This window comes from Acomys russatus, chromosome X, assembly GCF_903995435.1.
Source record: "Acomys russatus chromosome X, mAcoRus1.1, whole genome shotgun sequence".
NCBI classification, from domain to species: Eukaryota; Metazoa; Chordata; class Mammalia; order Rodentia; family Muridae; genus Acomys; species Acomys russatus.
Window position 1 is genome coordinate 66,047,561 of NC_067169.1, and position 72,089 is coordinate 66,119,649.

General features: G+C 36.4%; 1 pseudogene; it reads left to right on the forward strand.

The window, feature by feature from the left end:
* Nucleotides 1-43,223: 43,223 nt before the first annotated feature.
* On the forward strand, nt 43,224-43,643 carry LOC127185567 (40S ribosomal protein S15-like; annotated as a pseudogene).
* The last annotated feature ends 28,446 nt before the right edge of the window (nt 43,644-72,089 follow it).

Consider the following 72,089-nt stretch of genomic DNA (forward strand, 5'->3'; position numbering starts at 1 on the left):
TTAAAGTTTACCGCCTTTATTGTCCTTGGCCTTAGTTTGAGCGGGACCCCTGGGCCCAAATCTGCCTATCATAATGTTCTACTTGTAGTTTTCTAGGATCCTCTGAATCCTTCTACTTTGCTATTCTCCCATGCTTCCCCATCAATGTAATCCACCATATAAACAAACTGAAAATAAAAAACCACATGATCATCTCTTTAGATCCAGAGAAAGCATCTGATAAAATCCAACACCCATTCATGTTTAAAGTTTTAGAGAGATCGGGGATACAAGGCACTTTCCTCAACATAATAAAGGCTATATACAGCAAGCCAATAGCCAAAATCAAAGTAAATAGTGAGATACTCAAGGAAATTCCTCTAAAATCGGGAACAAGGCAAGGTTGCCCACCCTCTCCATATCTCTACAATATAGTACTCGAAGTTCTAGCCAGAGTAATAAGACAACAAATGGAGATCAAGGGTATCCAAATGGGAAAGGAGGAAGTCAAATTATCCCTATTTGCAGATGATATGATAGTGTACATAAGTGAACCTCAAAATTCCACGAGAGGATTCCTACAACTGATAAACACCTTCAGCAAATTATCAGGATACAAAATTAACTCAAAAAAGTCTGTAGCCTTCCTATACACAAATGACAAGCTTGCAGAGGAAGAAATTAGGAAAACCACACCCTTCACATTAGCCACAAGCAATATAAAATATAGACATTTTAAGTAAAACCTAATCATTCTTTTTTTTTTTTTTTAAATTTCTCAGAGTCTGTTATAAGGTTCCACATTCCATTTCAGATTTTTTTAGTTTGGATATTGTTTTTCTGCTTTTTAGTTTGGCTAAGGGTTTTTTATCATGTTGATTTTCTAAAAAAAAAAAAAAAAAAAGAGTTCTTGTTTTTGTTCATTCTTGTATTGTTCACTTTGTTATTTGATTAAGCCCTAAGTTACTTTATTTCCTGCCATCTACTTCTCTTGGGTATGTTTGCTTCTTTTAGTTCTAGAGCTTCCAGGTGTGCTATTAAGTCACTAGTATGAGTCCTGTCTAATATCTATATGAAGACCCTTAGTGTTAAGAACTTTCCTCTTGCCACTACTTTCATTGTGTCTTATAAATTTGGGTAGGCTGTGCCTTCATTTTCATTGAATTCTAGAACATATTTTATTCCATTCTTTATTTCTTCCCTCATTTAGTTGTCATTAAGTAGAAAGTTCTTCTGTTTCCATGAGTTTGAAGGCATTCTATTTTTTTCTGTTGTTGTTTAAACCTAGCTTTAATCCTTGATGATCTGATAAAATACAAAGGGTTATTTGAATTTTCTCTTATCTGTTGAGACTTTCTTTGTGGCCAACTATATGTTCTATTTTGGAGAAAGTTCTGTGTCATGCTGAGGAGAAGATATATTCTTTTGTGTTTGGGTAAAAAATCTGTTGATATCTGTTAGGCTCATTTGATTCATGTTATCTGTTTGTTTCATTAATTCTCTGCTTAGTTTCTGTCTCGATGACATTTCCATTGGTGAAACTGGGGTATTAAACTCTCTCACTTTTAGTGTGTGGGTTTTGATGTGTGACTTAAGCTTTAGTAATTATTTTTTACTAATGTAGGTGCCCTTGTATTTGGAGCATAGATGTGCAAACTTGAGATGTGAACTTATTGGATGATTTCCTTTACTGAGTATGATATGTCATTCCCCCATCTCTTTTGATTAATTTTGTTGAAAATTTATTTTGATAGCTATTAGAATGGCTACTCCAGTGTGTTTCTTGTGTTTGTTTGCAGGAAAACCTCTTTCTAGCCCTTTATTCTGAGACAAAATCTATTTTTGGTACTGAGATGTTTTTCTTGTATGCAGCAGAATGATGGAAGCTGTTTGCACATTCATTCTGTTATCCTGTGTATTTTTATTGAGGTATTGAATCCATTGATGTTAAGTTAATTTCATAAATTTTTATTGTCAATAATTTGAATATGAATATGAGAGTGTAATTTTTTCTAGGTGACTGATTCCATTTCCTTCAGATATGTGTGCACAAGTAGAATTGCCACATCATATACTAGTTGTTTTTTAGTGTTTTGTTTTTGTTTTTGTTTTTGTTTTTTTGTTTTTTTTGTCAAAAAGTTTTCTTTGTCATTCAGGATGGGCCTGAGTTCTAGATTCTCCTGATATTTCTCAAGTGCAGAAATATACCATCTTTCCCTGCGTAGTAGTCTTACTTTTTAAATTTTTTGAGAGATCTATACTTTCAACATCGGCTATACGAATAAAGTATAACAGGTTCATTGTATCCACTATCATACCAGTCTTTGTCTATTTACAAAAAGATCAAATGACATTGCATCTATCTCTTTACTTCTCATTCTGCATTTTTCTATTGGTCAATATGTTCATTTTTGTGCTTGTTTATGCTATTTTTATTACTATAGATACTTTGTAGATTTTAAGAAAATATATGGAGACATCTAGATCTCAGATATTTTGGATCAAGTTGCTTTTAATATTGAGAGACTGCATAATTTCCTATCAGTTGTAGTGTTTTATTCTACACTTGTGAAAATTATAACTGTAATTTTAATAAAGATATTATTAGTTATATAGATTGATTTGGATATTATAGATATTTAAATTACTAATTTCCCTGTTTAACATGAGATATATTTGCATTTATATTCATTTTCTTTTATTAATTTTATCAACATTTTATTTTTTAATGCAAGTTGGTCTATTTCTAAGTGTTTTGTGATGCTACCCTAAGTGATATTATATACCTGATTTGCTTGGATAATGTAGTTAATAATGCATCAAAGCACGACTGAATTTTGCATTTTTATTTCTGTGCTGTATTTCTAAATGAATGCATTAATTTTAATTTCAATTTTATTTTGTATTTAATTTTAAGGGTTTTATGTATACAAAATCATGCTGCCTAAAAAAAAGAGATAAGTGTTGAATTATTTTTACAATTTGGAAATTTCATCTTGTTTTTCTAAGTATTTTTACCAGAAAAGAGATATATACACCACTGGCTAGGGGTTGCATGTGACAGGATCCTTCTCTTTTCCAGTGTTTAATGCTTTCTTCATTTCTCAAACATTAGCATTGTGAATGACAATGGTATGTCACAATGCCAAGGTAAAGGAATACATGTATGCTCTCACTAGTGATAAGTATGTAGATTTAAGTTTACAGTGGCATGTGACTACCAATGTGTTGTCTCAAATAACTTCCTACTTGGTTATTGTTAGGACAGTGGTACCTTAGCGATGCATCACACATCATACTCTATGCTTTTCAGCTGGTCCTTTCTGTCTGAACTAGCAGCTGATCTCTGGGCTAATCCAAAACTTGATTTACATTTTTATCAATTAAGATTCATAATGCAAGTAACTATTTCCTCCTATTGCTTATTCTTAACACCAAGATGATTTCTATAATGTCTCAAAAGAAAACAGAACCCCCTGAGAGAAAAATTTAGGCAAGAAAAAAAACAAAGTACTTAGAGTTACAATAACAGCTTCAATCATTCAGCTCTCATTGTCTAACTTCAATCTAGTAAGCTACCATCTTAAAGTTTTAACTGTCTGTATTATCATCTCCAGGCATAGAAAACCATCAACATAAATTTTTGTAGACTATTTTGTATTCAGAATCATAACCCATCACCTTCTTTGCAGTTTTATTATTTTTAATTCTATTTCAAATGCAATTCATAGATACCTACATTCTTGCAGTCAAATGATGAAGCTTTATGGTAGAATTATGTTGCCCAAATCGCTGTTATTAGGACTGTTGTACAAGTATTTATTCACATGAAAGAGATATATATCTTCCCGCACTTGGAGATTTCCCATCATCCCCCAGATCAAGGAATTCATCCTTCAGTTCCCAGGCTGATAAAATTGACCACCATATGGTATCATTCAGATGTGATTAGAAGCAGGTCCGATGCATTCCACGGAGACTACAATATGGTCTGTGATCATATCATGAATGCCAGTAGTCAGTAATGTAGTCTGATTCATTGAATAGACTGGATTGTCACCAGGACACTGCTTCATATAGCTTGGTTTGGTATGAGTAACTATTTCAGGGACCTCAGACTATGATATGGAAGAATATGGTTTCCTCCAAATCACTGATAAGACAAGTGATGCTCTTATACCTCATTTAAACAGAACTAGAGTCATTTGTCTTGACTACTTTTATTTTTTATATGTTCACAGTATCTGACTGTAGAGAATTAGACATATCTCCCTGACTACACTCTTTTTCCTGCCAAAACTTTTATTAGTTTTCAGATGAGTGGAGCCAGAATTGAAATTCAGGGTTTTTACAGAACTGTCTATGCCATGGAGATTTTCAAGCATGTCCTAGTCGCATGAAAAATGAAGGTTTACAGTACAGTCAGACTTTCCACACACCCCCAGATTAAGAAATTCATCATTTAGTTACCAGGTTGATAAAATTGCTTTCAGGCAAATGCTTAGAGATGTAGATTTAAGAAGCCTGGCCATTTGGGGATATGTTATCTGATTTAAGTCAGTGATCCTATCAAAAGTACCAATAGATGTATGCCTCTCTCTGAACTTTTAGGCATGAACACTTAGGCCAGACAACTGAGAACGCCTGAAAGCAGAACTGGGTGGTTATTTTAAGATTCACATGTAAGACTGACATTTATTGACCTGTCTATGCAAAATTCTTACCATGTCTTATGATAGATATTTTTAGTAACAGAAACAAGGATAATTATGACTGTAACCAAACCACCAAGGGAAAGAGGCATGTCCACGCCCAAGTTAATGAATATTGATACATTGGTATAAGTTTGTCTTAAAAAAATCACCATTTTTAATTTTAAATTATGTAAAAAATATCATAAATATCTAGCTGAATCCAAAGTCAGCTGTGGAGGCGTTTAATCCTTGGATGGCTAAAAGTTATATTTTATTCTTGGGAAGACTAAAATTGTACAACTTCTGTTTAATAATACTAGAAATGTTTAACTTTCATAATATCAATTTCTTATTTTAATTTTGGATTATTGTTATAGTAATACAATATAATATGGATGTCAATATCTAAGACTTTTTTTGGCTGCATTATAAAGCTGTGTAACTTCTCCTAGCCTTGTTTTTATTTTGAAAACTTTTATTTTTGGTTTTATATTTAAATACATTTTACATAACTACTAATTTATATAAAAACTAAAATTATAGTTAAGTTCAACCATTTGACTTTTGACTATCCAAATAGTCTATCATTTGCTGAAAAAAACTATTGTTACTACCAACGAATTTTTTGCCAGCTTAGCAAAGATTTAGACAAATTAGAAGAATTTGTTCATGCATATTCAATTTATTTTCAATGATCAGTACATCTGTCTATATTTACCTACTATAATGCTTTTACTGTAGTGTTATACTGTGTTTTGAATTCAGAAATTGTCAGCATTGAAATGTTACCTTGGGTATTATCATTCCAATGAATGTCCATATTAAAATTAGGGTGGTAACGTCAAGCTAAAACTTAGGCTGGGAATTTGAATAGTGATTGAATTTATTTCTTAAGGCTATTTATGATTTTCTGTAGTCATAGCAGTACTTTGTCATCTACACCATAAACACGGATGCTCTTACATTTCTTGACATTTAAAAAAGATTTAATACTACTGGCCATGGTGGTACATGCTTTTAATCCCAGCACTCAAGAGGCAGAGGCAGGAGGATCTCTGCAAGTTTTAGGCAAGGCTGGTCTACAGAGTGAGTCTCTAGAAAACCAGGATTAAAAATAGAGACCCTATCCACAAAATGAAAGGAAGAAGAGGAGGAGGAGGAAGAGGAAGGAGAGAACAACACCAAGAAGAAAAAGAAGAAGAAGAAGAAGAAGAAGAAGAAGAAGAAGAAGAAGAAGAAGAAGAAGAAGAAGAAGAAGAAGAGAATGAGGTCTATAAAATTATTTATTGGTTTGCTTACATTCAAGTCTAGGTATTTTATTCTTCCCGATTCATCTGTTTTGGATATAATTATTTTCTCATTTTCAAGTTTATGTCTTCTAATGTATAGAAATATAATTATATAAGCTATAGCATATTTGGCAGTATATCTGTCAATAATATTTTAGTTTGAGCAACTCTCATGAAGACATTTTCTATGTTCTTATATGTCTTTTACAATATTATGTATAAGACATTTCAGCTGGGGTTATACTGTTATTTCCAATTTATATGCATTTTTAATTTCCTACTTTTATTGATCCTAATGACACAAGTTACTAAGAAAATATATCCTATTCATGTTTATGATTTAAGGTAAAATAAATCTTTCTTTTTTCAACATTAGCTACAGAGCTAAGAATTGAGTGTTCAAAGATCTTTCACTAAATTAAACAAATTTTCAGTTCAGTTCAGTTCAGATTTTAAGCATTTTTCTTCATGAAGGCATACCATCTTCTTCCTGTTTTATCTTAATATTATCATATGTAATTATTTTCTTTTTGTGATTATGGTATATGACATATCAATTAACTCACATTTTACTTATCCATGTTGTTTATTATTTTCCTATATACTTTTAGGTCGAGTTTGGTTATATTCTCTTTGACAGTGATATATCTATGGTAGTAAGAGATACAGTTTTGTAGTTTCCTGTTGACAATGTTTTATATTAGTATTTCTGACATCAGGTATTATATTATGGATTCAAGGTAGTATTCTCTCTTCTAGTTTCATCTAATGTGTAAGATTCATAAAGGTTCCATTTTTTTGGTATAACTAATCATTAACGGTCCCTGGTATTAGACTCTTAAATTTAATTACTTAATTTGAAATCAGATTATTTTTTCATACAATATATCCTAACAAGTTTCCTCTCACTCCACACCAGCCAGCTCCATATTTCTTGTGTTCTTCCCCAGATTCACCTTCCCTGTGTTTCCATAAGGAAGGAGCAGGCTTCAGAGAGGCATGAATCAAATACTACAAAACAAAATATAATAAGACAAGGCAAAATCCTCACATAAAGGCTAGACAAAGCAACCCAATAAGAGGAAAAGAGTATCAAGAGCAAACAAAAGAATCAGAGATACACACACACACTCACCAAAAAAGCACCAAGTAGCAGCAGCCACAGAATATATGCGGAGAACCTAATGAAGTCAAATGTAGGGCCAAGTTCTTGCCCCTTCACACTCTGTGAGCCCATATGAGCCTTGCTTAGTTGAGATATTGGGCACTGTACTCTCAGTGATCTCCATTTCTGGTGAGTCCTAGACTCTTTCCTCCAGCTTGTCCACAGGGTTCTCTAAAATCCAAGAGGAAGGCACAACAAATGCCTCCAGCTTAGACTTTCTAAATATATAATATCTGGCTGTGGTTCTCTGCACCAACTCCTGCTTGCTGCCTGAGGAAGTCTGTCTGGTGATGATTGCACAAGGCAGCAATCTTTAAGTATAATATCATTTGTTGAAGATGCTTTCTTTTCTCAGTGTGTATTTCTGAGTCTTTATAAAATAAAACCAGCTATTCATAGATGCATAGATTTATCCTTCGTGTTTTGCTTTTCCATTAGAAATGTAAAATTGTCCTTTCAACATCTATAAGAATTTTACGGTAATTCTGATGTGAATTGCACTGAACAAGTAGATTGAATTTGGTAGAGTGGCAAGTTTTACTATGTTAACATACTGACCCAAGCAACATGGAAGATCTTTTCATCTCCTTATATCTTTTTAAATATCTTTCTTCAAGGACTTGATATTTTTATCATGCACATCTTTCACCTGTTTGTTTAAACTTTCCTCAAGATATTTTATCATATTTGTGGCCATTGTGAAGGGTCTTGCTTCAAATGTATCCATATACAGGTTAAACATTCAACATGTCCATTTTGAAGATCTGAAATTCTGTTTCTAAGTCATGTTTAATATTTTTTCTCTTTTTCTCTTGTATTATTCTATGGCTTATATTTCCAGGAGAAACAAAGAGTGTATGATATCTTGTAAAAACTTAAATACATACTCAATATTTTAAATAATGCTGAATAGTAAAAGAAAGGTATTTTAACTGAAAAGTACTTTACATATTTGTTTGATCAGAGAAAACATGAATGCCATGTAGATGAACAAGTTGTTTCCTAAAAAAACTATGCTATGAAAGAAAAAAATGACTATTCTATAATTTGATATAAACAGATTATGTGCGTCTTTGACCACATTTTTAAAGTATCTTAATATTTTTCTTTTAGCAAAATATTATTGATATTTTCATGGAAACATATTGCTAGTTTCAGAATTGTTGTGTTCTATAGAACCACGTTACAGACACCTTCTTACTTATTTCAATCAAGTTTAGAATTGAAAGAGTTAAGTTATATTTCCATTGTTGTCGTACATCAAAAAGTACAGAGAAGTGACTTTTAAAGAACATGCTAATTCTTTGTATAGTTCTTTCTGGCAATAGTAGTAAAACAAGGGTACTGAGTCTATAGGTGAAGATGTTGATTATGGTATTGTGAGAAAGGAGAAGTGAAAAATTGTGAAATATGATCAAAATGTGAAAAGCTTCTTAAAGACACAATGGCAGTGCATGTGCTACAGCCTTATAGAATTCCAAAGAGAAGTATGTGAGTGAATTTTGAAGAAAGGAGGAATTTTCCTTTTTATGAGAATATTTAAAAAATAAAATACAACTGTTGCTGTCCAATGATAACACTGGATGCCTCATATCACAGTGACTTCCATGGCATTGGAATTTTGGGGTGAGTTTAGACTACTAACTATCTGATATATCCTTATAAGAACTGCATTAAAAATATTTGCTTCAAGGTTCAATTATGAGTTAAAGTAATCTGATGATGATATTCTTTTTAAACTTGGGGCCTGTGGGAATGGCTCCACAAAAATACTTGCTATGTGAGCATAAAGATCTCTATTCAGATTTCCAGCACCACTATAAAATAGCTGGGCATACCCATGTGATCCATTTGTAATCTCTAATCACAGATCTTGTTAGAGAGTGCAGACAGAAGAATCACTGGAGATTTCTGAAGAACCAGTTTAGTCAAAACCAGGTAAACGTCAGGCTCAGTGAGAGACCATATCTCAAGGTTGAGAACAAGATATGAGGACACCCGTTGTCTTCCTTTGGCTTCTGTACTAATGTGCACAAGCATGTATGCTTACCAAAACATGATGCACACAAATACACACAAACACACACACACACACACACACACACACACACACACACACACACGATCATTTGGAGCAATAATTTTTTAACTTCAAAAGTAAAAATTTTAAATGATGGATTTTGAGATATATTTTAGAACACTTTTCTATGACAGCAAAAGAATTTTGTAAGAAATATGTTTCTTTTCTGTTTCTTACTCAGTGACAGAGCAAGCAATTTAAGGCTTTAATGAAAATAAGCAATGTTTCCGATAGGATTAATTTTTGGATCAGAGCACAGCTAATTTAATGGCTTTTTGTCCCAGCTGAGAGGAGTAATTGAAAAAGCATGGTTGAAAAACACACACAAATCATTATTCCTTGGTGATATGCTTTTTATTCCTAAAGTTTGATTTTTCTTCTCTCAATCACAATCAGGAAGATTAGGAAATTTAATATATAGAGTATTAAAGATCATCTATTTTTAACAACAGCATATAATTCCAAAAATATACATTTGACACCATCCACAACAGGAGATACATATTATTTGCATGTAGTCATCTGCCTTGCCACTTACATCCTCATTGCACATTATTTCTTCCCACAAAACACAAAGTAGACTTGCCTATAGGATGGGGAAGTATCTGTAAAGAAAATGGCAGGAGATCAAAGCTTCCAGTTTAAGAATTATTCACCAATTTGCAACAAAAGTGTCTTTCATAATTATTGCTTATGCAAATTCTAGCTTGTTCTTTTACAAAAATATATGTGATTAAAAGGGTGAGATTAACTGTATAGTAAATTGAAACATGTTCTAAGAAAAAATTCAATACAGTAAATCACATTTAAAATTGATTTAACTACTTAATAGCGCACTTTTTATCTATTGAAGTTAAATGATACAAAGAAACATACATAATATATAACATTTACATGTGGAACATAATTTAAAGTTTGCCTTAATAGATTGAAGATTTTTCAGTTTTGTCCTGCTCAAACGTGAGAGTGGCAGCTAATTTAATCTATTATTCATTTAAATTGACCCCATATTTTTGGAGAGGTGTTGGGAGAATTATTCCTCATAACATATTGTTTTCAAAATGGAAAAATCAGAATAAAATAGAATGTTTTAAATATGTTAGGGCCATGTCATACTGATAAGTAATGACGTTTATATCAAGCAATTTAAAGGCAGAAAGCCAATAATTCACATCTGCATGTCATGGTGAGATGGAGAGGAATCATTTGTGAGATTATAAAAAGCATTTCAATTGTGAGAAAAAAATTCAGCCTGTCAACTCATGAGTCAAGGTTAGACCAAAGAATGCTGTTTGAATTTATTAAATAGATAAACATTAGGCATAGCGCATTCTTCAGATAAAATGACTTCAGAACAGAGCTATCATTTGTCTTTTCTAGCTGTGTTATGAGCCAATTGGGCACAGGGTCATCATCTATTTTTACAGCTAATTCTAGTATGGACCTTGGCCCTTTATCATAATTGTAATGGCATTACAGATAAAAATTTAAAAAATGTTATATACGAAAAAACCCATCTCAGAATGAATTTAAAGTACATATTATGCTCCAAATCAATTCTTAGAAGCTATAGAAGTAAACAGTTGTGTGTTACTTTCTTTAATGTCTTCCTTTAACTCTTTCCTCTAATATATGACCACAATAGTCACTCTCACAATGTTTTTGATTCTTTACCTACTATCTAAAATATCTTGTAGAAATTTTCAGTTTTATTGAGACATTATTCCATATTCAGATAAAAAGCTTTTCTTTATCCTTATAATTAAACTACTTCTGTCTTAGGTTTAATTTCTCCAAAGCTTCCATTTCTTTTTTTTTTCTATTAATTTATTATTGTTACATCTCAATGTTTATCCCATCCCTTGTATCCTGCCATTCTTCCCTTCCTCCTATTTCCCCTTTATTCCCCTCCCCTATGACTGTTCCTGAGTTGGAATACCTCCCCCTGTATAGGCTCATACGTTATCAAGTCTCTTCTTGGCAACCTGCTGTTCTTCCTCTGAGTGCTACCAGGTCTCCTCCTCCAGGGGATATGGTCAAATGTGAGGCACCAGAGTACGTGAGAAAGTCATATCCCACTCTCCACTCAACTGTGGAGAATGTTCTGACCATTGGCTAGATCTGGGTAGGGGTTTAAAGTTTACCGCCTGTATTGTCCTTGGCTGGTGCCTTAGCTTGAGCGGGACCCCTGGGCCCAAATCTGCCTCTCATAATGTTCTACTTGTAGGTTTCTAGGACCCTCCGGATCCTTCTACTTTGCTATTCTCCCATGCTTCTCTCATTTAGAGTCCCAATAGGATGTCCTCCCCTCTGTCCTAGTATCCTGGTAAGTGAAGGCTTTCGTGGGACATGCCCCTTGGGCTAGTATGCAGATATAAGTGAGTATGTACAATTTGATTCTTTCTGCTTCTGGGTTAACTCACTCATTATGATCCCAGAAGATGCTCCAGCACACAACAAGAAAATTTGTTCAACCATGTTCATAGCAGCCTTATTCATAATAGCCAGAATATGGAAACAGCGTAAGTGTCCATCAGTAGAAGAATGGATAAAGAAACTGTGGTATATATACACTATGGAATACTACTCAGCTAATAAAAACAAGGAATTCCTCTTTCTTTCTTTCTTTCTTTCTTTCTTTCTTTCTTTCTTTCTTCCTTGTATTTATAAATTTTCACTGTTTTTCTTTTTATATTATATTTCTTTTTTAACATATACATTTATATTATTACACACAAATAAAATAAGATGCATACAGCAATAAGAACCGAGAAACACTCTGGAATTATATAAATGTTACATTCATAGTGTTTTGGCTATTTGTATGTGGCCTTCATGAAGAAAATATCATTTTTATCTTGGTGAGTCTAAAATTGTGAATGTAAATCAATATCCATCATATCTCATCTTTATCAACTTAAAATGTCTATCTAGACCTACGAATATCTTAGGCCCTAAACAACTAGGCTAAATTGTAAAACAAAACTACCTGGTCTTCAACCCCATCAGAGACTTGAGAAGGAATAAAGTTAATTATCTGAGTAGACAGGAAGTGCAGGTAAGCAGCCTCCAAAATGAGAAAATGACAGACACAGTTTGGGGCCTGAACAGTCACCCAAATCTCTTTATAACATTCGAGCATCATGTCAACCTTTCTGACCCAATATATGTGCCAGACATATTTGTGATGCAGAAACTATTGAGGAGTTGTTTACCCTGTCTTGGCAGAGTTTGGCTGTCAACTCTGCCTGAATTCAAGCTTGCCTATTTTCCGGCAGAATTATGTCTGTGGCAGAAACGATGATATTTTGCCCAGTGGCTTGTTTGCCACATTAGAAGATATCTCTATAAGGAGGTTCTTTGATGCTCATCATCATCTCTGAGGTAGTCTGGGTGTTGACAGGAGTTAACCTGCCTTGTTGTCAAAAAAATCTTTAAAATACTAAAAACATCTTTTAATGCCATATGCTGTAGGTCCCTGAGGCTTTTGAAGATATTTCCTAACTCTTTTTACCTTATATATCTATAGAATCATATCTATTTTGTCTTACTCAGAGAGAAAACAAGGTTGTACTCAGGGATGTCTCTTTTTTTCTACCTCTCTTTCATTGGTATGGAGATGTTGTTGAAAAGAAATAAGGGAGGATATAGAAATATATAGGGATGATAGGACAAAAATTATACTTCTCAAATTAAGGCCTTAATTTTTACACACAAAAGGGTTGTTTTTAATTCATTGTTACACAAGTTTGTATACTGATGCAAAATAAGTTTTATTTTGACACATAGGTATAGAATTCAATTTTAAGATTATTCTGCATGTACATTATATGCATTTCTACTCTAATATGAGGTATTGTACACATACAACTCAATTATAATACAAGGTTTACTTCCAATAGCTTGAAAGTGCTATTACAGGCTGTTTAGAAAAATTAAGTAATACAAGCTAACTGGTAGTTGATCAAATCTGCGTCACATCAACTACTAGTCTATTTTTATCAAAAGAATATACATCCAAGTTTTAACTGATAGGTATAATTCTTTGTTGTATTTTCATTGGTGTTTATCACAGTATACAGTGTATTATTCCACAATATCAACTTTTCTCAAATATGTCATTTTTTTACTATCTTCACCCCTTCTGTTATTTCTAATGGCCCATTCTTTCTATATCTCACTCTTACCAGTTTCCTTCCTCTCTGTTTCACTTCTGTTTTCATGTTACTTTATAAAATGTTTATTTGCATCTATGAAGAATTTTCTTGTGTTTCTGTTTTACTCATTGGTAAACATTTGTTTATCATTTTAAATATTATTTCCTGTTTAGCAAATAGTAATCACCTAATAACTCTCAGTAACTGTAGTCAAATACCATAGCTTGAATTAGTCTCCCTACAATATACCCTGTGTTTCATTAGAAATTTGAGCAATAGGCAGGTTAAATAACTAGCTTTTCATCTCAAATTTAGTTAGCAAAAGCACATAGATAGAATTTATGATTTAGCAATGTCAAGTTCTCCATAACTCATTGTAAATGTTTAAATTAAAATATGTTCTGATTATTTGATTGTATATTCAATAGTGTGGCTTTACAAACTTGTTTGTTTTTTCATGAAGATTTACATTCATTTCCAGCTGAAAATAGGATATTCTTTAAGTGCATTCACATTAATGAGATATTAGTGTAGAAAAAGATTCCCTGTAAACAATGAGACCTAAGTCCCAAATGTTTTCCTCTGATGTCTATATGTGTACCATGAATCATTAATCTAAATATATAAAAAATAAAATAAAATGTATATAAAATTAAAATAAGATATATGTAAAAAGGCAAAGGGCTCTTATGCAGGCAATAATATCATAATTTTAATTCTATCACAGCTAATATTTTCAACAACTCTGAGAAATTCTGTGGTGGGTTGCCTGAGAATGGCTTCAATAGGCTTATATATTTGAATATTGATGCCCAGTTATTGAAAAGCTTAGGAAGAATTAGGAGGTGTGGCCTTATTTGAGGAGGTGTTTCACTAGGCTGGCTTTGAGGTTTCAAAAGTTCATGCTAGTTTCAATGTTGCTCTCTGCCTGTTGCCCATGTATAAGATTGTAAATGTAAGCTACTGCTCAAAACCATGCCCATCTACTTTCTGCCATTATAATCATGGACTAATATTCTATAGCTAAAAAGAAGCCACCAATTAAATGATTTCTATTATAACAGTTGCTTTCTCTGCCATGGTATCTCTTCAGAGCAATAGAATTCAAAAGTATGTATCATAAATTAGAGTATTCCCATAACAGGCCTGACCATACTTTTTGGAGGAACAATGAAAGCATTGAGACTTTAGATTAGAAAAGCACTTAAATGTAGTGATCATGTTTTAATTGGCCATATTAGTAGAGACATGGAAGACTGTAGTGCTGAGGGTGATGTAGACTATCCAGCCCCAACTCAAGAAGTTTCATTGGTGGATCATATTAGCAGCTGGAATAGAACTATTTTTTTTTTTTTTTTTTTTTTTGTATTTGGGGAGAAATGGTTGGTGATTGTTCTCATCTTAAAAATCTGACTAAGGCTAAATTGTAGAGTTTTGGATTATTGTTCTTTAAAGAAGAGCTATACAGACAGCCTAGCATTGACTGTGTCAAATGGCTATAAATGATCATTCTTAAATAGATCTACAATGAAGGGGCACAAGTAGGATAAAAGAAAAAAATGCACCTTCTGAGAAGAAAAAGGGCACCAGTAAATGAAATATAGGTAAAAAGCCCTATGTTTAGGAAGTTAAAACCCTTCAAGCAAATCCTGATTCAACCTTGAATAAAGAGAGTAGTAGTAGGGAATATATAAAACAAAGAGGAGAAAAAGTATAATAAAATAACATGTTATTAATGATAAGTGAAACTGTGTGCTTTCTATGATAAGAAATGATACAAGTTGTCCACCTGAACATAATGATAAGCATAGCATAAAATGAGTGTCAAAACCCAATACCTCATTGGTTAAGAGGATGTATAACTCCTACCATCATAGATTGGGTATATAAACTGAGTAAAAGACCACTTTAGCCTGGCTTTGATCTTTCCCAACTGAGACCTCACCACTGTGCTGTTCAAGTTTGACACATGCCCCCAAGTCCAAAGACCCATTGAAGATCATATCATAACAGACCAGACCACACCAGAGCAAACCAGGGCCCAGACCTAGAGGAGGAAGCCTGTTGTGGACAACTCAGAACACCAGGACAGATTGAGAGCCTTACCTGTGAAGCCATTAACCAGGCAACAGGTGTATTCAGCAGACTAGGAGAGGTATTGGGATGTTTGAGTGAAGTGTGATGAGTGTGTGACTAATAAAACATCTGTAAAATAACAATAATTTTTCCTTGAGGTCCTTCCTTCCCTTGACTCCCAACAGTAGTATTTCAGGGTGAGACCCACCCAGCAAATCCTGAATCCTGTGAAAAAATGTAACTAAAGGGAAGCTTAAACAGCAATGTAAACCATCAACAAAAGAAAGCTTATGCAAGTGTAAGTCAAAGAAAGGCCAGGTTTCAGTCCAGACAAGCAGAAAAATTTGGAAGCTGCAGACACATGATTCTGGTTTTAGAGTCAAGAAAAATAAAGGAGTTTTGGACCCCTTTTCCAATGTTAGGAAAAGTTGCTGAGAGTAGGACTGTGACAGCAGAGTGCCCTCATAGAGGCCCATACAGGCTATTGTGAGAATCTGTGAAGATGAAGTCTGGATTGCATCAGAGACTCTAAGGTTTTGCAGATGCTGTTAATGGGAGAGTTGACAAAGAGAGCTCCAGATAATGTGGAAACAGGCCAAAACAGAGAAGTGTGTTGAACTTAGTAGTGTTGGGTAAAGGGAGAGGACTGAAGAATGTTTTGGTATGAGACACGGAAATGCAGAGTTTGAAGTTTACCCCATTTGGTTTCAGCCATGTTTTACCAAAGTATTTCTTTACTATGTCCTTTTTCTACATTTTGTAATGGTAATATATACTGTGTACAACTGATTGTTGGAAGCATATGATATGCTTCTTGATTTTGAATTTATAAGAGGTTATAAATTGCCTTGAGTCTCAAAGAGACGTTGACATTTGGGTGTTAAACACTGTTGAGAATGAAAGACTATGGGTAATTCAGGATTTGACTAAATGTATTTGTATTCTGATATGGCTGTAAGCTAATGTGTACCATGGAGTATAAAGTGATGGTTTCAATCAGAATGGCCTTTATAAGTTTATATTTTTCAAACTTTTTTCCTAGTTGATAAAATGTTTGAAAAAGATTTGGAGGTGTGTTCATGTGTGTCCTGAGTTGGAATAGGTATGTCACTAGGGGTGGGCTTTGAGATTTCAGAAGAGTATAATTGGCTGCATATGATACATTCTCTCTCTCTCTCTCTCTCTCTCTCTCTCTCTCTCTCTCTCTCTCTCTCTCTCCCTTCTCCAGATCAGGATATAAAGATTTCATCTACTGATCTAGAACAATTAAAAGCTTTCTTTCATTAGAGTTGCCTTTGTCATGGTGGCTATTAATAGAATAGACAGCAATAGACTAAGAATCAAACATTAAGTTATTTTCCTTATATTTGTTATTTACTTCCAACACGTGGGGCACACGAATCAAATTCATATCATCAGTCTTGGTAGCTTGCCCCTTTAACTCCTGAGCCATCTCATTTATACTATAACAGTCATGTAATAAGTGGTGTTGTGAAGAAACCTGGTAAATATTTCTAGCCGACTCTATGACAGGCTTCAGATTTTTGTTAGCTTGGAGCAGGCCTGAACCTCCATTCCCCAGAAGTAAAGTCAGTGGTTACAGGAAATACCACAAAAAAATGGACAATCAGGGAGGGTCAAGACACATTGCCTGAGGAAATTAATGTGTGTTAGCTACTCGTTTGAAGAGCCCTTAACTCCTGGCCAGAGTCACATAGCCTCAAGAACACCTTCCATTTCGGGCCAGTTTGAAGAAGAGCCCTCACCAATCACCAATGTACTTGTACCATTGCTCCTGATCTGTGCTAATAGAAGTAAAAATTACCTAACCAACCTTGGAACATACCTTGATAAACTATAAAAATACCTGCATGCTGTATTTGGGATTTTTTGCCATCTTGCTTTGCATACGTGAGGAATCCAGTGCACTGGATCTCTGTAGAATAAAGGCTTTTTGCTTTTGCATATGATTTTGGGCTCCTGGTTGTCTTTAGGGTTCTGCTAACCCAACCATAACAGTCTGTTATTTCTTATGTTATTTAAACAGAAGAAATATATAACAAAAGCCTTTCCTTTTCTATTTTATCTTATGATTTAACCTGAGCTCTCCTTATGTTTAAGTTTTGAAAGTATATGTTATTTTTATTTCTGCATATGTATGTTGGTCAGGCATACATGTTAACTTGAGTGTAGGTGTGCTTGGAGGGCAGAAAAAAAGTAAAATTCCTTGGAGCTGGCATTATATTTGGCAGTGAGGACCTGTTGAGAAATTAGAAAAGGATACTAAGGATTTGACAGGTTAGGTTTCTGATAGGTAGACACTATTCATATCCATGAATGTTTATCCACGGACACAATTATTCTAGCTCGCTTTCTGCTGCTCTGCTAAGCACAATGATTAAGATCAACTCAAGGAGGAAATGATTTATTTTAGCTTACAAGTAGAGTCCATCATAAAAGGAAGCCAACTCAGGAGCTCAAGGCTATAATTTGAAAAAAAAAAAAGCATGGTTCACACAACTACCCGATATAAAAAGACCAATTGGCCAAATTTCTTACTCTCTTTCTCTCCCCACACTTCTACATATAAGAAATAAAATGAGGACATTAGACTGATTTAATGCAAGGCAGGTTAAAGTATACAAAGGTAGGTTTATTGAAAGCAGCTCTCAAAATGTCTGGATTATGTGGTGAAGGGAAGGAAGATCTCCTGCCCTGAAAAGTTCAGGGTATATGGTATGCCAGGCATGTCCTGCAGCATATAGGGACTAAGGAATGCTGGGGAGAACTAAGAGCTATTTGTTCTGTGTTTAAAGCACATCAAAAATCCCTGCCATAGAAAGTTCAGGGTAGAGGGCAGGATAACGTTGAAAACTGTAGTAGACATACAATTTTGTGTTATAGTATAGCAGAGACTTGGGGGAGGAAGTCTTGGGTTAAAAGTATGAGTACTCAGAGATCCAAGATGGCGGCGGGCAGCGTGGACCATGTTTGGAGGCTCCAGTGAAAAATTCAGGGAATTGCACAGATTTCTGAGCCAGGAACATCGAGGTCCCCACCCCACAGCAGTGGGAGTGCTCCACGGTTCAGAGGGACCAGGGTGCGGAGGACCTGCGTGCCCCTGCACACAGGAGGAGCACGGATTTTTTCAGAACAGAGCAGCAGTGGCAGAGGCGGCAGCAGCTGCAGCACCTGCGGCACCAGCGGCACCAACGTCAGCAGCGGTGGTGGCTGAGGTTTGCAGCTCAGAGCCTTCCGGTGGAGATGATTGGTCTGGTGGCCGGTGGGAGTTGCTGCAGTAGAGGGGACTCTGGGCAGGATTTGGGTCGCATGGTGCCTTGGAACCCAGACTGGACTTGGTGGACAGTTCAGCTCCAGAGTCCCGGGTTCTGGCTCACCTGAGCAAGCAATTCTGCCCGAGGCACTAACTCAAGGCTGGGCAGAGCACTCATTTCGACCCTAGACACCACCTCAGCTCAGCGGCAGCTCCCCTGCGGTGACACAATCTGGGCGGAGCGCCTGTTTCCACCACTGGTGCTAGCTCAGCGCAGCTGTAGTTCTCCTGCTGTGACACAGGCTGGGCAGAGTGCTCAGTTCCACCGGCTCTAAGACTCTGGTTGGACACAGAGTGCAATTTGAATCCAGAATTCCTGGCTGAGCATGGCGGACAGTTCGGGCCCTGAGTCAATAACTGACCACAGCATGCACTTTGGGCCAAAAGCCCCTAGCTGAGATTGGTGTGCAGTCCCAGGCCAAAAATTCTGGCTGGACCCTGTGTGCATTTTCAGCCCAGAATCCCTAGCTGAGGTCGGCAGACGGTTCAGGCCCTGAAAATCTAGCTGAGTTCGGCCTGTGGTTTGGGCTCAGTGTTCCTGGTTGGACTTGGCCGTGGACACAGAAGGCTGTGAATAACTTGGCCTGACCCAACGCTCATTCAAAGACCCAGAACAATTGTAGGACCCACAGCACACAGGAGCTGAGGGTCAATGACTGTGAGAGTCCAACACAACAGGGCTAACCTCCTAACATCCACACCAGTGAAGAATTAGAGATTCCAGCCTAGGGAAATCATGAGAAAAGAAGTGAATCTATCATCAGATACCCTCAATCCAACTCTGGAAGCTACCCAACAAAAACAAAGATATCAAGATGTCTAAACAACAGCGAAAAAGCATATGCAAAAACCACCAAAACAACATAGCATCTCCAGTTTCCAGCTATCCCAAAGAAAACAACCCAGAGAACTCAATACAATGGAAATACAAGAAAATGACCTCAAATCCTTAGTAATGAAGATGATAATGGAGGAAACAAATAAAATTTGTAATCAAATGCAGGAAGACGCAGCCAAACTGGTGAGAGACATAAAAGAAGCACATAGAGTGGAACTGGAAAAATTGCATGAAAATACAAACAACCAGATGAAAGAAATAAATAAAACGGTTCAAGCTCTGAAGACCTATAAAGATGCAATGGAAGAAACACAGGAATATACAAACAATCAGATGAAAGAAATCAAAAAATCAGATCAAGATCTGAAAATGAAAATGGATTCAATGATAAACACACAGACAGAAGAAAAACAAGAACTGAGACCTCAGAGAAGAAGGTGAGCAACACAGAGGTGAGCTTTTCTAACAGAATCCAAGAGATGGAGGAATGAATCTCAGGTCTAGAAGATACATTCACAGGTCTTGAAGCAACCATTAAAGAAAATGCGAAATCTGGAAACTTCTGACACAAAACATCCAAGAAATTAAGGACACCATGAAAAAAAGAAATGTGAGGATAATAGGCACTGAAGAAAGAGAAGATATCAGACTCCAAGGCCCAGAAACTATTCTCAACAAAATCATAGAGAAAATTTCCCCAATCTAAAGAAAGAGATGCCTATAAACATACAAGAGACCTACAGAACAGCAAATAGAATTGACCAGAAAAGAAAAACTGCCCGTCACATAATAATCAAAACACAAAACATACAGAACAAAGAAAAAATATTAAAAGCTACAAGGGAAAAGGGCCAAATAACATTTAATGGCAAACCTATCAGAAATACACCCGACTAATCAGCAGAGACCATAAAAGCCAGAAGAGCCTTGACAGAGATCTTGCAAACCCTAAGAGACCAGAGATGCCAGGCCAGACTACTTTACCCAGAAAAACTATCAATAACCATTGATGGAGAAAACAAAATATTCCATGACAAAAACAAATTCAACCAGTACCTTTCCAGAAATCCAACTTTACAGAAGGTACTAGAAGGAAAATTCCATCCCAAAGGGTCAAGCGACAACCAAAAACTACTCAGGAAATAGATAACTATACCATGGCAAAAACACAACTACACAAACGCTCGACTGGAACCAACATCAAAATTAAGACTCTGAACAATCACTGGTCATAAATATCTCTCAACATCAATGGTCTCAATTCTTCAATAAAAAGACACAGACTAACGGAATGGGTGCATGAACAAGATCCAATATTCTTCTGCATTCAAGAAACACATATCACCCATAACAATAGGCATTACCTCAGGGTAAAAGGTTGGAAAAAATATTCCAAGCAAATGGTCACAAGAAGCAAGCAGGCATAGCCATTTTAGTATCAAACAAAATAGATTTTCAACCAAAATTAATCAAAATGGATGCAGAAGGACACTTCATAGTCACCAAAAGTAAAGTCAACCAAGATGACATCACAATTCTGAACATCTATGCTCCCAATACAAGGGCACCCACAGTTGTAAACGATCTGCTAAAGAAGTTTAAACCACACATCGATCCCCACACAATAATAGTTGGAGGTTTCAACACCCCACTCTCACTGAAGGATAAGTCATTGAAACAGAAACTAAGCCGAGAAATAACAACATTAACCAATGCCACGGGTCAAATGGATCTAACAGATATCTATAGAACCTTTCACCCATACAAGAAAGAATATAACTTCTTCTCTGCACCCCATGGAACCTTCTCCAAAATTGTTCACATCGTAGGTCACAAAGCAAGCCTCAATAGATAAAAGACGATTGAAATAATACCTTGTATCCTATCAGATCACCATGCTCTTAGGCTGCAATTCAAGAACAACAGAAATAAAAAAATCCTACACATACGTGGAAACTAAACAACTCTCTGCTAAATGACACCTGGGTCAGGGAAGAAAAAAAGAAAGAAATCACGAAGTTTCTGAAATTCAATGAAAATGAAGGAACAACATACCCAAATTTGTGGGATACATTGAAAGCACTGCTAAGAGGAAATATCATAGCACTAAGTGCCTTTAAAAAGAATTTTGAAACATCGCACATAAGCATCTTAACAACAAAACTGGTAGTCCTAGAAAAAAAGAAACAGAAACAACCAAGAGGAATAGACGTCTAGATATAATCAAACGCAGGGCTGAAATTAACAAATTAGAAACTAAAAAAAAAAAAAGTACAAAGAATCAAGAAAACCAAGTGCTGGTTCTTTGAGAAAATCAACAAGATCAACAGATCGTTAGCTAAACTAACTAAAAGGCAGAGAGACAGAATACAAATCAACAAATCACAGATGAAAAGGGAGGCATAACAACAGACACTGAAGAAATACAAGGAATCATAAGATCCTACTTTAAAGGCATATACGCCAAAAAATTTGAAAATCTAATGGAAATGGACGATTTTCTTGATCAATTTTACTTGCCAAAGTTGAGTGAAGAACAGATAAACAAGCTGAATAGTCCCATTTCCCCTACAGAAATAGAAGGATTCATTGATAGTCTCCCAACCAAAAAAAGCCAGGGCCAGATGGTTTCAGTGCAGAATTCTACCAGACCTTCAAGGGCAAGTTAATACCAATACTCTTCAAGCTACTCCAAAAGATAGAAATGGATGGAAAATTACCAAATTCATTCTATGAGGCCATAGTCTCATTGATACCTAAACCTCACAAAGACTCAACAAAGAAAGAGAATTTCAGACCAATTTCTCTTATGAACATTGATGCAAAAATACTAAATAAAATACTTGCAAAATGAATACAAGAACACATCAAAGATATCATTCATCATGACCAAGTAGGCTTCATTCCAGGCATGCAGGGATCATTTAATATATGTAAATATATCAATGTAATTCACCATATAAACGAACTGAAAATAAAAAAACACATGATCATCTCTTTAGATGCAGAGAAATCATTTGATAAAATCCAACACCCATTCATGTTTAAAGTTTTAGAGAGATCAGGGATAAAATGCACTTTCCTCAACATAATAAAGGCTATATACAGCAAGCCAATAGCCAAAATCAAAGTAAATGGTGAGACACTCAAGGAAATTCCTCTAAAATCGGGAATAAGGAGAGGCTGCCCACTCTCTCCATATCTCTTCAATGTAGTACTTGAAGTTCCAACCAGAGCAATAAGACAATAAAAGGAGATCAAGGGTATCCAAATGGGAAAGGAGGAAGTCAAATTATCCCTATTTGCAGATGATAAAATAGTGTACATAAGTGACCCTCAAAATTCCACCAGAGAACTCCTACAGCTAATAAACACCTTCAGCAAATTATCTGGATATAAAATTAAATCAAAAAAGTCGATAGCCTTCCTATACACAAATGAGAAGCTTGCAGAGGAAGAAATTAGGAAGACCACACCCTTAACATTAGCCACAAGCCATATAAATATCTAGGAGTTACTCTATCTAAGCAAGTGAAGGACTTGTTTGAAAAAAATTTCAAAACTCTGAAGAAAGAGATTGAAAATGACCTTAGAAGATGGAATGATATTCCTTGCTCATGGATCAAGAGAATTAGCATAGTAAAAAAGGCCATCCTACCAACAGCAATCTACAGGTTCAATACAATCTCTATCAAAATACCTAAACAATTTTTTAACGACATTGAAATTTCAATTTTGAACTTCATATGGAAAAACAAAAAACCCAGAATAGCTAAAACAATCTTTTTTACAATAAAAGGTGCTCTGGAGGAATCTCCATACCTGATCTCAAACTGTACTATAAAGCAATAGTAATTAAAACAGCATGGTACTGGCACAGATATGAATCCACACACATATGGTCACTTGATTTTTGACAAAGAAACCAAATCTATTTGATGGAAAAAGGATAGTATCTCCAACAAATGGTGCAGGTCTAACTGGAAGTCTTTGTGTAAAAAAATGCAACTGGACCCATATTTGTCACCTTGCACAAAACTCAAGTCCAAGTGGATTAAAGACCTCAACATAAAACCAGAGACACTAAGTTAGTTAGAAGAAAAATTGAGAAAGAGCCTGGAACATATTGGCACAGGAGACAACATCCTGAACAGAACACCAATGGCCCAGGCCTTAATGTCAACAATTAATAAATGGGACCTCATGAGGCTGAGAAGCTTCTGTAAGGCAAGAGACACTGTCAAGAGAACAAAGCGACAGCCTACAGACTGGGAAAAGATCTTCACCAACTCTACATCTGACAAAGGTCTAATATCCAAAATATATAAAGAACTCAAGAAATTAAACACCACCAAACCAAATAACCCAATTGAGAAACGGGGCTTGGAATTATACAGAGAATTCTCAACAGAGGAATATCAAATGGCCGAGAAACACTTAAAGAAATGCGCAACCTCCTTAGTCATCAGGGAAATGCAAATCAAAACAATTCTGAGATTCCATCTTACACCTATCAGAATGGCTAAGATCAAAAATTCAAGTGACACCACATGCTGGCGAGGATGTGGGGAGAGAGGAACACTCCTTCATTGCTGGTGGGAATGCAAACTAGTACAGCCACTTTGGAAATCTATCTGGTGCCATCTCAGAAAAATTGGAATAGGGCTTCCTCAAGACCCACCTATTCCACTCCTTGGAATATACCCAGAAGATGCTCCAGCACACAAGAAAATTTGCTCAACCATGTTCATAGCAGCCTTATTCATAATTGCCAGAACATGGAAACAGTGTAAGTTTCCATCAGTAGAAGAATGGATAGAAACTGTGGTACATATACACTATGGAATACTACTCAACTATTAAAAAGAAGGAATTCTAGAAATTTGTGAATAAATGGATTGAGCCAGAAATGATCACAATCAGTGAGTTAACCCAGAAGCAGAAAGACTCAAATGGTATATGCTCACTTATATCTGCATAATAGCCCAAGGGGCATGTTCCATGAAAGCCTTCACTTACCAGAAAACTGGGACAGAGGGGAAGACATCTTATTGGGACTCTAGATGAAAAAAGCATCTAGAATAACAAAGTCGAAGGATCCAGAGGGTCCTAGAAACCTACAAGTAGAACATTATGATAGGCAGATTTGGGCCCCATGGTCCCGCTCAAACTAAGGCACCAGCCAAGGACAATAAAGGCGATAAACTTTAAACCCCTAACCAGATCTAGCCAATGGTCAGAACATTCTCCACAGTTGAGTGGAGAGTGGGATAAGACTTTCTCACGTACTCTTGTGCCTCACATTTGACCATGTCCTTTGGAGGGGAGACCTGGTGGCACTCAGAGGAAGGGCAGCAGGTTATCAAGAAGAGACTTGATACCCTATGAGCACATACAGGGGGAGGTAATCCCCCTCAGGAACAGTCAGAGGAGGGGAATAATGGGAAAATGGGCATGAGGAAGAATGGGAGGATAGAAGGGATGGGATAAACATTGAGATGTAACAAGAATAAATTAATAAAAAAATTTTTAAAAAAGTATTACTACTCTTTGAGGTGAGTTGTCTTTTTGACATCTGTGAACTGAAAACATGTGTGTCCTCAGGGATTAAATAACACAGAAGGGCCCTTCTATTCAAAAGACTGGATATATAAATATAAAGACTCTGTATGTAGATGTAGCAAATGAGGAACTTTTAAGTATATATTTAAGAGACAAACCAAAGGACATTTCATATAGTGGATCACATAGTGGAATGTTTTTATAAGGCTTAGAGTAATAAATGAGAGACCAGTGATTATTGTCAAAGCTCTGAACAATTAATACAACAATAGCATAGCAGCCAAAAGAAATCTGAAGCATTTTACAACTTTTTGGATACCTTAAGTCAACTTTTCAGACCCTCCAGCCTTCAAAACGTGCCTTTACCAACCCTCAAATACTGTCTTATAAGCTTTCCTTTAAAACTTAAATTTTTATATCCTTAGGCCTTTTATCTAATTATTTATCCTGAGACGTGGGTGAAATTGTTGTGAGAGGTCACTGTCCTTTAGCTAAAGACCCATGACTTGTAACAATGAACATTTGAAAATAAACATATGTGGACAAAAGGCTATACTTTGTGATAAACTACAGCTTCTTTGACATGATATTTTTGCTTGTCTGTTTGTTTTATTTTACTGGAGAGAGAAGAGAGATTTTGGTCCATGATATGTAAATCATAGACATTTAATAAAAGTTAAAAAAAAATTAGATTAATAAAATACAATAACCTAAAACAAACAAACAGAGTAGTAAAAGGTTGCATCTAAGACCTACTTTTTGAGTCTGGTTACTAGGTAATCTATATCTAGACCTAATAGTAGTAGCTCTAAGAGTGAAACTTAAATTCTGGTCCCTGGTATATGAAGAGGACTGAGAAAACATCTGAAGCTTGTTGATCTTTAATATGAGAGCTGTAAGGCAAGCCCATTTGCCTTTTAAAATAAGAGAACTAACAGTAGTTTTAATTATCCAATGAATTGACTAGTAGACTAACATGGTGGATTACCTTAGTTACCGTAAGGATCTAATTGACTGCTCTTTCACTACCAAGCTACGATTAGCTTAGACATCAATACTATCAGAGAACTGAGAATGAAAAATTGCAACCTAAATGAATCTATATATTAATCAAAATTACAGAGATGACTAGCCAGTACTGTCTACTACCTACACAGTTGTCCCATGTTCCTCTGGTTTTCATAGCAAATTAGGCAGAGATAGTCTGGCCAGTAGAGAAAGATGACGAGAGTAGGACTTGGAATGAGAGTGAGGCAATATATTGTCAAAGCCTGTCTCCAGTGATATGTTGCCTCTAGCAAGGCCAAACTGCTTAAACTTCCCCTAAACAATGCCACAAACAAGGGATAAAATATTCAAATGACTTAGCCTATGGCAATATTTCTCATTCAAACCACCAACAGGTAGAACTAATGACATGACTTATGATGTGAAGGGAGTGTGCACCATATATACATTTGGGCCTTTGTTCTTTATCTCTTATTAATTTCCTGGCCATTGAAGGGTAAGTGGTATTTTTGTTCTGTATCCTTACCATAATGCATTACCTAAAAACATTTAGGCCAATTTACTGTAACATAAAACCTTCAGGTTGCAAGCCAAAATAAATAGTTCTAATTTCAAGCTTCATACTCTTAAATTTCTCATATACTTTGTCACAGTGACAGAAAACTGGCTAATACAACCCCATATTATTATATCATTTGTATACAAGAGTGCTAGGTCATGAACAAGAATAATGTATACAAAATATTTCCTTATGCCTTTTGTCATGGGATAAGGGAAAAGTAATTATTTTTGAAGGAGAATAGAGCCTTCTAGCCAGCAAATGTTTAGTTGCCTTAGGAAAACACATCTTTTAGGATGTATCTTAGCTGTAGTAAATGTTTTGCTCCAAATTCTTTCCATTTCTGATGGTAGGTAACAATATAAAGGCTTCAGTGAATAAAATTAAAATCACTTCAGGTAGAAAAAAATAGTGAGGTGTAGGGATAAGAAAAAGTTACATTGTGCCAAGAAACACTTTTGACAGCATATTTCTGGGACAATAGATCCACTAAAAAACTAAAGTTCAATGAAGAGGTTATACAATTCAAAATTTTGCTATAATTTCCCACAATAACTAAAGATACCCATATAATAGTGTATAAAAAACCGAAGAGCTGCTCAGAGCAGGTTTTCTCTGCAAGTTAGTACTTAGGAAAGCAAGAGGAGACAATAAGGGAATCAGAGAGGGAAACTTTTCTTTGTTTGTTGTTGACCTAAAACATTTTGTGCTACAGTAAGATCATACTAAGGAATAATATCTTATCTGTCTCATGTTTCAACTCCTCTATGAAGGTGTAGCTGCATCTGGTGAGTGCCTTCATGCGATATTAGATGGCAGTTGGAGAGGTATGTAGACAGGGAAATAAAAATGAGACAAAAATACAAAGGCGTGGGTTGGAGGGAGAACAGAGGCAAGTATGAGAGTACTACACTTGTTTTTAAACCAGTGGAATAAAGATTTTAATTCACTCATGATAATAGAATTGCTTTTGATTTAATTACTCACACTCAGCACTACTGTATTATGAAGTAAATTGTCAACATACAGATGTAAATCATATATCATTATGGCTTTGCACTCAAAATTTGTGTCTTTGACATATTCAAATGTATTGTTTACCTCAGTGGGTCTAAAGACTTAATGGATTTAGAATTAAGTCAGAAGTTCAATAATAATGATTAGCATATGTAATATAAATCACCCAGAGGGATTTTTGGCCATCTGTAGACTACTATATTCATATCAAGATATGTGCTTTCAAACTAAAATATTTAGTTTCACGTAGAATATATAATTGTATTGCAAAAAAAAAATTTTAAAAAGACGAAATAGGTAGCATGACTCAAGGAAGACCAAATTCAAATTTAAACCTGAAGGATCATCTCAATTTGCTCAATTTCAAATAGTCTAGGCTCTCTTTGGCAGTTACAGGGCCTGCAATATCTCAAGCACTTCTTACCTCATGACTTTGCAAGAATCAGTCTTTCCAAAACTCTCTCTTTGGAGTTTCCTGTCTTAAGCTTTCTTAAGCCAGAGACTGTAGATGTACTTGATCTCAAGGGCTGCCTCACTTCATTAGGCATTGTAGTAGGGGACTATACTTTTTAATTTTTTTACTTACTTAATTTATTTATTGAATTTACATCCTAGTCATAGCCCACTAGCTCCTTTCCTCCCAGTCCCTCACCTCCCTCCTATTTCCCCCTCTCCTATTCTTCATAAAATAGGAGCCTCCCCTTACCCTCCCACCACAGATCATCAAGTTGCATCAATATTGAGTTTGTCCTTTTCCACTGTGGCCTGACAAGGCCCTCCCATCAAGTGGAAGTGATTGAAAAGCAGGCAACAGAGTCCATGTCAGAGACAGTCTTTCTTCCCCTCACTAGTGGACCCACATGAAGCCTGAGCTGCCTATTGGCTACATCTATGTAGAAGATTTAGGTCTAGTCTATGCATGATTCTTGATAGGTGCTTCAGACTCTACAGGTGCCTGTGGGCTCTACTTAGTTGCCTCTCTTGGTCTTCCTGTGGAGCTCTTGTTACCTCCAGGACCTTTTATACTCCCACATACACACATACTTTTCCACTAGATTCCCTATGCTTTGCCCAATGTTTGGACTTCCAAGATTGTAGCAGCCATGGCATACCATATCTATCTAAGTGGCAGAAGATCAAAGATAACAGATCCAGTGAGTAACTTGGCAGTTGGCTCCCAAACACAAACATCAGTGTTTCCTGGACAGGAGGAGACATCCTAGGAGCTGAGGATTCACAGTTCCAGCCCCCACCTCCCTGGCAGTTGTCTCCCAGGTCCAGGAGTCACACAAAGTCCATGGTACACAGTGTCCTGCACTTTCCTTCTACTTGATCATGGGTTAGTAGTTCTAGAGCGCTCTCCTCCCACAACAAAACCTAAGATCCCTCCTGAATCCCCTTGGACAGCACCTGAATACTGAGGACAGCACCCCAACCCATAATCCCACTGGTCCTCTATGCAGACCCACTGAACAATATAGTAGCACACAGGGTCCTGGGTCCAAGATGGCAGAGCCCAACCAAATCTGAGTACAGGTAGCAGTGTCTGTTCGGCTATCAAGCAGCATGACTCACTCCAAAATACCAGTGCCCTTTGTTCCCAACTTCACCTGCCATCCTAAAGGTGACTATTCTTTATGGATGCTACATTCTATGGTTCTATTGGCTATTACCCAACATCTCTTTGATGTCTCAACTTCAAAACCTATCTTTGCCTGAGACCCATACTATCTTGAAATATACCCTTTGCAACTTTGTAGACTCCTTTCTTCCACTACAGTTCAACTGCTCTGTGCATACTTGAATCAAATGGATATCACACATGCATTCTTTGTACAATTTTCAAATTTCAGCCATATGTATGCTTGGGTATACTTGGGCCATGAAAAAAACCAGCAAGGAAAACAATGCTAGAATGAGAGAAACAGAGGATATTGACATTAAAATGGTAACAGCATACATGTTGATCTCAAGACCCTGATTAGATCCTGTTTACTTTCCATACATAATAGTCTCTTTCAAAATGGTCACTGGACCATGAATTTATTTGGCTATCAAAATATATCATTTAAGTATTTATTAGACCTTACAAACAAACTATTTGGTGTTTGACTTAATGATGATATATGTCTTTGAATCATGTCTTTCTTCTCAAGTATTACTATTCTCACTTTTAAAATACCACATAATTTCTTATTGTTTAGCCTATATTTTTCTATCACATATCCTAGCTGAAACTTCCTCAGTTCTGCATTTGACAAATCCCTAGGAATGGAATATACTTCAGCCAAGTTATTTGCCAATTTGTAATAAATATGTCCCTTTAATATAGTTCTCAATACACCATTTCCTACTTTTACCATCTGTTTCATCAGAATTAGTTTAATTATCCATATTTTATCAAAATTATGATCATAATCATTTCAGTACTTCCTAAGAAAACCTGAGCTTTCCCTAAAATTTATTTTTTTATTTGTCTTAACCTTAACTGATCATTATTTTATGGTCGCATTCGTCACAACGCAAGTGTTATCCATAATTCACATAAACTCTATGACATCCCCTTCTACATTGTCAGGCAGAAGTTCTTTTGGTGTATGGGTATTGATAATGATTAAAAAATTAAGATACCAGGCAACAGGTATGGTATGGAGAAGTTTATTATATGAGCATGAGAAAGCAGGAAAGTGGGAGAGCCACCCCAGAGAGAGACAGACAGAGACACAGAGACAGAGACAGCAAGAGAGAAGAAGAGAAGCAAGAGAAGAACAAGAGGAAGAGTGATGAGAGATATGAGATAGACTTTCCCTTTTGTATCTGGGGCAACTGGCACGTCTAGTGGCAGGGAGGTAATGACATCAGTTTGTTAGGCAGACTGAGGGCAGTATGTTAACATTCCTCCATTTACCTTTAATTAAAAAAAGAATTAGGACATTGGATGCTTTTCCTGTAAGGTAAGTTAAAATATATATATGTAGGTTCATTGGAAGCAGCTCTTGGCTGCCATGCAAGGGGGGAAGAGAGAGAGAAAAAAAGGCAAGAGCAAGAAAATATCCAGATTATATGGTGAAATGGAAGGAAAAGTTCTGCTCTGGAAAGTTCAGGGTAGAAAGTGATGTGTGCCAGCCATGTCCTGCAGCAGATAGGGACTGAGAAGTGCTGGGAGAACTCAGAGATGTTTGTTCCAAGTCTGAAGCACACCATTTCCTCATTTTGTTGACAATAAATGGATAAGGTGCAAAGAAATCAATCACCTTTGACTGCTTCCTGCTGACAGTTGTGGGACTCTGCTGCTTAAGGTCAAAGACGGCCTTTTCTGGATAGCTGATTTTGTGATTGGTCTATGTAGAACAGACTCCCTTTCTCAGTGGGGCTCTCACTCCACATGATCTGGCAACCCCAGATCAAATAAGGAGAGTCACATTGTCCTTAATGTCTAAGACAGCGTCTCTGGATAGTTGGTTTTGTGCCTGGTCTATGTAGAAAATATTCCTTTTCCCAGTGAGGCTCTCCACATGATCTGGTAACTCCAAAACTTGTATGTAGAGTTACAATCCTAAAAAAATAAAAAATACAGACCAAACCCTTTTCTGATAACAAAAACAGGGAATTCCAGGAAGCACCCCACTTCAGGATGAGATCCTAGCCTCCAGTAATTGGCTTTAAGTACACCTAGGTGCCATCCCCTCATATATAGGATAATTAAGTACTGTCCTCCTTCCTGTGATAAGGATCCAGTGTTACTGAGGCACTGTATCACTGTATGTAAATATAGTACCCTGGCACTCTTAGCCCTCATAAATTAGACACAGTCACCCTCACTGCCCAGGTTTTATAGATCCAAAATTCACAGATAAAATTGACTTGATTCCTCACTCTTCTGAGACTCCATTTATTCTGGGACATACCTGCCACTGGATGCTAGGGGATCAGGCAGCAAGAGTAGAACTCCCTTTCCAGTGGCTGAGACCTGGTCAACCACTACTGATAGCTAGGTGCTGACTGCCAGGGAAGCATTCACTAAACTGCATTTCACCCTTTCTGCCTATAGGTACTGGAGAGGAACAGGTAGATCTAGAGACCAGAGGACTCATCTCTTCATATCTCTCTCTCTCTCTCTCTCTCTCTCTCTCTCTCTCTCTCTCTCTCTCTCTCTCTCTCTCTCTCTCTCTCACACACACACACACACACACAGCTAGAAAGCTTTCATGGTTTAGTCTTTTGGCTGGAGCACAGAGCCAAGTTCCCAGCCACTCCAGGGGAGGTGAGGGAATGAGTGTTACAATATGCCCCTTTTCAGAATGAGACTACAGATCTCAATAAAAATTGGGGATTTGGGCATCTCATAAGTGTAAGAACTTTTTGATTTTTCAATATAAACTGGCACAGCAGGGGATCTGGAGCACCTGTGGGTAGCTCCTTTGGTGCTATCCTGGATGTAGGAAATCTGGCAAGATACTGGAATACACACACGCACACACACACACACACACACACACACACGGGCAGAAGATAATGTTAGTGGGTTATTTTCCTTTTGGTGTACATTTGAAACTTTTGAGAGAGCGAGAAGAGAAAAAGCTTGAACATGGGAAATTTCCATTTTACCTTAGGTGTATATTTGAAATATTTGGGAGAGCAAAGAAGAGAAAAAGTTTGAAAATAAGAAAAAAATCCTTTCATTTTACTGAACTACTGGTGGTAATTAAATTTTTATTTTGTATTTTTAGATCTGTCGAAGTTTGGTTGCAGAGATGTGTAAGCTTAGTAGCCCTTAATTTGAGCCTACAGATTTGAAATTCTCCAGAAGGCATCCCAGTGTTGCCTGGAGAGGGTGTGAATGGACTATTTCCTATGGGGAGGTGAAGTTGTGACCCACTGGGTTTTCCCCCAGTGCAAGGTTTAACTCAAATTGTTGGTACAGACTGTCCCAGGCACTTATCAGTGATGGTCAGTGATCAAGAGAGCATAGCCTAAACATGATTCAGTTGTTTTGGAGACCCAGTTACATAGTACACTAGGATTTTAGCAGTGGGATGGAGGAAATAAAATGGTATAGGAAATGGTCTCACCCAACTAGAAAAAGTCCTAGTTGCAGGTCAGTAAGGAGGACTAGCGGCAGTCATGTAGACAGGGGTTAGATGATAGTCTCTCGGACAAAGGGAATCATTTACCATGAGTGGGAACTCATTTAATCAACTAGTGTTAGGTACAGAAAGGTGGCAATTGGGTAGCTAAGGAGAAGAGTGCCAAAACCTGTGAAAGGGTGAAGGAATCCCACCCTCTGAGATAAGCAATACATAGGAAATTTAGACTATTGTTTGGCAGTACAATGGAGTTCCATTTGACCTGAGAGGTAGATTTCCAGTAGCTCACAAGAATACTATTAATTTTGGAAAAGGATATAAATTTAAGACACATTAATATCATCAATGTTTGTAATCTGCATTGAAATGTACATTGTAGGAAAATGCAGTAGACTTATACTTTTGTGTCATGGAATAGTAGAGTCTTGGGGAAAAAACATTGAGTTAAAAGTATGAATACTCTTTGAGGTGAGCTTAGGAAAGGGAGAAGCCTTGTGGAACTTTCTGACATCTGTGGAACAGCAACGTGAAGAAAATGGAAATCTGTAGAGAAGAGGGGCAAAAGCTCACTTGATCTTGATTTTCAGCATCAGTACACATAGAAAACTAGATGCATACAATTTAAGTATAATGAAAAACATTTTGAACTGGGACCTATGATAGACGAATCTATAATGTAATGTTTTACCACAGTTTGATTTAGAAATCAGAGCTCAATTGATTATTGTCAACACTATGAACAGTTAGCTAATTCAACAATAGCATAACAACAGGAAGAAATGAAACATACCTTTAGACCTTCTAACATTCATAAGTTGCCTCTACAGCATTAAAACAGCTTCCTAGACTCTCTAACCTTCATAAAACATCTTCTTGGAAGCTTGAATATATAGGTGAAATTGCTGTGAGCATTCACTGTCCTTTAGCTAAAAGAATGGTAAAGGACTGTATCTGAGACCTGACTTTTAAGTCTGGAAACAGTTTAGAATATATATAGACCTGACAGTAGCCCTAGCAGTGAGGCTTAAAGCTTGGTATCTGTGAACGAAGAGGACTGAAACAGTATCTGAAGCTTCTCATTATAGAAGCTGGCCATGTGACTGTGTAAACTTGATTATGTGGTTAAAATATCAGTGTTACCCTTGGTTTGACACGGTAGCTGAATCTAGGAGCCAACTGTATTCCACGAGGTCAAGGATATTGAAGGATGGACATGTCCATAGTGCTTTTGTTGTTTAACCCTCCAGCGGCTGGGCACAGAGGACAAGCCTAAATGGGAGCATTTTGACTTCCAGAGACCAGTCTGCCAGCAGGCAGTGCATCGCTTTTAGGCAGCTATGGGACTGGTATCCCCTTTTGGCTGCATCTGAAATAGGTCCCTGGCAGGAGGGGGCATCAAAGACCTCTATTTCCTTGCCTCAAGGAAGTGGCTAAGGCCTGCAACATAGTTTTCTGTTGTAGCTGAGACTGTTTGTAAGGCTCCTCTTGGGCTTTAAAGATTTTAAAAACTATTTTTACCAACACCTACATAAGCATTTAGGAACCATCCTCAGCCTTTTAGTTAAGATGACAGCTAGACCACAGTTTTCTTAAGAATATTTAGATAGAAAAATTTTATTTAATTTTGAAGACATGTATAAGATGTTAAGGTTTAAAAGGTTCATAGTTTGTCTTAATCATTAAAGACTAATATTTTAGGTTTTATCCCCATTAAGTTGGAATCTTAAAAAATATAAACATAACCAATAAAAAGAAAGCACAAGAGTTTTCTGTATGTTTTAGTTTATAACAAGCCCATAGCTTGTAAAGTCTAAGACTATATTATAGATTAGCAAAAACGAGGTTAAATCTATTTCTAAGGCAGTGATTTTTAAGCTTTTGAGAATGAGCATAGAGCATAACAATCAAGTTCTAACATTGTAAAAAATTAATGTTCCCATAATTAATATTTTTAATATAGTAATACAGCAGAACTTTATGGAACAATCAAAAACCCATCAAACCCATTAGCTAGGAAGTCTTTAGTTGAATCCAGAGCAGCTTGTGACTGGAGGAACAGCATTTATTTATTTGTCCAGGAATTAGTAAAGACATAAATTGGATATAAAACATTAAATAAAAACATTATGAACCAGGGTAAAAATATAACCCTGAAATTGTAAAATGAGAAATTTTGTAAAGTTTAATCTTACAATTAATTGCACCATTACAGACCAAACAATAAAAAGCTTAAAAGATGGAGTTTAGAATGGATTTGAACAGGGCTGGTAGCCATAAGTAAAGATGACAGGCAGAGCCAGTATTTCCTGAAAACAAATATGGCGGCTAGACATATGATTGCCCTCAACCAAGATTGTGACAAGGCAATAGTTCCACCCCTTTCTGAAAACCAACATGGTGATCAGATTAGCAGAGTGTTGTGAGCAGCAGTTGTGGGCAGATTTTCAAAGTGCTGCCAGGGCACCTAGTCTCTATCAGACCATCAGTGGGAAAAGGGGACGGGCCAGGGGCAAGTGGGGGCCAAGAGAGTGGTCATGTGGCCAGTCCCTGTGGAAGAATTTCTGAAGAATTTTGGGTCAAATTCAGACAACTGGCAACAAAAAAAATGGAAGGGAAACAACAGGAAGTCCTTGAAAACCCCAGAAATGGTCAGCCTTCGATAAGCAAGGACCCACAAGCCGGGCCTCAGCGCAGGCCATGAAGCAGGCAGTGCTGCCCAACCAGTGCCATTAATAGGCATGACCTTTAAATCACAAGGCATACAGAGGGAAACCACGCAGGGAGCAAGGAGCTCTGTGCAGTGGCTACACTGGACAAACCCCATGGGTTGCAATCTCTGTTCTAAACCAGCTCTTGAATACAGTCTCTGTTCTAAGCCAGCTCTTATCAAGTATGCAATGTAGCACATTAGCGTCTTCTACCCAGCTCCACTTCAGCTCCTTGACCATGCCAGCAGCGGATGCAAGCAGTAGTGGTGTGCAACCTAGCACTAGAGTGCTCTCTGGGCTGAGTGTGACCAGGTGATCATGGGTGGATGGGTAGGGATAGCAGGCATTCCCAGGCAAATGTGAGTTGTTAGTGGCCTCTGCCCAGATTCTGTGGAGCAAAGGCATCTGCAGGAATCTGTGCCTGTGGGAAGCAGTAGTTGCAGGTTCCCTCCTGATCCAGCAACATGCAGCCAGTACGCATGCATCTGGCTGCAAGGGTTTTGTGACCAGCGTTGCTGAGTCCTGCCATGCAGAGACAGAGCACTTGGTAACCAGGTCCAGGGGGCTAGGGGGCATGGAACTTTGAGGAGCTCATGGTAGAATGTTTCAGCGGCCAACAGGGAGGGCAGGTAGCCAAGTAGCTGTGTGTGAGGATTTCTCATGCAGCTTACCTATTCTTGGATTACATGGTGCATACTGCAGCCATCATCAGAGTGTATCAGCACGGACTAAGAATAGCTTTTAGAGAAAGAGGATCTGGTGGAGAGGCTTCAATAGAAGGGATTTCAGCATGAGTACTAAAAGCGCCCTTCCCAGGTTTCAGCACTAATGTAATGACTGAAAAATAAGATGCCAGACAACAGATATGATATGGATCAGTTTATGATGTGAGCAAGGCAGAGCAGGGGGGTGGGAGGGGTACCCCCAGAAAGAGAGAGACAGAGACACAGAGACAGAGACATCAAGAGAGAGGAAGAGAATCAAGAGAAGAAGAGCAAGAGAAGAACAAGAGCTAGAGGGGTGAGCAATAGGAGGTGGACTTTCCCTTTTGTATCCTGGGCAACAGACACACCTAGTGGCAGGCAGATAATGACATCATAGGTTGCAAGGTAGACTTGGGGAGTATGCTAACAGTATTGGTATTTTGTATTACTATATTTCATGCTACATATTACATAGTTCCACAGACAGAGTATGTTTTCTTCAGAATACATTTAACTTACATTTCTGAACACAAGGTCTAAGATTCAAGATCAGCATGTGGTAATAGCCTTCTGGATCCACTTTGATATGGCACAACATAGAAGAAGAAAGAACAAGCCAGTAACAAACTTATGGAAGGCATGAGTATTATCTTTGATTCTCAAGATATATGAAAATGATGTGATATATATATATGGTATTATAAAGAAATATGTATCATATGTATTTATGTTGCTCAATTTATGGAGAGGGTACATGTAAATAAATTCATGGTGCATAAACACATCTATCTATCTTTGTATTTATCTATCTCTGTATGTATATCTGTATATCCATCTCTATAGTTCTACACACACATACTATAATTGGTCTGTATCCTTATGTTCCTGCAAAAAGGATTTCGGTAATCTTGGGCCCCTAAAATACTAAACATATAGTTCAATATAAATCAAAGTGCCTCAGAACTAAGAAACAAAATTTGTATAGTCTCACTTCTATATGAAAGGTTTAAGATTATATGAATGAATTCAGAGAAATAATCAAATATAAAGTTGAGAGCCCAGCATTCTTTTTTCTAAAGGTAGGAAAAGTGAGCTGAAATACAATGAACTGAAAAAAGTGTACTTTTACTCCTTTCTTCTGCTGCAATGTGTGCAGGATTTTATCATACCATCAAGTGACTCTTATGCATATCTTCTTCTGAGTCACCCTAAAAATGATGGTTTATTACTTTTGTAGGTATTCTTTAATCTAGCATCTAAAATTAATGGTAGAAGACAATTTTATTTAACAGAAACTTACTCCTTTAAGACTGAATGTAGTAATTTTGGTGCTTTGGATACAAATGGTCTCATAGTCTCATATATTTGAATGTTTGGTCCCTACCTGTGGGAAATACTTTGGAAGGAAGTAATAGTGTCATGGTTGAGGACATGTGTCACTGGGAGTAGTCTTTGAGGCTTCAGAAGCTCATATCAGACCTAGTCTCTCTCTCTCTCTCTCTCTCTCTCTCTCTCTCTCTCTCTCTTCTCTCTCTCTCTCTCTCTCTGTCTCTCTGTCTCTCTCTGACTCTCTCTTTCTCTTCTTCTTTTTCTTTTTCTTCTTCTTCTTCTTCTTCTTCTTCTTCTTCTTCTTCTTCTTCTTCTTCTTCTTCTTCTTCTTCTTCTTCTTCTTCTTCTTCTTTCTTCTTCTTCTTCTTCCCTTCCTCTCTGCCTTCAATTTAAGAAGAAAATGTGAGCAGCTCTGGACTACTTGTCTATTGACATAATTTCTTTATAAGTTTCCTTGATCACAGTGTCTCTCAACAATGATAGAAAAGTAAGACAGTAGCCCAATAATGATTTAATGCACTCATAACAAAAGAAATTTCCTGAGTTCAAACCTCTGAAATATCCTAAATCTCAGCTTTGTTGTATTGAAATTAAAACATATGAACTTTGGAGGACACATTGAACTCTTACCACAGGTACAGATTTTTTTTAAATCCTATCTACCATATTTTCTTTTTCCTACTAAAATGCTAGTACTTAAAAAAATAATGCCAGTATTCCAAAAAATTGACTGTCATAAAGTAGTGCAATGGACAAGAAAATACAGTCTTTATATATAACAATGATACTGGATTTATGAAAAAGATAATATAGAATAGCATAGAAAATATGTTAAGGCTTATCTCAGTTAACATTAAAACATTAAAAGAGACTGAAAGAAATATTAAGATAAAAATTACAAAGGGATACCAGAAGTTTATAATATTATAATAAATGAAAAACCTTTTATGTACTCATTTCACATACATAAAATTATCAATAATATTATTAGGAAGCCAAGGAAATTTTCTCAAACTAGAGTGTGAATAGAAAAAATAATAAATAGAAAAAAATTAGAAAAGTTAAAGAGCTATATTCCAGGCTTAATTAGAATTGCAAAAGGTGAGAAGAGAGAAAAGACAGAATACTCTGAAGTAACATGCTTAACAATTTCCAATTAATTACAACAAATCATAGCTCAAGAAGCACAGATAACCCAACGCAAGACAATGAAGGTAAACTCTGAGGCATATCACACTGAGGCTACACAAAATACAGAAACAAGAAAAAGTGTTGCAAGATCTAGGGGGAAAAGTAAGGTCTGTAATAAAGCAAATAGAGCTAAGAAATGCAATGACATTCCATGACAAAACATATAAGGGAAAAGAAAGTTCTATAGAGAAGGTTATGGGTTAAGAAGTCATATTATAAACCTAAATTTCCATATTCAATGAGATTAATATTCTAAAGAATAAATTGAAAAATTCAGAAAAAAGGAAAAGCTTACCCAAAAATATATCTTCCCTGCAAAGAAAATTTAAAAAGTAGTCCAGATTGAAGGAATGGATACATCAGAAACATCTAAATAAAGAGAAAAGACAGCAAACTAAATATTTCGGTTGTCTAAACACACTGAAGGCAATATACAGCAAAACTATAGCCAATATCAAATTAAATGGTGAGAAACTTAAAGCAACCTTACTGAAATTAGGGACAAAACAAAGCTGCCCAGTCTCACATTAACTCTTTAATATAGTATTTGAAAGTTGGCCAGAACAATAAGACAACTAAAGGATGTCAAAGGGGTACAGATTGAAGAAGTCAGAGTATCACATGATATGATAGTATACATAAATGACCTTAAAAATTGCACCAGAGGACTCGTACAGCTGATAAACACCTTTAGCAACGTGGATGGATACAAAATTAATGTAAAAAAATTGGTAGCCCTCTTTATATAAACAATAAATGTGGTGAGAAAAAATAAAAGAAACTATGTCCTTCATAATAGCCACAAATAATATAAAATATTTTGCATTATCTCTAATAAAGCAAGTCAAACACCTGTATGATAAGAACTTCAAATCTCTGAAGAAAGAAATTGAAGATTATCAGAAAGTGGAAAGATCTGTCATGCTCATGGATAAGTAGGATTAAAATAGTAACAATGGCCACCTTGCCAAAAACAATTTTCTACAGACCTTGAAAAAACATTTTAATCTTCATATGGAAAAACAAAAAAATTCCTGAATAGCTAAAATAATTCTATACAACAAAAGAATTTATAGATGTACCTCCATCACTGATGAATTACAGAACAATAATACTAATAACTCCACGGTACTATCACAGAAATAGACTGATTGATCAATGGAATTGAATCAAAGACTCAGAAACAAACTTACATACCTATGGACACATGATTTTTTACAAAACAGTCAAACCATACAATGGTGGGGGGAAGCATCTTCAACAAATGGTTCTGTTCTAACTAGATGGCTAAATGGAGAAAAATGCAAATAGATCCATACTTATCAAACCTTGCAAAAAAACTCTTATCAAAGTGGATCAAAGACCTCAACATAAAACTAGATACATTAAATGTATTAGAAGAGAAAGTGAGAAAGAGCCTAGAACTCATTGGAATAAGACGCAACTTCATGAACAGAATACCAACAGTTCAGGCTATAATAATAATAATAATAATAATAATAATAATAATAATAATAATAATAATAATAATAATAATAGAGACCTCTTGAAACAGAAAATCTTCTGTAAGGCAAAGGTCACTATCAATAGAACAATATGGCAGTCTAGAGATTGTGAAAAAGGTCTTCACCAATCCTGCAACTGAAAGAGGGCTAATATGGAAAAATAATATATGAAGAACCCAAGAAGTTAAACACCAGCAAACAAATAACGTGATTAAAATAGGGTACAGAGACAAACTGAGAATTCTGAACAGAGGAATTTTGAATGGCCTAGAAGCACTTAAAGAAATGCTCAATGTCTTTAGTCATCAGGAACATACAAATTAAAAGCACTCTGAGATTCCACTATATATCTATCAGAATGGCTAAGATGAAGAAAAAAAAAAACACCTCAAATCACAGCACAAGGTGTCAAGGATATGGTGAAAGAGGAACTTTCCTCCATTGCTGATGGCAGTGCAAACTTGTACAACCACTTTGGAAATCAATCTGATACTTTCTCAGAGAACTGGGAATAGCCCTACCTCAAGATCCAGCTATACCATTCTTGGGCATAAAAACAAAGGATGCTTTACCATATAATAAGCACACTTGCTTAATTATGTTTTTTCAACTTTATTCATAATACCCAGAATCTGAAAACAACCTAGATATCCCTCAACTAAAGAATGGGTTAAGAAACTGTGGTATACTTACCCAATGGAATACCATTCAGTCATCAAAAACAATGAAATCATGAAATTTGCATACAAATAAATGGAACTAGAAATGATTATCCTGAATGAAATAACCAAGACCCAGAAAGGCACATATAGTACATACTCACTTATAAGTGGATTTTAGTTCTATTTTATAGGATAACATATTATAATTCATAGACTCATAGAAGGTAAGTAACAAGGAGGACCCAAGGGAGGATGCTCAAATCTCACTCAGAAGGGGAAATAGAATAGAAAATTAAAATGATTGAAGAGATCAAAACACATAGGAGAGGAAGCATAGAGAGAAATAAGGATGGAGATCAGACTTGGAGAGAGAGGAATTTGGAGGACAGATGGCATACAAAAATAGAGAAACAATGGTTGACAGTAGAGACTTAAGACAGGGTAGGCTTCTGGGAGAATATGTGAGTTAGTCTAGCTGAGACTCCTAGTAGCAGGAGTCATGGAGACAGAAGAGGACACTTGCTAACTAGACTCCTAGTGAAGAGAGGGGAACACTAACCCACTCATAAAAGCCTCAACCCATCATGCCTACAATATGTACAGATATTAAGTTAGAGCAGAGACTGAAGGAATACCCACCCAATGCCTGACCCAACCTTAGGCCCACTCAATGGGAAAGAGCCTCACACTATTAGTGATATTCTGCTATGCTGGCAGACAGGACCCTAGCATAGCTGTCTTCTGAGACGTTCCAGCCAGCAGCAGATTGAAACATATGCTGAGACTCACAGCTAAACAGTGGACAACACATAAAGAATCTTGTGGAACAATGGAGAGAAGGATAGAAGGACCTGGAGATGACAGGAGGCTTACAAGAAGACCAGTAGAGCTTACTAAACAGGGCCCAGAGAAGCTTGCAGACACTGAAGCACCAACCAGTGACCATGAATAGTCTGTACCTAGGTGCCCTACACAGACATAGCCAATGGACAGCTTAGGCTTCATTTGGGTCCCCTAGTAAGGGGAGCAGGAGCTTTCTCTGACATGGACTCTGTTAAGTGTTTTTTGATTACTCCCCAACGGTTGCATTGCCAGGTCACAGGGGAAGAAGATGTGCTCAGTCCACATAGGTCTAGAGGAATGGTGTAGATTGTTGGATGGGTCTCCCCTTTCCTGAGGAATAGGAGAGGGAGATGGGGGAAGATGTAGAGAGGGTGTTATGATTGGAATGTAAAGTGAATAAATGTATAAATTAATTTTAAAAACACTCAAAAAACAAAATAAAAAGAATGTAGATATCTTTTTTGTTTGTGAACTTAGCCTTTAACAGATGAGCTATCTCTAACCAGGCAAAGATTCCAGTGGAGGGACTGAGATACCAGCCCAACAACAAAAAAATTTACTAAAATTTATGCAGCCTTCAAGACATGAAGTAGCAATGGAGGCCCCGCAGTTATGAGAGTGGTCAATCCTTGAGGGCAGAACCCGTAGAGGGAGCCCATGCACTACACTGTCTGGGAAAGCAGGAACCAGGACCTGGATATCCCAGAGACCTAGGCTAGAAAAAGGAAATCAATAAAATGATTTTTAATGATATTTTGCTATATTCATAGATGAGAGCCTAGATATATTGTCATCAAAAAAACTTCTTCAGGCATCTGAAGGGAACTGATTTATAGACTCAAAGCCAAGCATTAGCCTAAGATAGAGAGTTCAATTGGAGATATCTATGAAGTTTCCCCTATCAGAGCTGGAAGAATCCTGCAGAAGAGGGGGAAGGTAGAACTTTAAGAGCCAGAGAGATTTAGGACACCAGGAGAACAAGGCCCACAAAATCAACTAAGCAGACCTCACAGGGGCCCACGGAGCCAATAAGCAGCAGCCATGGAGCCTGCATGAGTCTGCTCTAGGTAGCCTGCATATATGTTATAGTTGTTAGCTTGGTGTTTTTGTGGGGCTCCTAACAGTGGGAGAAGGGGTATGTAACTCTTTTGCCTTGGCACCCTTTTCTTCTACAACTGGGTTGTCTTTGCCCAGCCCTGATATGAGGGTTTGTGCCTACTTTTATTGTATCTTCTTCTACTGTGTTCAGTTGACATCCCTGAGGGGCCTGCTCTTTTCTGAAGGGAAATCAAGTAAGAGTGAATCTAAGAGAAAGGGAAGATGGAGTCTGTGAGGCATGGAAGGAAGGAAAACTGTGGTAGGGACATGTTGTATACAATAATAATGATAAAAACAATATAGATCTTAAAAATAAATCTTAGGGAGCAGCAGCCAAGATGGCTGAAGTAGAGCAGAAGAAGCAGACATTCTGTAAGTTCACCTACTGCGGCGTGGACCAGGAACAACTGCTGGACATGTTCTATGAGCAGCTGATGCAGTTGTACAGCGCCCACCAGGGTGGCACCTGAATTGTGGCCAGCTGAGGAAGTAGCACTCACTTCCCAAGCACTTGAAAAAGGCCAAGAAAGAAGATCCACCCATGGAGAAGCTGGAGGTGGGCAAGGCCCACCTAAGGGACATGATCATCTTGCCTGAGATGGTGGGCAACATGGTGTGCATGTACAATGGCAAGACCTTCAACAAGGTGGAGATCAAACCAGAGATGATTGGCCACTACCTGGGCAAGTTCTCCATCATCTACCAGGCCATGAAGCATTGTTGCCACCCATTCCTCCCACTTCATCCCCCTCAAATAGAGGTGGCCAATAAAGACTTGTGTTCTGCTTCTTTCACCCCCCCCCCCAAAAAAAACGAATAAATTTTGGTTTGGTTGTTACCTGTTCAAAAGGATAGCCATTCTTTAATGTATAGTAATAAGAGGAACTTGAGTTCTAAAAGCATGAAAAGGCAAGCAGATGGAGGTGCAGTATCAGAGAGTCAGGAAAGAATTGTTAGCAATACTCTCCTACAATTAGCCTTCTGTACAAATAAACTTGTATAGTGGTAATGGAACATTGAATTCAATTACTTCAAATATATTTATATAGCATATAAACATATATTATATGTTATTACATGTTCTGAATATAGCACAATTTTAACGTAGTATGAACATATATGCTATTACATTAAATAAAATATCATTACATAGAGGGCTTAATTAAAAACAGAAAAAGTTTGAAAGAAAAAAGAAAACAACGCATTCAAAGAATAGAAAAAACATAGGCAATAGGCATACAATAAATATCAAATAAATTCCATAAGGAATCACATGATTATTGATCTAAATATCCACATTTAAATAAAACTAAAAGGTAGAGGTTTTCAGAGAAGAAAATAAATAGCAATCTCTGCTTTTAAATTTTACCCGTATGTGTTAAAATGTAAAGTATGATGTAGATTATTAAGGTGAACTTAATCTAAAGGTTTAAATGTCTATAATATCAAACAAAGCTGATTTTAAAACTTGAATGCTGAAGTGGCAGTGTTTAGTGAATTTAATGAATTTAGTTTAATTCTAATAAATTTTAAAGTAATAAACAATGCTTCACCACAGCGAAGGAGAAACAATTCCATTATTATGATTGAGAACAGCAATATGTTTTTAAGAAAAAGATTGGAAAAGTAAGCAGATAAAACATGATCATCAATAGAACAATTGAGAGAGAGAGAGAGAGAGAGAGAGAGAGAGAGAGAGAGAGAGAGAGAGAGAGAGAGAGAGACTTTCCAAATATACTATCCATGTTTCTTCATTTTATGTGTGATCTTGCCTATTGTTTTGGAAGATATCAGTCTAAACGTTATAAAGATTGTTTTTAGTGCTTTCAAACCAATATATTTTATTATACTATATGATTAAAAACTATATGTGATATATTTTGCCTCCTTTGCAAATTATTTTTTTGTTTTTGTTTTTATTAAAAATAGATTATTATCTCATACAGTCCATCCTGCCCACAGTTTTTACTCCTTCCACCCCTCCCACATCCCCAATACCTTTCCAAGACCTATTCCTCATGCTTTCTCTTCAGAAAAGTAAGGCCTTCAAGAGACAACTGCCAAATAAGACAGAACAGGCAAAACCCCTCACTCATATCAAGGCTAGACCAATAGGAGGAAATGAGTCCCAAAAGCAGGCTAAAGAGTCGGAGACACACCATCTCCTACTGTTAGGAGTCCCAGAAAACCACAAAGTTAACACCCACAACATATATACAAAGAAGCTGGAGCAGGCCCATGAAGTCCCTGTTCTTGTTTCTTTGGTCTTCCTGAGCCAATGTGAACCCTTTTAACTGATTCAATGTGTCATGTCCTCTTGGTGTCCTCGCTGAAGAGGCAGAGAAAGATTTTAGAAGTTATAGGGGTAAATCATTTCTTAATCATAGTTTTCTGTAAAAAATGGATTATCTACGTGTATATCATCATGGTGTTTTTGGTTTCTTTATTATTTTAATGAACATTTATTTTTATGTGATAATTTTATTATTTTTTAAAATTTTTAGTGAATGTATTTTCTTCACTTTAATAATTCTTTCCAAACTGACCCCATGCCCAAATCCACCTCCATACCACTCAACTTTATATTTTTCTTTTTATTAACTTAAACCTATGTAATAGAGTGCTGCACAGATACTTGGTCTCAATAATGGGGTCAGTGATGGAGCAGACTTCTGTTCAGAGAGAAAGTGGTTGGTTGCTCCCAAAAGATTCATGTTATTATTACACTAGGGTCATATTTTTCAGGCAAGTTATTATGATAGCTTGCAGAGCTCACAGCTGGGTAAGAATGATGATTCTTTTTTACCTTTGCTAGCATGTATAGAAACTTCCAGCACTTTGAAATTTACCCAGTAAAGATGTAGCTTTTATGTTAGTAACAGGTTGATTTCTTGATGTTTGATTATTCACATATCTAATGCCTTCAACAAAAAGGTCTTACCCTCAAGTTCTGATCTTACTGGCCAACAACTCAAAATGGGGTAACACTTTGCTATGTAATTGGGTTTTTTATTGGCTACCATATGATCCTGTACACTGTATATCCATCATTTCATCACTTCAGGGACTTTTGATAAAAGACTGAAATTTACCAAGGAAGAAGTTTGCACCCATGTTGTCTTTTAACTCAAGAATACAACAGAAGTGTACTTCATAATTTCCAGACTACTTGCCATCCTCATAATGTTCAGGCTTTCGAGCTCATAGAATTGCACTAGTCTATCCACAATTGTGTGTATGGTAGGTAAGAGTGTATATTTTTTGGACTCATACCCAGAACAAGCAGTTGAGGTGCCATTTTAACTGAAGAGGCCTCCAGGTCCTTCTAGTAACCCTCAGTCCCTACCTGGTACAGGGCACAACTGGCATATGCTGCTCATACCATTGTAGGCTCAATTTTATTATTTTCTTTTATTAAATTTATTTTTTATTAATTCATTCATTCATATTATATCTCAATTGTTATCCCATCATTTGTATCCTCCCATTCCTCACTCCCTTCCACTCACCCGCTACTCACGTCCCCTATGATTGTGACTGGCAGGGACCTCCTCCTCCTATATATTCTCATAGGGTATCAAATCTCTTGTTGATAGCCTTCTATCCTTCCTCAAAGCGCTACCATGCCTCCCCATCAAGAGTACATGGTCAAATATGGGGCACCCGAGTCTGCGTGAAAGTCAGTCGCTACTCCCCACTCAACTGTGGAGACTGTCCTCTCCATTGGCTAAATCAACCAATATATTTTATTACAACTTATTAAGCAAGCGTATGTCACTTATAACACACCTAAACAAAACAATAGTAAAAGAGGATTAAAGGACACAATAACAAAGCTGTAAGGATATCAGTTTGAAGAATGATTCTCCTCGTGTAATCAGCAGGATTTCTTCTGCTGGAATCTGGAGTAACCAGAACCCAGAACCTCAGCAGGAGCCAGAGCCCCAAAGCCTTCCCTCAAGCTGTTGTCTCTAGGAGCATCTTGAAGTGGAGCTATGCACAGCCAAAACCTATCCGAAGTCTCCAAAAGCCCCCGCCTCCAGTTCTGGGCACATTTATATATATATCTCCTCCCAGAGTCTGTTCATGGGATCTTTTCACCTGGCAACAATCAAGTTCTCGCAGGATGTGATTGATCTTCTAGTGGATTAACCTCACCTGTTCTCTCACAAGACCACTCCGTTCCCACTCTTTGGATCATAAAAAAACAGGTTTATTTTTCCTTCATTCTACGAACTCTCCAGCCCAGAGGCAGGGCTTCCTCTTTCCCAGAGGCTCTTCACTATATTATCCAGCCATTTTGGCTCTGTTTTCTCTCTCTCTCTCTCTCTCTCTCTCTCTCTCTCTCTCTCTCTCTCTCTCTCTCTCTCTCTCTCTCTCTCTCTCTCTCTCCTCTCTCTCTCTCTCTCTCTCTCTCTCCTCTCCTCTCTCGTCCTCTTCTTCTCCTTCTCTTTTCCTCTCTCACTACTGAACGAAACTCCTGTGAAGTTGGGGAACCCACCTGAATTCTGCCACGATAAACCTAAATTTATATGCTCTAATTTGGCTTTAATTGGCTCATTTTATCAACAGAGAAGACCAATAATATATTAATGTTTCTCTGGAAAACTACAAAAGAGTACCATTTTCTTTAAGTACTCAAATACTCATAGATATTTTGGAAAAGAGACCACATTCTTTGTGTGTGTGCACACATATACATAGACAGAAGCTTCCTCTGTCCTGCAAGCATTTTTTCTTCATTTTTTTTTTTGAGATAGGATCTTTGTTACCTTTCCTCTGCATATTCAAGGATAGGTAGCACACAAGCTTCCCAGGATTCTCCTGTCTCTGTATCTCCCTATAAGACCACTGGGATTTCAAAACCTCACCTCGCACAATGAGGTCTACTTTTCACAGACTTGGGCATTGGAAATAAAGTCCTCATAAATGTTTAGTGACCATTTGTAGGTACTGAACAATCCCAAAGCAACAGAGGCACAGACAATTACTATACTGTCTCCTTTCCCTCTACTGTATTTTTTTTTTTTACTGTAGTCTCCTCCTCCCTACTCCCTCTGTGCTGCTGCTCTTAAGTAGCTTCTGTTTCCTGTATGTTCTTATGAAAGTTGGATGAATCTTATCTTTGATTCATTCTGTCAATTCATTCTCTGATTCTTCATGTTGTCTGTCCCTCCATTGCACATTGTTTGAAGTAAAGGTACGTACTAACTGCATGTCTGTATTCCAGCTGAATCACAGACCTAGATCTTTCAAAGTGATCCCTAGCCACAGTAGCCATGTTGTTGGATTCAAAATCTTCCATTAAAAACATATACTGTCACAAAGTAAATTATGTAAATTCTCTGTCAATGTCAGTATGAAATGTTGTCATTAAGCAATTCTTGTTCATGAAATTATATTGTTGATATTTTATCAGCATAATTTCTCTGTCTTGTGTAGAAAATATTATCTCACAGCTGAATTACTGGTCTTCTGAATCTTACAACCCTTCTTCCCAACACCTGCACTGTTACCTGAGCCTTATACATAGGAGTTGTGGTGTAATTATTCAAAAAGTGATTGTATACTTACTGTAATTTGTCTATTTGGGAGGCAATGAGTTGGCATAGCAGCAAAGAGTGCTTGACACGAAGCCTGAGTTCACTTTCCAGAATGAATTTGGTCAAAAAAGTGAACGAACTCCCACAGTGGCTCTCTGACCTCAAAACATATACCAGAACTTGGGCATGAGCCCAGACACATAGACACACATACACACATGAACCCAACAATAAAAACATAAGTAAATGTAATAAATTATTTAAAATGTTCTTTATATTAAATCATAAATATTTTAAATTACACTATTATTTATTTATTGTTATGTTTTTCTTGTATATGTATATATGAGTACATGTATGCATGTGTGTATGAACCTAGTACAGCACATTTGTGGATGCCTGAATACAAATTTTTGAGTCTTTTTACTCCCTCAACTATGTGACCCAGGAATCAAACACACTCTCATGCCTTGCATTGAACAACTATGTCCATTGAGACACACTGCAGACCTACTTTTTCATTTCCCCAATATTTAATAAAAAATCTTGTCATTTTGTTTTTATTGAGAAATGTTAAAAACATGTCTTTGTATGTCTGTGAAGACAGTTCCAGTGTTTAGATCCTAAGATAGATGCTTTAATTAATGCTTTCATCCAGTGATAACTCAATATTTATATAAATTATTGAGTTGTAGTAAAATTATGGAAATTGTGGCATAGTGTGAGGAAATATCCTAACCACTGAGCAATCTCTCCAGCCAGATGTCAGGTATCTTGGTCAAAGGAGAGTTATTCCACGAGCACAGAGATGGATAAATTGGCTAGTCTAGGTAGTCTGTTTCCTGTCTCCAGCATGCTAAGACTACAGGCATGCAATCATGCCCACCTGACACTGAAAGAAATACCATTCTTGTCATGTGTTTGTAGCAAGCAATTACACACTGAGATGTCCACCCAGAACCACTTTAAAAAAATTTTTTTAAAAGTACACTTAAATATGCTATTTTAAAGAAAGAGATTCTAATATATTCTTTATTGATTTTTAGTTGTTTTCTTAATTCTCCACATGTAATGGATATTCACATATATTTGGTTGATTTCTCTTTGGCTTTTTCACACTCACTTAGTTGACCAAAGGGAGTATTTCTTGACAATGGCTCACAACTGAGACTACTATGGATATACCTTTTTAATAGCTCTTAATGGGTGGACATCACAGTACAAAATCCACACACTTATACCCAATTGGAACTACCGTGAAAATACTTTATGCTCTAGAAACTCTTTAAGAAGATTAGAGGCTGTGGTTACACCACTGTTAAAATACATCTTCCACCAATTCCTTCTTCTTTTCCTGATTAGGATATTACCCATAAGAATAATACACAGTAAACTCCCTGAATATAAATATTAGATCATATGTCCTATTTTCCTGAATAATCTGACCTATGATAACCTGTATTTATAAAGCACAAAGTGGAAAAAGACCTGCTACGATATACCCCCTGTTTTATATAATAAAGTGCTTATATTTTGTATTGGTAAACGAATTTTAGCCTTGAGATACCATATTCCAGACTTGTTTTCTTCCATTCTTTCCTTCATAGTTATACACATTTCCATGGCAACAGTTTTAAAAATCCAACAAACATTACAAAGTGTTTGAAGACATGTGTGGAATGGTTGGACACCACAGAGCCTTAAGAACATGAACTTCGTGAGTTCTGTATTCATTTTTCACCTTTATTCTCACAGATGTCCTTGACTGAGCAATGGACAACTCTGAAACTTTTAAAAGTTATGAACTTTCAAAAAGAGAACAGGATAACCATGGGAATGTGAACAATGTAGCTGAGACTAAATTGAACACCCATATCTGTTGGAACATGCTGTGTCTCTAGGAATGGCTGTGTGAAAGAAAACATATTATAGCAGAATCCCCACAACTTGAGTGAAATGGAAATTACTAGTGAAAGAGGGGCATGTCATAATGATAAATGAAACAAACTACAAAATGGGTGGTGTTCTTAACTATGGACACATAAAATAGCGTAATGTAATGCACAAAATAACATCTGATAGAACTGAATGGAGAATCAGAAATACTAAACATTATACTGGAGTGGTAATAAAAAGTCCTAAAATTCAAGGCTACACAGAGAAACCCTGTCTTGAAAAACCAAAAAAAAAAAAAAAAAAAAAAAAAGTCCTAAAATTAACTTTGGCAATGGCTTGATATATCATAGAATATATTAGAAATCCTTATATTGTATATTTTAAGTGTGTAAATAGTATGGCTTATAACTTGTGAATTATATCTCTGTGAAGTAGTTAAATGTATGTTAAGAGTTATAATTAAAAGAAAGAATTGAATACCTTGCAGGTTATTGTACTTATGCCTGAATTAGACTTCAGTGAGAAGAAAAGCAGAGGTTTTATTGATGTCATTTCTAGCAGCAAAATTCTTAGAATCTAGTGCTCAGTAAAGATGAGTGTATACATATTTGTCAGTACAAACATACCCGTTCTGTGGTCTAAATATAAATTTTTTTCCTATTAGGTTGTGTGTTTTTGTGTTTGAAGTCCAGCTGGTGCCATTGCTTAGGTAGTTTGTGGAACCTTTAGATTGGAAGGGAGTCAATGGGGAGGCTTTGAGGCTTAATAGCCTGGACCTCTTTGTTCACTCTCTTTTTCCTGATGAAAGGTGAAATAACAGCTATCTTCAACTGAGGGCATGTTTTGGTGTCTTATTATGCCTTCCTTACCACAATGAACTGAATACTGAAGAAATTATAAGCCAAAATTAGCGCTTTCTCCATTATCTGTATTTGTCAAGGTGTTTTATCTTAGCAACAAGAAACTAACTGAAATAATCAAGAGCAATGATTTGAATATAGCATATCTGATAGGACCTCTAAATTTTTTAAACTATGTTTCTGTTTTAATGACAATAAAAATGGGATAGAAATGTAGTCACAAATATAACAACAAATGAAAGAGAATTCTAATGAAAAATGGATTCTTAACACTTGGATTATTTTTACTGGAGAATATATGTACTTTATTGCATATGATTTAGGATTTGTTAAATAGTTTGATAAACATGGTAGTATATGTTCAGAATATAATTATAGCAAAGGCTATTTGTTGCCACCACTATAGTCTCTTTCACTGTTTCTTTGACAATAAATATACTGTTTTACATTTTATTCAAGTATTAAATGAACACGTGATTCATAGAAGTTGTTATTTTTCCGATGGAGAACTTTTTGTGAGTAGTGAAATCTCACCAGGATACTTAATTTTTATGATAGCATGGGTCTAAAGAAAAATGCACACAAATTTTGTATGTTTGGATGTGTGCCTGTGTGCATTTTTATGCAATCATATATGAAGTAAGAAATTCATATTAAGAAATTAACCTTTCAAAATGTTAAAACTAGTCTGTATAATATCTACGATGTAGGGCCAAGGCTTGAGACTTAGGAAAGATTGAGATCAAGTACTACACAGTTCTGTTCAGAGTCATTTTTTTTAAAGTAAGATATCTGGGCCTCACTTTAAAAGACAGAAAGTGAAACCCACCAATATGATGGGAAAAAGGCTTTATTGAGTTCACTTATCCAAATGTTAACCTCATCTCTAAAATATTTTAATAACAACATCCAAAAATGTTTATTCACACATACTGGTACTTAGCCAAGATGACACAAAAACTTAAGCATAATAAGCCTACTCATTGTCAATTAGACATACATGTGAATCCCTATAATTCATGTAAAAATAAATAACAGTAATAAGATTATATTTCTGTCTATCATACCTAGAGCTCAAATTATACTAACATTCTGTGACAGTTCGTTTTAATTATGTACTTCATTGGATTAAGGAATCTGTAAGTGATGAATGAAGCACATTTGTGGGTTATTTTTTATTAAAATTTGAGAAAGTCATCAGATCTCTGATCTAATCAATGGGTTAATTTTTATTTATTCAAAATAAAATAACATTTCTTGGAGGTGGGGAATGACAGGAGGTGTGATCCACGAAATAGGTTACTAAGAATATGTCTTTGGGGGTTATATCTTTTTTAAAGATTTATTTTATATTATGAGTGTTTTGTTCCCATATATGGATGTGTATCATGTATATGCCTGTGCCTGTGCAGGTCAGAAGAGGTAATCAGGAAGTGGAATTATTTATGGTTGTGAACCACCACATAGGAACTTAAAACTGAACCTGGACCATCAATGAGAGCAATGAGTGATTTGTACTTTGTGACATTACTCATTTTTTGTTTGTTTGTTTTGAGACAGGTTTTTTCTGTGTAGCCTTGGCCGTCCTGGATTTGCTTTGTAAACCAGGCTGGCCTCGAACTCACAGTGATCCCCCTGCCTCTGCCTCCTGAGTTCTGGAATTAAAAGCATGCCCCATCATGCCTGGCTATTCCTAATTCTTACATTGAATACTATTTGCTCTTTTCTCTCATTCCCGGTATAACGTGTGTGAACTGTTTTGGTCTGCAATACCTTCCCTTTCATGATGAATAGAAGAAAGATGAAACTCTGAGCCAAAATAAATAACTCCTCATTTACATTAGTTCTATTAAACATCTTTTGTCCCAGTAATTTGAAAAATAACTAATATGTGCTCCTCAGCAAAGGTTATAAATTCCTTTTACATTTAAAATTTATTCTTGATATCCTATGAATTAAGGGCTGCAATAAAAGTTATGTGTACTTCTTTTTGTCATTTTTATTGTTATTCTGACATAGTAATGTCTGAGTAAACTTAAAGGAGAAAGATATATTTGGATCATAATTTCATAGAATTCAGTTGATGGATGCTTGATTTTATGCACTTATAGTAAATTCCCACAGGACTAAAACATGTGATAGAAAGAATTCTTCTCCTCATGGTAGACAAAGCATGCTAAGAAGAGCTCAGTTCATTGCCCTGGAAAACAGGAAGCAGAGCAAAGCTATAAGGGAAAGGGACCAGGACAAGATATAGTACTGAAAGTTATAGTCTCCCAGTAATAAACTGCTTCCAACTAGGTATAACTTTCCACAATTCTACCATTTCCCAAAAGTCTATACATTATTTGTGTCTATTGATGAAAACACTGTTCATTAGGTCAGGGCTGTCATGATATAATTTTCTCTCAATGACACAACATAATCCAGTTGACCATAAAAAGCAATTATTGTAATATAGTATAGCATCAATATAGCTCATATCCTAGAATGCACAGGTAAAAGGGATACATAAAGGATGGTTATTCCATGTGTGCATATATGCATGTGAAGTTGTTCATGATGAAGTAATGAAGAAAGGTTCACAACTATAGAGTTTATTTTTGTAAATATTCTAGTAGACTCAAACACATGCACACACACACACACACACACACACAAACACGTGTTTCTTATACTACATATTCAGAGCACGTTCTCCTTCAAGAACCACTTTAGTTTATCATGAATATTTACATGCTTGGCTGATGACAATTTTACTCAGAATTTATTGAATAATTAGTGGCCTTGTTTTGGTTATACTTCCACATTAATGTTAGTTGTATGACCTGGAAATGCTAATAAATGGTTTCAATAATTTCCTGTGTTTCAGGTTCCTAATTTCCTTAGTGTCATTGTCAAGCTGGTATCCAACCTGTTCTTGGTAACTTAGATCAGTCTTCTCTGTCTGTTTCAAGGAGCTGTTTTTTTGATTCAGGATAAGATGACCCAGACAGACTTTCTAACATGAAAGGAAAAAAATCTCATGAGGACTTGCTGCATCCTAGACAAAGAAGTAAAGGCAACTAAAAAATAGTGAGGGTGGTAAATATTCTTCCTCAGGAACAATCCCCAAATTGATCCAATACCAAGTAGTCAACCCCAAAATCATATGCCTAATATGTACACATTATGTAAATATGTATGTATCCGTTCAAATAATATTTTGTGTATTCAGTAAATTGTATTCATATATAGTTATAGATCCAGGAATATATATGTAAAAAAATGGTTATGAATTTGAGAAAGAGCAAGAAGGTTCATGGGCAGTAGTGGAATGAGGAAAGTACAAAAGAAAACAATATTATTGTCATTACTATTATTATTATTATCATTATTATTATTATTATTATATTTTCAAGAGAGTGATTGTTTGTGTAACCTTGATTGTCCAGGACTCACTGTTTAAAAAGGACTTTTCAATTTTTAATTTTATTTTTCAAAATTTGTTTACTTTATAGTCCAACTAAAGACTCTTCCCTCATCTCCCAGTCACATCCTTCTTCCCTCTCCTCCCACCCTATGCCCATCCCTTAGTCCCCAAGAGAGTGGGTACCCTTCTCTCATATCAACTGACACAGGCCTATCAAGTTTCATCAGAACTGTCTGCATCCTCCTTCTCTGTGGCCTGGTAAGGCATCCCAATTGGGAAATGTTCAAAGAGCAGGCAATAGAGTCCATGGCAGGGACCACTGCTCCTCAAACTACACCTATGGAGACTAAGCTGCCTATGGGCTACATCTGAGCTGTGGGGCCTATGTCCTCTTGGTCCTCCTAATGCATCTTCCTTGTTTGGTTCTTTAGTCTCTGTAAGAACACCTGGACTTGGATTTGTTGGCTCTGTCAGTCTTCTTGAGGAGCTACTGTACCCTCTGGGTCCTTCTTCCTTCCAACTCTTCCACAAGACTCTTTGTGCTCTTCCCAAAGTTTGGATGTGAGACTCAGATTCTGCAATGATCCTGTGCTGTGTCGAGTCTTTCAGAGGACATATATGGTACGCTCATCTCCTGTTCTCTCTTTTCAACAGATTCCAGTGTGTATTCTATTTGTCCTTCTGAATGAGAATTAAGCATTCTCCCTAGAGTCCTTCTTGTTACTTAGCTTCTTTCCGTCTATGGATTGTAATATGGTTCTCAAGTATTATATGGCTAATATCCACTTGTAAGTGAGTATATATCATGTGTGTGATACTGAGTCTGGGTTACTTCCCTCAGGATGATCTTTTCCATCTCCATCCATTTGCCTGCAAATTTCATGCTGTTCCTGTTTTGGATGGCTGAATACTATTCCATTCTGTAGATGTACTATAGTTTCTTTATCCATTCTTCAATTGGTTGTTTCAAGTTTCTGACTATTAAGATAACACCACTATGAACATAATTGAGCAAATGTTCTTATTGTATGGTGGAGCATCTTAAGTGTTCTAAATTTTCTGAGGAAATTCCAAATAGATTTCCAAAGTAGTTGTACAAGTTTTCATTCTCGCCAGTAATGGAGGTGTGTTCCCCTTTCTCCACATCCTCACCAGCATGTGCTGTCATTTTAGCTTTTGATCTTAGCCATTCTGATAGGTGTAAAATTGAATCTCAGAGTCATTTTATTGCCATTTCCCTGATGACTAAGGAGATTAAATATTTCTTTAAGTGCTTCTCAGATATTAGGGATGCTCATTTTACATCTTGATTGCAGCCCCTTCCCTCCTTTCTGCCTGGTTCCAAAAGTCCAATCTTTTCCTCCTTTCCCCCTCCTATTCTCCTCAAAAAAGAGACACTCCCCCATATAAACCCACCACAGGGTACAGAGCCTATGTCAGAGACAACCCCCTGCTCTATTTGCTAGGTGACAAAGCTGTCCATCAGTTACATATGTATCAGGGCCTAGGCCCAGTCCATGCATGCTCTAGGGTTGGTGCTTCAGTCTCTGTAAGCCCCTATGGGCAGGTATTAGTTGACTCTGTTTGTTCTCTTGGGGAAGTTCTTTTCACACCTGGAACCTTCTATCCTTCTCCCCACTCTTCCACTAGACTCCCAGAGCTCTATCTTATATTTTCATCTGATTCATCTGATTCCATCAGCTGTTGGGTAAAGCTTCTTAGTTGACAGTTAAGGCAGGCTCCCATTTGTAAGCATAGTACAGTATTATTGATAGTATCAGGGGTTGGCTCTCCTTTATGAATTTAGAATGAGGAAGCTAGGAAGCTGGGCAGAAGGAAGCATTCTTCCATGCCTTCTGCATCACTTCTTGCTCACATTTTCATGTCATGTTTGAGCTCCTGTTCTGACTTCTAATGAAGAGTGATGTGGGCCTTTAAGTCAAACAATTTCTTCCCTCCATGCTTTGGCCATGGTGTTTCATAACAGAAGTAGTAACCCTACTAGGACAGTAGCTTTTATTTATATATTATTAGTAGATTTGACATACAGAAAGCTTTATATCCAGGTTAGTGTTGGTCTCATATAACAAATATTGTCATAACCATTTTGATCAAAGACCATTGAATAAATGTATATGTAAGAAATAAAAATGTTTAATTAATAAAAAGACTATTCAATAAGAATATGCTTCAGTCTGAAATTAATAGACAACTTAATTTGTTCATATTTATTGTTATAATATTATTATCTTTATCATTGCTTTTGAAGATTATTATGAGAAAAAAATGGTTTCTCATATTCAGATATATTTATCTAGTAATTTCTTTTTTAGATTTCTGTGTTATCAGTACTCAAGTTATATTCCTAAAATCAGCTGATCATCTACTTAAATCATTCCCATGAATTGGTGTACAATAAGAAATATAGTCATTCTATTTTTCTTTCTATTGCTTCAATAAGTTAATGTGGCCAAAAGCAACTTGGGGAAGAAATTCACAAGACCAAGGAGGAAAGGTCATGACATGAGCCTAGAGACAAAAACTATACTATCACATTAAATTCAGGATATAAGTAGACTATTGTCCTAAATATTAACAGACTCAACTTTATGAACAGTATGTAACTAATAACTATCTCAATTGGGTAAACATGGTGGAAAGGTGGAAGCTTTGAGTTCTTTTGGAGTAAAACACATTTTTGCTTGGGTCATACTTTGTCCTTTTATGCAATAAACACCTGGTAGAACCTGAAAGCAGCAATAATTCTAGGACAAAAATTGAAGTTGAATAAGGAGTATTATAAGGATACTACGTCACGGGAGATCACTATTTCCTCAGGTAAAGCAGTGTTCATTTCTTAGATTGGAATTAATAGACTATCTCTACTCACAAAGAGGATTTATCATAATTCAAAAATCTCTCCAAAGGTTATAAAAGAAAGGAGGATGAAAATAGTAAAGTGGATATCTTTTAAGGCACTGTTTCATCACTATATCATTCTGGAAGCTGGCACATCTAAGCAGTAGACTCAGAGAAATAGTAATCTTCTTGGAGCCTAAATAAAGCATAATAAAATGATTTTTTTCCACTGGGAGAGCCAAGTTCCAGAACCCTATTTGCATCAATTTCAACCCCCCTCACCATTTCTTTCTTTCTCTGTTGTGAATTTAAGTTTAGATTAAAACAATCCACATGTTTAGATTTAGTTTGTGGTATTAATTTTCTACATTATTTATATATTTATCTTATTAAAAAACAATATTTAAAGAACCATCCAGACATACGTGGTAAAATGAGTGGATTCCATAGTTCCATGGCCTTCTAAAATTAACATTTAAATTACTAGTCAATAGTATAGAACATGTCTGAATTGACTGTTCAATAAGTTAAAAGAAATTGTCATCTGCAGGAGGTAGCTTTGTATCTCCTCTCCTTTGTAAAATCTTTGAAAACGGTGGGCTTTGATGGACATGTTGATAAGTTTAAAACTGAAGAACAATGAAAAGCATCTGAGTCCTTAAATTCCATTCAAAGAATCAGTTACCTTTTATCAAATGTCTAGTAAGAGGCAATGATTTTTCTTTTGTCTTTTTTAAATTAATTTATTCATATTACATCTCAATGGTTAGCCCTTCCCTTGTATCCTCCTATTCCTCCCTCCCTCCTGCTTCCCTCCGTCTCCCCTCCCCTATGTCTGTGATTGATGGAGACCTCCTCCCCCTATATATGCTCTTAGAGTATCGAGTATCTTCTTGGTAATTTGTTATCCTTCCTCTGAGTGTCACCAGGCCTCCCCATCCAGGGGACGTGGTCAGAAAAGGGGGCACCAGAGTTTATTTGAGAGTAACATCTCACTCTCCACTCAACGGTGGAGAATATCCTGTTCATCGGCTAGGTCTAGGTAGAGGTTCCAAGTTTACTGCCTATATTCTCCTTGGCTGGTGCCTTAGTTTGAGGAGGACCACAAGAGACCCAGATCCGCCTGTCATAAAATTTTTCTTGTAGCTCTCCAGGACCATCTGGATCCTTCTATTTCCCCATTCTTCCGTGCTACTCTCACCTAAAGTCTCTCCTCTGGCCCACTTTCCTGGTATGCAAAGTTTTTCATGGGACTTATCCCTTGGACTAGTGTCTCGATATAAGTGACTATATACCATTTGTCTCTTTTTGCTTATGGGTGAAATCACTCATTATGATAACTTCTAGTTAAATCCATTTGTCCACAAATTTCGGGAATTCATTGTTTTTAATAGCTGAGTAGCATTCCATAGTGTAAATGTACCACAGTTTCTTAGTCCATTCTCCTACTGAGGGACACTTAGGCTTTTTCCATGTTCTGGCTACTATGAATAAAGCAGCTATGAACATGGTTGAACCTATGTTCCTGTTGTGTGGTAGGACATTTTCTGGGTATATTACGAGGAGTGGGATAGCTGGGTCTTGAGGAATCCCTATTCCCATTTTTTTCTGAAAAAGCACCAGATAGCTTTCCAAAGTGGTTGTACTAGTTTGCATTCCCACCAGCAATGAGGGAGTGTTCCTCTTCACATCCTCACCATCATGTGGTGTCATTTGAGTTTTTGATCTTAGCCACTCTGATGGGTATAAGATGGAATTTCAGTGTCGTTTTGATGTGCATTTCTCTGATGACTAACCAGGATGAGCTTTTCTTTAAGTGTTTCTCAGCCATTTGATATTCCTCTGTTGAGAATTCTCTGTTTAGTTCTGAGCCCCATTTCTCAATTGGGTTGTTTGGTTTTGTGGTGTTTAATTTCTTGAGTTCTTTATATATTTTGGATATTAGACCTCTGTCAGATGAAGGGATGGTGAAGAGCTTTTCCCAGTCTGTAGGCTGTCACTTTGTTCTGCTCACAGTGTCTCTCTCCTGCCTTACGGAAGCTTCTCAGCCTTATGAGGTCCCGTTTATTAATTGTTGAAGTTAAGGCCTGGGCTATTGGTGTTCTGTTTAGGAAGTTGTCTCCTGTGCCAATGTGTTCCAGGCTCTTCCCCACTTTTCCCTCTAACTGAATTAATGTCTCTGTTTTTAAGTTGAGGTCTTTATTCCACTTGGACTTGAGTTTTGTGCATGGTGACCAAAAGGGGTCTAAATGCATTTGTCTACATGTAGACATCCAGTTAGACCAGCACCATTTGTTGAAGATGCTATTGTTTTTCCATTGAATAGATTTTGCTTCTTTGTCAAAAATCAAGTGAGCAAATGTGTGTGGATTTATCTCTGGGTCTTCAATTCGATTCCATTGATCCAGCAGCCTATTGCTGTGCCAGTACCATGCTGTTTTGATTACTGTTGCTCTGAAATACAGCTTGAGATCAGGTATGCAGATTCCTCCAGAGGATCTTTTATTGTGTAGGATTGTTTTTGCTATTCTGGACTTTTTATTTCTCCATATGAATTTGAGAATTGATCTTTCAATATCTTAAAAATATTTTGTAGTTATTTTGATAGGGATGGCATTGAATCTGTATATTGCTTTTGGTAAGATGGCCCTTTTTACTATGTTAATTCTCCGGATCCATGAACAAGGTAAATCCTTCCATCTTCTCATGTCATCTTCAATCTTTTTTTTCAGAGGTTTAAAGTTTTTTTCAAATAAGTCCTTCATTTGCTTGGTTAGAGTTACTCATAGATATTTTATATTGCTTGTGGCTATCGTGAAGGGAGTAGTTTTTCTAATTTCTTCCTCTGCCTGTTTGTCCTTTGTATATAGGAAAGCTACTGACTTTTTTGAGTTAATTTTGTATCCGAGGCAATGATTTTTTAATAACAACTAATGAAGTTAGGGAAGAAAATTCATGTGATCATGTCTTGGATTTTAAAGAAAATATCAAAATTTAAGGTCTAATCATGGAACAATCCTTAGAAATGTAGATATAGAGATATATTTCCTCATATTGATACATAGAATGAATAGAGGTTGAAATTGAATTGTGCATCTAAAAAACTTACAAAAACATATTATTGAATAAACATATACTACATATTTTCCCTAAATGACTAGGTATGAGTACAGGACAGAAGTTCATATTACTCTTATACAGAATGCTACTGTATCCTATAGCAACACCTTAAGAAAGACAAGCTAATCATGCAGATTGCAAAGCAATAAACAAACCTGTCCCTATTTGCAGGTGACATAAATTTCTAGGTAGAAATTCCAAAGCAATTTACCCAACTCTTGTAGAACTAATACCACAAGTTTTCATAATACAAGATGAAGAGGTAAAACACACAATCTAATTTCTATATACTAAGAATCAACTTCTGAGAATAGAAAGTTAAAACCTTCCAAAGAAATTGCAGATTTAAGGATAAACTTGGCAATGTTTATAAAATATTTACAATCTAAAATTTATGAAATGCTGATAGACTACTGAATAGTAAATAAGTGGAGATACATGCAGTTTTATGTATTTTAAGGATCTGCATCCTATAAAATGTATATTATTCCTGTAATTGTACCTATAAGTTTTACAAGAATACTGCTGGATCATAGTACTAATTGTTAAGCCATACTTTATAGATAACAATAATCAAGACACTGTAGTATTGGTAGAATGATAAAGCAATAGATTGAAAGAACAAAATAAAGAGCTTGAAATATAGACATACTAATTGATATAGACAAATGTGCAAAAACAATCCACTAGAGGAAACACATTCTTTCTATGAATTCAATGAATGGCCTTATATCAATTGGACATCTACATTATAAAAAAATAAACACACACACACACACACACACACACACACACACACACACACACACACACACACACAGAGGAGAATGTGGGGGTTAGAATATTAGCCCAGGTGTAGAATTCTTTCTTAGGAAGTGTAAGGGCCTGGATTTGATGCTCAAATCTGGGGTTGCGACTAAGCAGAATGTGTTTTTAGGAAACTTCTTTAACCATTACAATGGATTCCTACATGTTCTGGTGGTTATTGAATTAAAAATAACCTAAAGCTTTAACTGAAAAACATCAAGTAAAGTGGGACCAATTTTGTAATATACTATCTCTGTTGTAAGTTTCAGTTTTGTCAACTTGACATTAGGTAAAGTCATCTCAGAAGAAGGAAATTTAAATGATAAAATGCCTCCATCATATAACCCACAAGCAAACCATAGGACATTTTCTCAACTAATCATTGATATGAGAGTACCTAGCCCACTAGAGGGTAACACTTTTGAAAATTGGTACTTGGTTGTTTAAGAAATTAGGCTGAGTAAGCCACTAAGCAGTATTGCTCAAAAGTCACTACTTTTATTCCTGCCACTATGTCCCTTCCTTGAGTTTGCACCCTGACTTTTCTTAATAATCAACTGTTATCATGACAAGTAAGCCAAATAAATGTTTTTCTTTCCAAATTGTCTTGGATTGTGGTTTTCTTACAGCAACAGAAGACAAACTAAGATACGTTCATAAAAATGACACTTAAATATTTTCCAATCAGTTATAATGCTAAAAATATAGTATAGCTACAAAGTTTTGTAACATTTTTATTTAAATTTAGGCAAGCAGCACCACAAACTAGGTAACAAGTACTAAAATATCTGAGACCATTGGGGACATTGTTCATTCAAATTTCCACATTCTACTTGTTAGTCTCCATTGTCTCACGGCTATAACATAATGTAATATGAATTTAGTCCAATTTCAAAAAACACATACAATTTTTTACTACAATTACAATACTGTTTAAAAGTTCAAAGTGTCAGCTGTGCATGGTGGTGCACACAAGTAATCCCAGCACTTGGGGAGGTAGAAGCAGTAAGAGCTCTGTGAGGTCAAGGCCAGCCTAGGCTAAACAGGGAGTACAAGACAGGCAAGGCTACACAGAGAAACCCTGTGTCAAACACTATAAAACAAAACAAAACAAAAGTTTAAAGTGGCTTATTAGATTCTAAGATATATCATAATTGTAACTTTCTGAAAAACAAAAATTAAATTATATATTTGCAATATACAATGAAACAGTATACATTACCATTCCAAAAGTGGAAGAATAGAATCATGGTAAGAGAAAAATGAACTAAAACAAGACTGCAATCTTGTGAGGAATACTCCAAATCTTGTAGCTCTATGTCTGATGCCAAAATATTTTAGGTAGTTCTATCCCTCTGTATTTGTTGCCTGCAACATATCCTTCTCTCTTGATCTTTTTCTACTCCTTCCATGATGTTGATGCTGGCCTTTGTGGTCTTCCAATGATCCTGAGCATGTACACTGTAATGGGAATCTCCACTGAAACTGAGACTGTATCTTTGTAAAAGGCTTCCTGGCTCTCTTTAGAGAGTTCAATCATGCTGTATGGTGCCAAACTCAGGACTTTTACCGTGATTGGACAGATTAATAAATGTCTTCTAGCATTTCAAAATGCCAAGCTTCAGCTGCTCTCTCCATGGTTTCCTGAATGTTGTAATGCTCATGCCATCAAAACAAAAAGCACATGGAAGACTCTTACACATTACTGAGTCATTCTGCCAGCATGAGATGCAGCCTTGTTCCACTTTGAATAGAAGCTTCTCATGTTGTGCAGATTTCACCCCAATGATACTGGTATTATCTTGATCACAGTGGATTTCTCAATCCCAGCTATCCAGAATCTATTTTTCCAGTAAAATGATGGTTTCACTTAAATGATGGTGGTTTCTTGGTAATCACAGCCAACTCTTAATACCCAGCATGTCTAAACCACATGTTCTTGGTTAAAAGATCACATGAGCAGCTCTTGTACATCTTTTGATTGCCTGTGACACATCTTATGTCAGGCCTTCACCTTCTTTATCTTTCTTAGGTATATATTTCAAGATTCTGCAGTACAGGCCACTGAGCTTCAAACACTCAGTGTTGTTTTCAGCCTATTTTTTGAATACTTCCCTAATCCTCACCTCTCAAACAATGTATCTATGTATATCATAGCCATACCACTCTCCCAGTACCAATTTCTATTTTATTTGGTGTTTCTTATGCTATGGTAAACACCATGATTAAGAACAACTTGGAGAGGAAAGGGTTTATTTCAGCTTTTGGTTTCATGATGACAGAGTGTTGGCATGGCAACAAGCAGCAGATGGCTGGAACAGTAAGCTGAATCCGCATGTGTTAAAGCAAAACGTGAAGCAGAGAGGGTGAGTGGACGTGATATAGAGCCTATAAATTCCAAAGTCTGCCCTCAACAACATACTTCTTTAAGCAAGGATGCAGCACCCTGTAAACGTCTCCAAACAGCATCAACAACCAGCAAATACTCAAATGCTTGAGAATTGGAGGGGCTATTTCCCATTCAAATCACCACAGCATCTTATTATATTTGATCAAGTAAGCATTCAGAACTTATATCTCAAAGGCATATACTTATAGTATAATCGAATTCATAAATTGTAAATTAATTTAAATCCTATTTTCAAAATATATAAATTTCTTACAAGATTTGATTCTACTACTCTTCTTTTAAATGTTGATTTATGTGGCTCATATAGAAAGCCTAGGCTGTGTTAAAATTTATAGTTCTTCTGTTCCAGCACTTTAAATTCTGAGATGATAGGCCTGTACCATGAGGGCTCACTCACAATATTTTTTTATGACTGTGATGTTTCAAAATGTTATTCAGATAAAACTCAGTAAAGTTGCCACAATGAGTTTGATAAGCACACAAAAAATAACTTTGTGATTCAGAATCCAAATCAGCCAATCAGAGGGATTATATTCTAAAGACATATTTGTAAAATCTTCTTTCATTTAGCTATTTTGCTTTTAATATTCAAAGTCATTATTTTTCCTCTAGAAAGACTTTTAGAAGTTCATTCTAAAATTTAGTTGTAATATAATACTTCCTGATTTCTGTCTAAAACATCACTATAGGAGATGGACAAGATTATTCAGCAGGTAAAAGTGCTGGCTGATAGGATTAATAATTAAGACAGTAGGATATAAGGTAATAAGATAACTAGGTAATAAGGTACCAGGTAACAGAGATTATGTGGAGGAGTTTTTTAAATGAGCATGGGGGGAGAAAAAATGGGGGGGGGAAAGGTAAGTAGCCATATAGATGGTTTGTCCTTTTATATGGCCCTGGGAAAGACCCACACCCCTATGGCAGGTAAGCAATGACATCATAGGTAGGCAGACTGAAGCAGAATACTAACACTTGCCACCAAGACTCACAACATGAGTTCAATCTCCAGAGCCCAAATGGTGAAAATAAGAAATCAACTCTCACACGTTGCTGTCCTCTATCCTCTACATACATATGTATAAGCATTCACATATTAAAAGAAACACATAAATTAAAAAAAATTTCAATCAGTAGATTAAAAGTTTTATAATTTACACCTACATGTTAAATAAGAAAATGTACTTTGGACATTTTTATGTTTCCTAAATTTTTCCATTTTACTAATCTACATACACAACAAATGTACCATTAAATATCTTCAATATTTTGAGCTTCATGGTTTCTGATTAAGAAAATTTCACTTCTGTACAGAAGTCAAATGCTTTACGGCCTAAAAACAAAAACAAAAACAAAAACAAAAACAAAACAAAAAAACAAAAAACAAACAAAAAAACCAAAAATCTTCAAATAAATAAGTACATTTCATAAGCTTATGACTTTGTTCAAGGCTTACAACACAAGTTTGAGTAACACACCTAAATGGCAGAAATTAATAGAAATAAAATCTCCCAAAGTCTTGAAACAACTATATAATTTTCTTTAAAGTGTTCACTCTTAAAAAATTAGATAGATAGATAGATAGATAGATAGATAGATAGATAGATGGATATGTCGATAAATGGATAGATAGAAAAATGGATAAAAATTTTGTACAGTATGTTTTGATCATATTTTGTATATCTATCAAGTCTATTTGTTCTGTACATGTATTCTTGGATGTGTGACCTTCCACTGGAGTGCAGTTGACTTACCAGGGGATATACTTTTAGAGAAACTTAAATCTCACAATAGGTTTGGAGTGGGACTTCATTTATGTCTCCCCCCTCTCCATGTTGACACAAGATGTGTCTAGAACTTTTACAGATGTTCTACTTGCTGTCATATCTGTGTGAATACATGTATATACCTTCATGTTTTGCCCATAATGTGGTTCTCATCTTCCTTGTGGGCTGTTGGTCTCCAGCCCATCCAAGCAAAAGGAGGAGAAGAAAAGACACAGGTCCTGGAATGCTATAAGCACAACAGAGATCAAACACTCCAGGAACTACTTCAGGAGGTAGTTCAACTTTAATCAGGGAGAAAAAAGGCTATATACCCCTTATGGAGAAGATAGCGGAAACTTTCAGGAGAGGCATTCATAACTGGTTGAAACCAGGCATTTTAAGGATGCTCCTATTTTATATATGAACAGGTAACACAATACCTAATTATCCTATGGGCAGGGAGGCGAGAGCTAGCAGGGAGCTGTGTCAAGGGCCATATATCAAATGTAGTTAGTGGTGTTTATATCTAAAGATGTTCTCCAGATGTAGTAAAGCAGAGAGCATGAGTCCCTGTTGGGAGGAGGAAGTCCTGCATCAGGGAGTCCAAGTTCAGAGTGGCTATCCAACCTATAGGATTGCAACCTCAAAGAGCAGGGTTATTCCAACATATCCTCCTGTTGTATTTTTAATGGAAAAGTGTCATAACAAACTTTAAAAAATCTACTGTCTATTTTAGATGTATCTAGGTCTGGTAAAGTACCATGGCCCGACTGGTACTGATTCTAGCAATGGTGGTAATCTGTTGCCAGAGGAATTGTATGAGGGTAGGGGCAAGCATCAAAATATGACATAATTAAAGGGCTAATAAGATGTAGGGGCTACAAAACCAAGGGATTTTGAACCAACATCATTGCTCAGTGGGTTGAAATCTCAATATCATGTACAGAGTTTTATAGGGAGTTAACACTGGTTTCAAAACATTTGATGCATTTACATAAACATAACACTCCTTCCCCAATATCATGTAAGTCCCCATGATAAGCAGTTATTAAGTTTAGTGTTCTTTTGTTTTGGAGCATAAACCTAGCAAGAGAGTTCATCTGTCACTGGAGAAATTCAGGGCTGCCATCTGCAGATGTCATCATCTTCTTGAGTTTCTTTCAGAAGTTGTCAATCAGTTGTGTCTGGACTATGGCTGCTATTGTGGTCCAGGCAAAACAAAGTGGATGGCAGGGCCAGAGAGTGATATCTTTTGTCTATGTCTGTTTTGTAGCAGTTTCCTCTTACTCATTTGTGAAATAATCACAAAGGGGTAGAGATCCCTGGTAGGTGGTGTGTCTAAGGGAGGTAGTTAACAAGTTAAGCTGGTAACAGTTTGATTGACAGCACATCAGTGGTCCCTTGGTTTAGGCCTATAAAAGAGTCAGAGGGGTAGGTGTACATTTGGTTGAAAAGGCGAATATCTGACAAGTTAAAATTGGTGAAAAATTTTGTGGTCCTGGTTCAGCATCCTTCATCATTTGTCCCACCTCTTTTAAAATAGTAGAGGAATGAAACATCATCTTATGTAACCTGTGTAAGAAGATTCTCTTTATGTCTTGGTAATCTTATTGAAATTGATTGCATAAGGTACAGAAGCTTTAGAAATGAAGTCTTTGAAGTTAATCCTGCTTTCCTGAAGGATATATATCAGTTTGGAGATTGTTAACTATTTAATTTTTTTATCTCATTTGATTTTTCATATAAAACAATATTATGATGAGTTACCAGAGGCTTGGCTCCTGGTACAAGCTGTGAAGTGATATTGAGGCAGTGTTAAGGGCACTCATAGAGTGGCAGAGGAGAACGTTTGACATTCGATTTCATTTAGAAAAATTAGGAGATTGGAAGGTAGCTGAGTTATTTCTTGGGGGAATTTCCTTTGCAGTGTCTAGTCTTCTCATATTTAAAACATTTTGAATTAAGCTGTTGTTGTAGCTATAAAGGCTTGGGTTAGGGAGGAGGTCTCGTAAGAGATGCTCCCAATATTATAGGTATAATGCATTTGTTATCATATTCATGTTTTAGTCCCTGGTATGTTTACCTGTGTTCTGAGGTCATTCCTTCCCAGATAAGATTGTTTAGGAGCACTTCTTTTGCAGCAAGGTCTGTTATCTTTTTGTCAAAACTGGCTTGTATCTTTAGAATAGATTCAGGGATGGTGTCAGTTGGATTTGTTTGAAGAGAGTCAGAGGAGAGGCCTCTCCAGGTCCCGTGGACAAGGGAGTTTGGTGGTCTTGGGCCTGAAGTGCATAGCAAACGGCAGGAAATAAAGCCTGCTGAATTCCTGTGGGGAAATTACCTCGGCCAAACAATTGTTTGTAATTCCAGTTTATTGGTTGAGGGAGGGTCGGGGGACAAGGGGTGACTGAGCAGTATGTGTGTCTGTGAGGGGCTGCCCTTGCTGTAAACCTACCTGTTCGCTATGTATTTTAATTTTTCTATCCTGCATTTGGTATTCATCTCTAAATAAGGTCTCCCATTTTATAAACAGAGAGTCAGGGATAAGATTAGCATTAATATTTTCAGTCCTGGGGAGTTAAAAGATTTATATTTTAATTGTATAAAATAGACTTGGTCCATGGGGCATGAATTTCATCCTTTTGAACAGCTTGGAGTGGCTCTTTTAATTCTGCTGTTGGAAAAGATTACCAGACTCGTGAGTATTTTTTGTTAAATGTAAATTAACAGTAAAAAGTCCAATAGGTGGAGGCCCCAAGGCTCCTGGCAATTGGAAACCAGGTGACTGGGGATTTTTATTCTTAAACTGCTTATCTCTGTGATTTGAAAGCTGTTTTATGGCAGTAGGTGGAGATGCCTCAGGCAGAGGTGGGAGAGCAGGTGGGGGAATGGCTTATCTGAGTCTTGTTTTAGGTCTTTACCATCTGCATTCAATGAGAAGTTAGATTCTTTGTTCTCTAGTGAAAGCTTTCAAGGGGGTAGGTGGGAGGCTATGGGCTGCAGAAAAACTTTTGTTTAATTAAATCGATTGCTTTGTTTAAGAGCATCATTTTTATAAAAGGCAGCTTGGTCATCTACTGGACAATTTTGGGGTCTTCCTTCTCTCTTGAGTTTTGTCCTACATTTTATAGTGTCTTTCCCTCTGATGCATAATTCTGAGGTTTGGGGTGAATTTTTGTTGTGCATTGTCTAATAGAGGCTATTACTAGGAGAAAGGAGAGAGGCGAATTCTAGTCCTTCCTGGGCCTCTATTTTTACAAGCAAAGAAAAAAAAAACATCTGGGTCTGAGATATCTGCTGATAGGACCCAAAGTGCAAATAGCAGCACCTCATTCCACAATTCTAAGCCTTCTTTTTGGGAGATTTTAAGTCCTTTAGATTTAAGTGAAAGTCTGAGTGAGCAAATTTGGAGATCTCCTTGATATGATGCTGAATTTTCCATGGTGAGAACAGAAGGAAAATGATGTTAGAGATTTTATAGAGTCTCTAGGGGCAACTTTAACTTTTCACAGGCCAATCAACTCAGGAGAGTGAGCAGCCTAAGGAGCACAAGTTTGTAGAGCAATGAAAGAAAGTGATTAGTTTTATGTATAAGAATGAAATAATGATAGATACAAGGTACCAGATATTATGTTATACGGATTTTATTAAATGCACATGGTGGGAGAAGGAAAGGGGTAAGGGATACCCCAAGAGAGACAGAGATCTATACAGAAGAGAGGGGAGAGAGAGGAAGAGGAGAAGAGGGAGGGAGGAAGGAAGATATATATATATATATATATATATATATATATATATATATATATAGAGAGAGAGAGAGAGAGAGAGAGAGAGAGAAAGTAGAGATGTAGAGAGGGAGGCACATGGATGGTTTGTTCTTTTATATGGCCCTGGTCAGGGACACATTCCATGGCAGGTAAGCAATGACGTCACAAATAGGCAGACTGAAGCAGAATCCTAACAACCAGATCTTAGGATGAGAAGTCCAGGCAGAGTTTCACTACCCATTGCTCCCTACAGTGGGAGATTTCCAGCCTCTTAAAATATGGTCTGGAACCAGACTACACTTCTTGGAAGCCAGAGCTTACCTTTTCTGGCCCAGACCTGAGCCCCAAGAAAGTCGCATGTCCGGCGCCAGCTGTGGTTCTCATCTTCCCTTGGGGTCTGTTGGCGACCAGCTCTCCTAGACATGAGGAGCAGAAGAGAAAACACAGGGTTTGAAAGGCCTTAAGCAAGATAGAGATCCAACACTCTGGGAACCACTTCAGGAGACAGTTCAACATTAATCAGGGCGAACAAAGACTATATACCCATTGGGAGGAGTGGATGGGAGAGCTTCCAGGATAGGCATTAATAAGTGGTTGATACCAGGTACTTTATGGATTCTATTTTTGCATTTGGCAGCATGCTCCTATCATATGAAGAGGGAACACAGTACCTAATTATGTTATGGGCAAAAGGAAGGGAGAGCTAGCAGGGAGCTGTGTCAAGGGCCACACATCAAATGTAGTTAGGTGTATCTATGTCTAAGGACATTATCCAGATAAAGTAAGGTAGACAGCCCAAGGCCCTCCTGGGCAGAAGATCTCCTACACCTAATTCAAAGCTGGAGTGGCTATCCAGACTGACTGGAAGGACTGCAATGTCAAACATAAGGGTTATTCCAACACCATAAGATATTGTTTGTTGTAGTCATCCATTGCCTCTGCTTTTTACTAACATTCTGCCCTTTCTTTCATAATGATGCTTGTTGAGGCTTGGGAGAAGGGAATGTGATAGTTGGATGTATTGATCAACAGATGTTTATCACAAAATGTGTTTCTGAGTGTGTGTTAAATGCCTGAGAGATACTAATTTTACTTCAACTTAAAAAGAATACAATAACTGTTAGGTAACACATCTGCTTCCCTATTTGAGTGCAGCTGATGCTGAATTCACAGCCATAGCATATTAAAGGATATTACTGTAAGACTTAAATGAAACAGTCTGTTTCTGAGACAAATTAATTTCCTTTGCTCTGAACTTAAGTGGCAAATTTTGCTATGATTCCCCATTTTCCTGAAGATGATCCTTGCTTAAAAGAACAATATTAGGAGGATAATTCATTGTTGTAGGTGGACAAAATGATTTAGTTTTAGTGCTGTCAGAGAACAGATAGAATACTCATAAGTTGATAGTCCTGCATGGCAGTTTTGGTGACACTTTACTTCAAGTGGACTGGATTGAAGCAGCTATTTTATGTTTGTATTAGAGATACCAGGGACCTGTTATACATTTCATATGAATAAATAGTTTTCAGAATTTTTGTAATGAGAAAATTATTTTTCTACATTTTATTAAATGATTGTTTTTATTTTCCAATCTTGATCTTTATAAAAATATAGTTTGTGAGTTTAATATACTATATGTATATTATAGTATATTTATTATATTAATATTCTATTTAATAGTGATTTATGAATCCATCTGTTCTTATTATAAGTGATATATTGATACTATCATTTAATCTTTCTAGTTTTGATAAGCATTTGCCTAATTTTTTATACTTTCACTAGATATTAAGAAAAGTAAAGCTATAAATAATCTAATACATTAAGTTTGTGGCATATATACAGAGACATACACACCTATGCATACACACAGATACACTAACACGCACACACAGGCATATATATATATATATATATATATATATATATATATATATATATATACATACACATACATACATACATACATACGTGCTGGTTTATTTTATGAGAGAACATTCAAAATGTCTTTTAACAATGTTTTCAGCTGTCTATTTTGCATTTCTTTTGTTAATTTCTTTTATCCTTTGATTTTATAACAACTGACAATGAAATCGTTTTCTTAACTTCAGTTTTGAGTTATTCATGAAAATAATGACTTTTTAAAATTGGCTTTCATCAGGCTGCTTGGTTTACTGAGTTTTAAAGATCTTTATTATTGTTGACTTCTTGCTTTGTTGTGCTTAGGGTATTTCTTTGTATATTTTAATAAAAATATATCTCATTCTTTTAAAAAGATGATTTTACTTCTTTACCAAACAAAACTTTCAATTTTCACTTGTTTTTCTCTTGCGTATTCTGTCCTCATTCACTCTCCCATATGATACTAAATGAATGTAATCACAGTGGTTATGCTTGTCTTATTTGTGAAAAAAAAATATATTTCTAGTTGAAATGTTTTAATATAAATCTGTTTCAGGTCATGGAAATTTCTTTGCATTCATAGTTTTTTTCATCATGAGTGTATTTTGGGTTTTATATTCTTTGACTCTGTGTCTATTGAGATTATTATGATATTTTAAAATTTTTGATGACTAATATTTCTGATATGAAACCAATCTTACATGCTTGAGAATGTCCTACTGAATACTGAGACACAATCAGTTTTATTACTCTAATTGGGTGAAATTTGGGAAAGTTTTCATGGGAAACTTAATCTACAATCATTTGAAGAAGCACTCAGGTAGATTGCTTATGATTAAAAGCTTGACAAAAAGAACAA